General features: G+C 49.1%; 3 protein-coding genes across 5 annotated transcripts; 2 read left to right on the top strand and 1 right to left on the bottom strand.

Moving 5' to 3' along the window:
- Positions 1–15975: 15975 nt before the first annotated feature.
- On the bottom strand, positions 15976–35371 carry USH1G (USH1 protein network component sans). Of its 2 annotated transcripts, XM_005297453.4 has the most exons (3): positions 34997–35369; positions 19872–21113; positions 15976–18583 (listed from the first exon to the last, which is right to left on the bottom strand). In XM_005297453.4, exons 1-3 carry the CDS (start codon positions 35158–35160, stop codon positions 18580–18582), a joined length of 1410 nt encoding a protein of 469 aa, XP_005297510.2. In that variant the 5' UTR covers positions 35161–35369; the 3' UTR covers positions 15976–18579. The 2 variants fall into 2 exon arrangements, with proteins under 2 accessions (XP_005297510.2, XP_005297509.2); XM_005297452.4 differs by lacking the exon at positions 15976–18583 and having other exon boundaries at positions 19868–21113; positions 34997–35371.
- Positions 35372–41355: 5984 nt separating this feature from the next.
- Positions 41356–48392, top strand: OTOP2 (otopetrin 2). The gene is made up of 6 exons (XM_008164015.2): positions 41356–41790; positions 42297–42433; positions 43186–43244; positions 44302–44432; positions 45027–45922; positions 46877–48392. The coding sequence occupies exons 1-6, from the start codon at positions 41385–41387 to the stop codon at positions 47045–47047; spliced, it is 1800 nt and encodes a 599-aa protein (XP_008162237.2). The 5' UTR covers positions 41356–41384; the 3' UTR covers positions 47048–48392.
- Positions 48393–55079: 6687 nt separating this feature from the next.
- OTOP3 (otopetrin 3) lies at positions 55080–69538 on the top strand. 2 transcript variants are annotated; one of them, XM_065563459.1, is made up of 7 exons: positions 55080–55311; positions 57021–57442; positions 59568–59704; positions 61603–61661; positions 62649–62746; positions 63716–64638; positions 66837–69538. In XM_065563459.1, exons 2-7 carry the CDS (start codon positions 57046–57048, stop codon positions 67005–67007), a joined length of 1785 nt encoding a protein of 594 aa, XP_065419531.1. In that variant the 5' UTR covers positions 55080–55311; positions 57021–57045; the 3' UTR covers positions 67008–69538. The 2 variants fall into 2 exon arrangements, with proteins under 2 accessions (XP_065419531.1, XP_065419530.1); XM_065563458.1 differs by having other exon boundaries at positions 56989–57442; positions 66837–69537.
- The last annotated feature ends 642 nt before the right edge of the window (positions 69539–70180 follow it).

Genomic DNA, 70180 nt, shown 5'->3' with positions numbered 1-70180 from the left:
GCCTAGGCTGAGACTATCCTTAGGGTCCACATCTCATTTCCCATTAGAAGCCAGCCCTGCTTTCCTCTGTTGATGCTTTCCTTGCCATTTGGTTTGCTCCTGCCAGATTAAGGGCAGATCAAAGGATCTTGCTGAGATAACATCCTCCTCCCCCCCCTCCCATTGTGCAAGGCAAATCAAACACCATAGTATCAAGCCAGACACCTTCTGAGTCTTATCCACCACCACCCCTGGATGCAACCGTGGGAATCTACATCCCATTAAGCTGCTAATTGTGGCCACATGACGTAAGGAATGAGCCGTATCAGGAAGAGGTACATGCAGCAAAACCAAATTACATCAGAGGCCGGATTCCGTCTGGGCCAGTCATCGTCCGTCTCTCTGTCCTTCTTCCCATCCTTATCTCCAGTTCTCCACTGGTATTCATTGGGGGGAAAGTCCCTAGAAGAACAATATCCCTTGGACTTACCTAATTTTCTCTTCCTCCTTCCTCCATTCCCTTGCAATCCCTCACCGGCCCCCTCCTGCCATCCTGCACTTCTAGCAAATCCTTCCCCACCCCCGGCTTTGCTCTCCCGCTCATTCCTCCTTTCTCCCCTCCCCCCCATCACTGCCCCATCTGGCAGTCCCCCCAGCTCTCACTCACCCCATGCACCTGGGTTGGGGTAACACATGGAGGTGGAAGGAGACAACACATGCTCCCCATCCCCCTGGGAGGCCAGGAGCTCTTTCTTTCTTCCCCTGGCTTTGCAGCTCCATTCGGCTGCTTGCAACAAAGCCGGAGGTGATGGAAGTTGGTGGAAGAAGAAAAAGAACCCATATGAGAGAGGCTTGAGGCGGCTCCTAGGCAGCCGGAGGTGGAGAGGGAGCACTGGGACCAGCCAAGACAAACCTCCTTCCCGACAGGCAGAGGCAGCATGATGTAAGGAATTCACTGCAACACATGGGGAAAGAGGAAGGCCAATGCAAGAGCAGCATGACTGGAGAGCACTTTCCCCCTTTACGATTATGGCATATACATTCAAAACATGTTAGCAGAAGGGACGCCTTTTTGCTCATCCAGCCTGCAGGCAAAACGAGTTGGTTTTGTCAATGTGTTCCTAGTCGGTGGCTAACTGCCAGCTGATGCAAACCAGACAGAAACCTCTGATTTCATGAACGAGAGCCTGAGATGGACATGGTATCCCTGCAGTCCAGGCCCCCAGATCTGTTACGCTGAGCACACAAGCCCCTTCGCAGGTGTACGCACAGTGAACAAACATGAATGAACACTGGCAAAATTCTACTCTCAGCAACCTCAGAGCCGTTGTGTTTTCATAGCACTTTCAAAGCGCCAAGAGCCAAATTCTTCCCTCAGTTACACCGTGCAAGTCCACTGGGGCTGCCTGACCATACACGAGAGCAGAAGCCAGTTCCCAGCACTTTGCAGAATACTGTAAAACACATTAGTGAATTACACAGTATCCCGTAAGGTAAGAATTGTTCTCCATTTTGCAGATGGGGTAATCAAGGTGCAGGGAGGTCAGGGGACTTGCCCAAGGTCACAGAGTGAGTCAGTGGCAGAGCCAGGGATTAGAGCTTCAGCAACAGGCATTATTCACACACTAGGGGGCGGAGCAATGCTTCAGAGGGAGGCAGGGACCTTAGTAAAAAGCAAGGGTGATATACCAGCATCTGTCAAAGCTAATTCTCTTCTGGGTCCCTTTGCTCTACCTGCCTGGTGCCTCGCTGCTACTCCTCAAGCAGGTTTCTGGATCTTCTGGTTGACTGGGATTGAAGACCTGACACCCGTTCCTCCTCCTTATTCCCAGGCTGTGTCTGAACCACGCGCCACAGCAGGTTCCTCACAATCATAGCAACTGAGCCACAACACACTTGGGAAGCCAGTGATGGAGCAAGGTCAGTGAAACAGGAGGTTTCTCCTCCTTTTTATCTTTATTGTTGCTGTTGGAGTTGTCCTTCCTTAACTCAGGCGAGGAGGTTGCAGACTCACTGACAGGTGCATTCGCTAGCTCTGTTATGGAACAAGACATGCTAAAACGGTCTGTTATGCCTCTCGTTGACCCCGGTGCTGGGGTAACTGCATGGACTGCAGTGGCGTTCCTCCTGACTTACACCCGAATGAGGTGAGAATCAGGATCTCAGGGCCTGATTCTCCATTGCCCTGCACCACGTGTAGCTATTTAAGTGTGCAAAGTGAGTTTAAAACCCTGCCTGGGATGGGAGTGAGAGGGTTCTGATTTGCTAGTGTTTCCCAGCCATTTTGCTCAGGTATAACTGACTCCAAGGGGTCGCTGATTCTGCGATAGAGCTTTCCAGGAGTTTGCAAGGATGGTCAGTTTCATTCAGAGACTCCCCACACGGGGGTGCTCTGCTCAAGAACATCATCGCCACCTGGCCTGCCATTATCTATTTGTCGCAGGTACGGAGAAATAGGCAATAGCCAGGAGAGGTAAAGCGTTAACTAGCCACATTTCATTGGGATAAATGAAAGCTCATGGGGCCAGCATCTGATCTCAGTCATGCAAGTGGAAATCCAGAGTAACGCACTCAAGACAAAGGGGGGATTGATCCTGTTTCCATGGGCTGCCAATCCTGCTCCTCCAGTGAAGGCAGAGTCACTCTGGATTTACCCTAGTGATTGAAATCACCATCTGGCTCAGTGCCAGGCTTTTGGTTCATTTGTGTCAGTGTAGAGGGACCACCAGACTGGCCGGCTGAGGGTTTTACCAAGGAGATTTTCCCCCAGTACCTGGAACACTTTGCTATCCCCTCTAGGTTCTTCCACCACCTCTCTAAGCACCTGTATCTTGGTCTCTTACTTCACTCCCATCTCTCTTGCAAAAGCAGTGACTAAAGGGAGACACAGCCACCTGCTAGTCCTTAAAGGGTGTTAACACCAGAGACAGAGAGGAATTACTGAGGGTGATACCAGGGAGCATAACTTAGAGTGGGAGGAAATTAATAGAGGGGGAATTTAGGCTGAATATCAGGAAGTGAGATGGATCAGGCTGGGCAATATTCTCCCAGGAGAAGAGGGTGAAGCTCCATGGCTCCAGGCATTAAAACTTAGACCGGACGCAGCACTAGAAAAGTGTTGTACTTTAAAGCAACAAGAAGCTACGTCTGCAGAGTTTTCGTCACACACAGGTCACAGCTTTGCTAAATGCCACTCGATAAAGTCAGGCTCCGCTACTTAAACACAATAAGGTCAATGGAATGGAACCAAAGCAATGTTGTACATGCCCAGATTAGCAGTGGGCGGCTCTCTCTGAAGGCTTGGAGGCTGTGTGCTCCGGTTGGACGAGCACTCTTGTTATTCAAGTGCCAGCAACGTGCTCTGGGGACAGATCTTCACCTGGTGTAACATTGGCATTGATCTATTGCAGCCAGTGGAGCTGTGACAGTTTGCACCGGCTGAGGATCTGCCCAAAGGAGCCTACAGTCTAAGGCCTCCATCCTGCAACATGCTTCTTGCACCCCTCGTACTTTAATGGGGGTCTGCCCGTATCTGGGGCTTGGCTACCTGGAACTCAGGATCAGGGCTTAAGGAACAAATCCAGAGAAGCCAGGATACGCTGGGAAACCCAGCGTATCCTGTCCCCGTTATCAGGTGCTATTGAGCACCCTGCAAAACCCTCCTTTCTGCAGCCTCAGCCCTTCAACTCCCCCTCCCTCCCCGTCCCCTCCAGCACATTCTGGCTCCCCTTACCTGGTGGAAGGGGTGCTTGGTATCAGGCTGCTAGACCTTCTCCTCCACACAAGGGTCAAGGATCTTCTTCAGGGGGCAAATCCCCAGATCCCGCCAGGAACTTCTGGCTGGCAGGGCTGTTCGTCCCTTATCCCCCTGCCAAAGGGGAGCTGCTTCCACTCACAGCCAGAAACGCAGGGAGAGGCTGGCCTGGCTCGCAGCATTTCTGGTTCCAGGCCTGGAATGGAAAACAACGTTACTGGGACATGTAGGAACCTCAGGGAAGGTTCCGTCGGGCATACGGGCAAAGATCTGGATGATGGCCCCCAGCCTCAGTTGACATAGGAAGGTTCTGAGTGAACTGGGGGGGTTGTTCTTTCCTAACTCCAGTCAATCTGTTTTGTCAAAGCGGCTCCCACATTGCAGCCAACGTGAAGCAAATCTTTTTGGATGCCATGGCATGTAATTAACCTGTGGCACTCACTGCTGTGGGGCAATTAGCCAGGGTTTCATAGGAAGGAGGAAGCAGGGAAATGAATAAGAATAGCATGTGCAATGGCATTAAATGACAAGGGCTATTAATCTCTCAAGCTGCAGGGCAGGAGCCACTTTTTCATGATGCCCCTATGCGATAATTTGATATCTGTCCCCGGGGCAATTTTGCATGCTTGGCTATTTGCTTTTCCCTCCTTCCTTCTCCGTGCTGTATCCCGCACACCCAGGGTCATTGTCTTCACATAAATCACCATTCCAAACACAAACAATAACAGCTTGAAGACAATGCAGGGCAGGGTGAGTAGGTCAGGAATCAAGGCTCACTCTGGGAAGGGTAATAGTAGAGGCCCGTTCTCACCACACCCTGCCTCTGTTTGTGATCAAGGCTGGAGTGAGACTCAAGTCTTCCCTGAGCAGGGGCTGGTTGGGGCTTTCCTGCACGGCTCACGCAGGCCCACCCTAGGACTTGTCCTCTCTGCCAGACACCTGTGTGGGCAGCGTCCCCGTGTGATGTGGCCACTCATCCACAATGAACTTATTCCACACAGGCTCCCAGAACTATCCAGGTACTTGCGTGAGCCCACCACTGTAGTATCCAAACACATCACATGCATCAGGGAATTTCTCCCCACAACACCCCTGGCATGCAGGGAAGTATTATGAGATGGGAAACTGAGGCACTGAGCGATTAAATGACTTGTGCAAGGTCACACTGGGAGTCCGTGGCAGAGTTAAGAACTGATCCCAGCTCTCCTGCGTCCCACTTCGGTGCCTTCACTACATGACTATCTAACAGCTGTTAGACTGTACCAACTACAGGTCCACAGGGGGACAGAGAAGCAGACAGTATTTGTGCATGTGGATTCCGATGCCTCAACATTATCAGCCACTAAGGCCCTGTTATTGGTGCTGCAATGGGTGTTTTAGATTCACCTGATTTAGATCACTTGTCAGTGGAAGATAGGATGTGTTTCTTACAGACCCACCCTAGCAAGATGCGCTCCCAGCACCATAAATTACCCTCCGTTCTTTGTGCCTCTCAATGGATTTATTAGCCACTGTAAAACACATCCAGCATTAATCACCCACACCATCTAACCCAACAGCTCCTCCTCTCTCCCTCCACCACACCGTCCCGCTCCCGACTTTGCCCACCCTGTTTTGGGGTCCTTGCTCAAAGCCAACCACGCCGGGCCAGTCATTGCAAGCTAACTAGATTGATGACTCAAGCTAATGCCCAGGCTGTTGCATTGCTAGGAAGCTCTGCACACACCTGCTGACGTTGCGCCCCAGCGGAAGATCCACACACTGGAGTCTCTTCATTATTATTCCATTTTCAGTTGATACCGGCAATAATGAGCTTGGTGACGAACGTTGCCTGGGGATTAGCAGCCACAGCACCTTGGGCGGTCGGCGCCACCCAGCAGGCCTTGAACCCTCGGAATTAGTGCTTAGCTAGTGCGTTAGAGGCACATGCTGCGCCCGACTGCCTAGGTGCATAAGCCCCACAAAGCAGCATCGTTCTGGTTCTGCTGTAGCGATGAGGGGGGAGGGACAGGTCAGAGAGAGGGAGTGCCAGGGACTCCCAGCCCCTGAGCTGCATGGCAGCACGTTCCTCAGCAGTGTGTGGAGCGGTATTGGGGACAGGTCAGGGAGGCAGAAGAGGCATGGCCAGTAGGTCAGCATCTATGCGGATTCAGTGACCAAATTCTCATAGGCGGGGTGGGCTCAGCAGGCCTGGGGCGGCTACACCGATGCTCCACCCTTTGCCACAGTGGTGGGGATCAGGGCCCTGCTCCAGCAAAGCACTGAAGCATGTACTTAACTTGAAGTCCACAGGTCTCGTTGAAGTCAATGGGACTATTCACGTGCCTATGTGCTTTGCAGGACCGAAACACAGGGACGTCATTAAGTCAAATATCTGATCCAGTGTCAACAGTTTGAAAACTTCCTCCTCCACCCACCCTCCCGCCCCCCAGATTTATTAGAACAATCAGTGGGAACCTGCATTGGCCGGCTCCTGAGCATTTTGAAATCAGAGTCCTGGTTTCAATGAACTAGCTGAGCAAACCGCACCATAGAATCAAACCCAACCTCCCTGCCTACCCACTGGCCAGCTCCATGCTGCAGCAGGGCTCCATAGCCAAAGCTTATTATTTTAACACAGTTATCACTTGAATGTGTAAGGCGTTTCCTGTTCCTGCTTGCCAGCTAGGGTGCATTGGAGCCAGCCTGCAGAGAGCCAGCCTAGAGTAAGGTGCGGGGAGTTATACTTCTCTGTTATAGGGAGCAGCCTGCTTTGTCTCTCTCTGTTTTTTTTTGGATTCTTGGGTGTTATCATTCTGAGTTCTAAAAAATAGAGTCGTGTTATGTTCCAACTTCCAGTAAGAATATTTTACGCTTTTATCTAACTTCTCTGTGAGTATGCCAGGAAAACAACATGTGGGACTGCGATGCCACAGCATGGTGCATGCTGGGACATTATAGCCCCAGAAGAGCCTGTAATGTGAATGGTTGGGGGGCAACCTGAACTATTAAAAAGAAAAAAGTGTAAAAGTCATTGTACCACAATGGGGTGACATCTCCAACCCCTGGCCCTGATGGTGAGGGGAGTAAAATCCCTGGTGTATGGAACCAGGCAGAGTCCCTGTCACAACACAAGCCCCCTCCAGTATTTGGGAGCTTTGCGCACACTGCCGCAGGGGCACAGGGCTGTGCTCAGGGTAGCTGAAGCCTGACCCTACCCCTGCTCGGCCAGCTCTAGTATGTTTACATGATGCGGCTGGGTACCTTGCTTCTTCCCAAAGGAACGTATTTCATAACCCACCTCCCCCACTCCACTTCAAAGCCCTCTGCCACCTGACAAATCCTCTTGGGAACAGCAGCAGGGCCCAGTCTCCCAGACGATATGCCCCGAGCCTCGTGTTTCATTCCAGCACTGCTCTTGGGAACGTTGTGATGCCTGCAAGTTTTCATGGGCCAAAGCCCCAACCAAATCCCCCGGGGGCATCCCATTCGCTGCCATGGTGCCTTACTCTCAGCCTGCCTCCTTTAGTAGGCACTGACGCCAAGGGGCTGTCTCCCACACAACGCTACAAAACAGGAGACACCTGTGAAAGACTGTGGGACTTCTCAGCTGGCAAATCACAGGTCTGGGAGCTATTTATCCCTAACACAGGCTTCAGCAGGCCGGAATGTGCACAGCATCCCCTGTGCCCACCATTAAAATGCTTGACTAGACTCTCTGTTTGGGAATGCCAGCAGCGTGGTTATAGGCTCGTCTTTGTAGGAGAGACCAAAACCCATCCAGCAGTCAAGACATAGAGCAGGTCCCTTTGTCTGCTAACGTCACTGTAGGAATGCCCACGCAGGAGTTTTAAGTAACTCATTGACCGCGGGCTGTGGTGACGTAGAGCCAAGGGCAAAAGAACAAGCCCCTAGCACTTCACTAAAGGAGAATCTCTGTTATTAGCAGTCTATGCCCTATGCCGCAGCACTGGTCTGATTCTCTCCAGCTGAGGGCAGTGATAGGAATCCACCTTACCTAATTTGTTACAAGAGATTTTCAGGCAGGATCCTAAAATGTATTTACTAACCCTGGAGGCCTCAACCAAGTCAGCTCCCCTTTGTACCGGGAACTGTACAGATACAGAGCAAAGGACAGCCCCTTCCCTAAACAGCTTCTGATCTCCAAGAGGCAATGATGCACATTCACACAGTAACTGTTTTAAAGCACACAGTGATTCAGTGCAGAGACTATTACACACAAGCCTCTGGAGCGCCTGGTTCTCCCCGCGGTAGGCAAAGCTGCTTTGTTAATTGCAGGCAACAACTTGTCTTAAATAGAAAAAATAAAACACATCCTGCCCTCCACTGGCCTAAACTAGCACACAACAGATCCCCAGGAGACTTCTCTTGTCACTTACAAATCAGTGGCTTTCTGGCTACAGACAGCAGGGCAAGCGTTTCCATTCTAGCTCCTCTCCACCCTGGGGGTGGAGTGCTAAGCCCTTCTGTTTATGGCCAATTGGTCACAGCTGCTGCCGTGCATCTTTCTGGCTGTGAGTGGGTGTGGGGGAACACCTGGAAGCAAGCAGGCAAAACACACGTACAGAGGCACATGTGGAACTTCTTGGGTGTAATTGTGATCTCGACTCATACCAGGGTAATGTCAAGGATTTCACAGGCATTGGTCCAGATCTACATCAATGCGAGATCAGACTCAAGCCCTGAGCATGCAAAGCTCATTGTTAACTGGGTCACACTCAGCCTGGAGCGAGTGGGTGAAACTCCTGCCACCTCAGGTTTAAGCCAGAGCTGGATTTGGCCCATGGAGTTCGGTCACCCACGCGCCTCTGTGGAATTTCTTTCACGGCAACACAGAAGATAAAGTTGGCAGGTGAAATGTGCTTTTTCCCCCCCTCTGTGCCTGCTCTCCTAGAGCAGGGACTTGAAACATTCCCATCAGTGTCCACCATGTACTCACAATCTTCCAGAAAGACATCTACACTCTGAGCAAAGATAGGGACTGACAAATGGGGGAAGTCTTTAAAAATCCTCATAATGCTGTGTTCATAGCGCGCACTTCCTCCCAAAGCATTAATCAACTACAGACACTTCCCCCGCTGTTGAAATGCAGCCACCTCTGGGGGTGGAATGCATCAGCCCTCGGCAATACACCAGCACTCAGCAACGCACAACAGTTTAGGACAGGAAGTGAAGCCCCAGCTGCACCTGCAGAGGATAGTTTAGTAGGCAGCCTGGCCTTACCTAAACTGGAATTTGGCCAGGACATCTGCAATGAGCACAAGTTGTCAGGACCCCAGTTTTACATCTCATTTCAAAGATGGACCTTCCAGGAGCAGAGCAGCTACTGTCTCAGAGCAGCAGTATCAGGGGGTAGCCGTGTTAGTCTGTATCCACAAAAACAACATGGAGTCCGGTGGCACCTTAAAGACTAACAGAGCTGCAGTGTTCTCCTGAGGTTCATGCCTGGAGAGATCAGCACAGGAGATCCTGAGCTTCTCTATAGTTTTCCAAGGTGGGCAAATCACCTCACCCCTGAGACAGAAGCACACCACCCTCCATGAGCCCAACAGGCTTTCTGCAGTAACTTCCCCTTTCAGCAACAGGGGATACTCTGATCGGGCCCGTGATTTCCCTTGGGAAGGCTCCCTTGTCCCTTCCAAGTACGGGCCAGCCCCCATCCTGGTTAACTTGTGCAACTGATGAGCTGACAACTCAAGGCTGTACAAAAGCAGTTTCCAAACTGGCACAGTGGCAGGTATCCCAACAGAGCCTGCGCTGGGGTTTTCCAACATGACTTTGTAACTGGGTGGCTTGGCGAAGGGAGAACCAAGGAGCCAACTTTCCCACAGGCTGCCAGATGCTATGTCGGGCCCAACTTAGTGCCTCTCATGATGCCTCCAGCACGTTGCATGCTGGGATGGCTCTGCACAAGTGGGAAGTCAGTAACTGAGCAGTAGTAAGTAAAGGAAACTGCAGATAAACCCCTGATCATTTGTTGTAAGAATGAGTCGAAATAACGGCTAGGGACGGGCAGGGCGGGAGAGGGGATGTTTGGAGTGGGGAGAAGCAGATCGGGGAGTGCAGCTCTGTGGGCAAAGCTTGGTTCATTTTTTAACCCTGAAGTTTCTATTTCATCTTTCACATTTCCCATGTAGTAACAGCCCTGCGTGTCAGCCCCCGCAATACAGGCCCCCGGAGGGGACTTCTTGCAAGGGAATTTCAGTGACAATTGCCTCGCAGCATTTTACTACCATCTTCTCAAAGCCCCTTTGCCCTCCCTATGGCTCTGGCCGCTGGCAGAGCTCTCCCAGAAGTTTGAGTCCAATGCAGCCATGCCCGTTAGGGACCCACACAGGCTAGGGCAGAGCCCGGACATTGGTGAGAAAGTTAAACACGGTTTATAAAGCCGGCTGCATGGAGCGCGGTTCTCCTTCACTTACACTGGGTTGTGCCCATTGACTTGAGTGGAATTTTGCTTGATTTGCAAGCGTGAGCTCACTATAAGAACTCAGGTTCCCAAACCCAGGCACAGGGAAAGCATTTGAGCCCTGCACTGACCTTTGATTCCCACAGCAGGGCACCACTGGAAGAAGGTGCAGGTGTTTTTTACTATTGGGCTCAAGGACACAGCCTGAATCGGTTTCTGTCTGGAAGGGCAGTGTATTTACAGAGGGGTGTGCCCCAGACTGGCCTGCACACTGCTTTCACAAACAGCCTCTCCAAAAGGAGTTTGTTGTTCCCAGTAGCCTCTGACATGCAATTAGCACATGTGAACTCTCCAGCTGACTTACGAGTCATGCATACAAATCAGAGAAGGCAGTGTTGCCCAATGGGTAGAGTACGGTGCAGGGACCTGGGTTCTGTCCCCAGCTCTGCTACTGGATTGTTATTTGACCTTAGGCAAGTCATTTCACTGCCCTCTGCCTCAGTTTCCCCACCTGTAAAATGGGGATAAAGTTGCTTTCCAAATGAAAAGCGCTAGGTAAGAGCTAGGAATTGTTAGGAGTCACTGGTGCTTCCTTGCAGTCAGGGAGTCTGTCTAACATGTGTGTAACCAGTTAGCAGTTAGAAACCCTGAGCTCCTCCTGTGAGCTAAGCCAGGGAACTGCTTTAAATTGCATTGGCAGCAGAATCTTTTTTATTTGGGGGAAGACGGGCAATGCGCCAAAAGCAAACCTTACCAAGAGGGGGAGGAGACAGACAGCTGTTCAGTTTATGGCGACTTCAGAGCCAAAATCCCATTGGTCTTACTGAGTATGTCTATACTACACACTAAGCCCAGGCTCTGACTCAGGTATGAGCCCATGCCCCCCTTCTGTCCACACACAAATCAGTCTGAGTTGGTCCGCAAGCACTCAGGGCCCAGATCCTAGGACCCTGCTGGGGGGTGGGTAAGAACCTGAGTCCGGCTGCGACTTGGGTCCAAGCCCTGTCATTCTGCAGTCTGGACGCAGTTCAAGCCCCAGACCCGAGTCAGAAGGGCTGCATAGTGCCATATACGGACGCGTTAGCACGGCTGTGATACCCAGGTCCAGCACTTGTAAACCTGGGCTTACAATGCAGTGTGCACACTCAAGTGCAGGCTTGGAAACACGGAGTCCACGAGCCTGGGTCCCGCAGACCTGGGATTACAATGCAGTGTAGACTCTGCTGGTTCTTTCCTGGGCTTCAACATAAGTAGATAAGGAGAGCAGGATCTGTCCGTAGCCACTCCAGTCTGCTGCCCATGTGTGCAGCATGAGGCTCGATGGGTGACTACTGTAAAAGTCCAGATTCTAGAGTAAAGTAGAGGCTGATGGTGCTTGCGGCAGGCTGGAGTGACGCTGACACCATTTGGAGGCCTGCACTGCGTTCGGGTGCTTGAAGGGGTAACTTGGCACAGTTTTAATGCCTGGCCACCCAGCCACGCTGACCCAGTTGTCAGACCCCCCGGCCTGTGCTCCACAGCCAGGCTGTTTGTTACCCTAGTGCTGAGACTCCAGGGAAGATACCAACACGACCTGGTTTGGAACTAGAGAGTGCCAGGCCCATAACAGTGCATGGGAACAGGTGGGTCTCACATAGCCTGGCAGGAGTTGTGCCATGTATCTGCTGCCCTCTGACACGTGACCCAAGGACAGCAGGTGTTTAGGATCACACTCACCTCCTGATGAGCACTCAGAATTTTGTGCTACTGTCAGACCGGCACAACCTCCTCCCGGCCACACCACATCATTGCTCTACTTATTGCAGCCTGTCTGGGGAGCTCGGAAATGCCTTCCCACCGGAGGGCAATCCCGCTGGGTGGAAACGCCGAGACCATTTAGTTCCTATTCTTGCTGTAAGATCCAGAGGTGGGGCGCGGGGCTCCCGAGCTGCTGTGGTTTGGGTTTGTTGACTAGCTCAGCCTCAAGGCTCCCTCACCTGTAGGTTTTCACACACACCTGGCTTTTCTGCCAGGCCTGGGAAAGTAATTGCTGAACCAGCTGTTTTGGTGAAAGAGAGGAAAGCGAGTGTCTGTCTAACACTCTAAAATAGCGGCTTTTCAACCTGGAGTCCGCAGACCCCTTGGAGTCCGCAGACTATGTCTAAGATTTGCAAAGGGGCCCGCACCTCCAGTTGAAAATGGTTAGGGGTCTGCAAATGAAAAGAGGTTGAAATGCATTGCTGTAAAGGATCAGACATTACAGGATCAGATTGTTACTGGAATCGCAAAGCTCAGTGATCCCAGAGGCCCCGAATAAGAGGCTGATCACTGATATTGACTAGCTGTCTGAAGAGCCATCTTGGTGTGGGAAAGGAGTTTCTTGGCCTGAGCCAAGCGTATTTGGCCTAGTGGAGGCTGCCCCTCTTGTTTCCTTTTCTCCTTTCCCAGGAATCTGGTGCCTTGTTTCTTGAAAGATCCCAGTGTTCATGGGCACCTTTGTGTTCCCGGCAGGCCACTGACCTTTCTGGCAGCTCCTAGCCAGTGCTTCCTACCTCCCCGTCCCATGCCCTCCTTCCCAGGACCCTGCCTCTGCCCTGCCCTCTGGTGCTGAGATATCCCATTAGCTCTGTAATGCCTCCGAATTGACACCCTCTGGCCCTGTGCCTTCTAAGCTGTTCTAGCTAAAATAGAACAGTGGATGATTTCGCAACCACAACAAAATGCTTTTCTCTCGTGCCCTCCGTAAAATCCACAGGGACCTTAACAACAACGCTCAGTTTATGTGATCAGCAGCTAAGAACAATTTAAAGCAACAGCTCTTGGGTATTTCCTTTATTTACTTATAAACTCCAGAGTGGACAAAAGATCTGGTGCAAAGCTCATCTTTTTACCCAGATGTTTGGAAGTGGGAGGAGTGATTGGCTGGTTGAATTGTCATTATTTAGATTATCACAGCTCACAGGAGCTCTGTGTGATAGTCCCTACTGGAAGAGGGCAGGGGAGAGGTGATATTTGAGTTTTTAAGTTGCCTGGGTCATTGGGAATGGGCTATCTTGACTATTGCTAAGTAATGCTGTCCTTAGGATATTATTTGTGGTGTACTTTTGACGTTATTAAGGGCACCGAGAGTGTAGCGATAGTGGCCGCATTTAATACTTGTGCAAATCTAAATAAACAGACACAGACCCAAAGCAAACTCCAGATCTGAACAGCCCTGAATTTAGGAGCGTTCCAAACCCCTCCCTTCAGTTCCAGACTGGGCCAGCTTTAGGATTTTTGCCACCCCAAGCAAAAACAATTTTGGCCGCCCCCTCCGCCCCCCGTTTTTTTCTTACCCCACCCCCGGCCCCGCTTCAACTCCGCCCCTTCCCCAAATCCCCAGCCCTGCCTCCTCCCCCCAGGCTCTCAAGCCTAGGAGGGAGGGGGAGAAGTGGTGCGCGCCGCGGCCACTCGGAGTCTCCCCCTCCCTTCCAGGTTTGAGAGCCTGGGAGGGAGGGGGAGCAGCGGCATGCGAATCAGCTGTTTTGCGCGCCGCGGCCGCTCGGGATCTCGCCCTCCCTCCCAGGTTTGAGAGCCTGGGAGGGAGGGCGAGCAGCGGCGCGCAAGCGGAGGTGAGCTAGGGCGGCCGGGGCACATTTTTAGGGGCGGCATTCTGGCGCCAGCCATGCCACCCCTAAAAATGTGCCACCCCAAGCACCAGCTTGCTTTGCTGGTGCCTAGAGCCGGCCCTGGTTCCAGACAAGGAGGTGAACCCAACCCCTATAAGGAGCTGAACCCAACCCCCTCCAACTTTGGAGCATTCCAAATCCAGATCTGGACTGGAATTTGATGTCCTGAGCCAAGCTCTATTCCAGCTCTCTAGTGTGACTCAATGGGACTGCTCACAGTCCGACTCACGGAGCTCACAGACCAAGAGACAAACAGGCAGAGGTTGGGGGGAGGGTTAGAATCCATCAGCAGAGTTGTCGAGGGGCGTCTGGGCCACATCCTGGCAAAATAAAGTTAAATTCAGCTAAATTAGGGAGCTCTTAGCTTTGGCGAGGCTGTAGGTCAGTCTTCCCGAGGGACCCTGCTGCAGAGCAGGTAAGGTCCTTGCAGATGCGCCTGGCAAGAGCATTCCCTGCACAAGGGCAATGTGGAAGAAGCCACAGGGACATGGGGAGGTGAGCTCTACAGTGGAGGGGCAGGAGTACAGCATAGTCCGGCTCCCACTGTCAAGATTACAACTGGGATTTACCAGTTCATCAGCCATTTTCCATCTCAATGGGCTGGAAATGGCCTGGTGACAAAGGAGCAAACACATTGTTTTAAATGATTACTCCTATCCTTTGCCCTTGGACAATCAGGCTGGGTTACCCAACCAGGGAGAGGAACCTTGGTCATCCATAGGTCTGTGTTCACCTCTTGCAGTCATACACAAACCCTAGGCCCCATGGCTTTAATTCTGCAGAGGTTAATCTGGTTTTAAATTCCACTGTGGCTGCCAATTTATTCCAGCAGGAGGAGCTGTTGCATTACTTGTAAATCTAGCATGCTCTTTGAGGTAGAAAGATGCTGACACAATCTTGTAGTTGCATGAAAAGACCAGTCGGTGGGACTCAGTATTCATTGTCTGTCAGCTGGGAACTTGAAAACTCAGTGCATCTGATTTCAGTGCATTTGTCCTGGACTTTAGTCCAGAGGTTCTACAGTGGGCCAGGGATAACTAGGGTGACCAGATGTCCCGATTTTATAGGGACAGTCCCGATATTTGGGGCTTGTTCTTATATAGGCTTCTATTACCCCCCACCCCCGTCCCGATTTTTCACACTTGCTGTCTGGTCACCCTAGGGATAACTGCTTTGTATATTCAGAGAGCTAATAATCCTTAGAGTTCCTTTCATCCTCAAGCACATTACAACTATTCAGTGATTAAAGCATTTCAGCCCCCTGGGGCCACAGGGGAGTTTTAGTATCATCGGATGGACAAGAAAGGTGGAGAGTATGTTTACACTGCCAAAACAAGGAGTTAAAACTTGGCTTAGCAGCTTGCGTTCATCCCCAGACTCCACTACATGCTTGTAAAGGAGAGGAGAGGAGCTAACTCGAGTCTCTCGGTCTTTGCTGCTATTTTAACCCGAGCTAGCTAACCCCAGGTAAGAACACAGCATTTTTTGCATTGTAGACAAACCCTAAAAGAGATTCATTCTTTGGCGGCTGGTCCTTCACTCCGAGAGGGACTGAGGGACCCGCTGCCGAATTGCCACCGAAAACCTGGATGTGCCGCCCCTTTCCATTGGCTTCCCCAAGCACCTGCTTCCTGTGCCGGTGGCTGGAGCCGGCCCTGAACACAACACTCACTGGACACTACACTTTGCAAACAGCATGGCTGGGTTTCTACCCTCATCCTTGTCCCAGAGTGACACACGCAGCGCCAGGAAGGGGCAGTGACAGCAGGTGCAGCTGGGAAGTTAGGAACAGCTGTGAGAGAGCTGGAGTGACCCAATCCCAGCTGCTCCAAACAGCTCCCTCCAGGCAGTCACCTAAGGTCACATGTCAAACAGGTAATCCAGGTTGCCCCAGGAAAACCATGAATCAGAAGCACTACCAAACGGCAGGGAGTGCAGTTCTTAGGTGAACTATACAGGGGTTACACGTGCTTTCCAGCAGGAGCCAGAGGGCCACGGGCTTTCAAGCAACTAAAAAGGACCTGGCTGATAGAGTGGCCATGGAGCGAGTTTACTGCCCCAGGAATGTTTTTGAGATATTGGAAAATTTTCCTGTCCCTAATCGGGATGAAAGGTAAAATCTGGAAAATTTTCATGAACCAAAGAAAAGTCGGTTCAGGTCAATCAAGATGTTTCATTTCAATTCAGACTGTTTAAAAAACATGTTTTTTATTCTGATTAGTTTGTTTCTAAATGAGACCATTTTTCAATTAAAAATACCCAGAATTGCTCATTTTGAAAATGTTTTGAAACTATTTTTTGCCGAAATTTTTCTCAAGTTGAAAAACAAAAGTTGAAATGGACCCTTTCCCACCAGCTGTTTTGGGTTGGGATGAATCAGCATTTTCAGATAAAACCGGTTCATTGGAAAATGCCTGACTAGCTCCACTTGCTAACACTGGAATGAGGGGTATTATTGCAAATACTGGCTGTGTGGATCAGAACCAAAACCCCACAGCAGAGCGCCCCTGAACTTGAGGGAAATGTGGATCTGAACTTGGAGGCTTAGGTCCATAACAAAATGGCTATTAAAATGTTTTGGTTACTAAGCCCAACCCATGAGGGAATCATCTCATAGCTACTGCCTCAAACTCTTCTCCGGTTGATCACGGTGTTCCCACACACCCAGCCATTCTTGGGTCATTTCCCATCATCCTCTTCTATGAGAGTGGGCTCCACAAACCCAACCCAAACCTGGGTTATGGGAAGCTAGAAAGCAAACCCTCTCTGACTGGTCTTGATCCGTGCAGGTTTATGTTTTGCTTCACTCAAACATCCCGCATTTCTTTGCAAATGCTCCAGGAAGAGCCAAATGGAGCTTCATCCCTCTCGCCTACTGCCAGAATTGTTCTTGGCTGAGTCACGATATTCAAAAGACTCAAGGTGCCAGACCTCACTGCTGGGACTCATATCTGCCTGAGGGGAGTTAGGGCAGAATCCGAGTTCTGTTTGCAGGCGATGGACTCACTGTGCAGCTAGTCACTAAAGCCCTGTATAATTCATAGAAGATGAGGCAGGTCGTGGTACAAATATGGCTAATAAATTGCCACTGGGAGACCCCTTTTTACTGGTGGTCCCACCCCTGCGTATACCTCCTTTTCTGGAAGTTCCCAAGGATGGAGCTCCCTGAATCCATTAATACCACCAGAGCCACAAACCCAAAGGAACAGGCAGATCACACAGGACTTGCAGCACAAGCATGACAAAAGAATTGGGAGGGGTTTTCCCTTTGGAATATGCGGGGCATTTTGGCCACTCATTTCAATCCTGCTGTAATCAATTCCTGGAAATATCACATGCACGGAAGTGGCACTTTCAGGCACATCCACAAACAGCAGCGCAACTGGCAAGTCAGAATAGGGTAGTATCCCTTTAAATAGTTTGTGAGCCTTCACCGCAATTCTGTGTTTTAGAAGCCACCAGAAACTAACCAGAGCTGCCGTGTCTGTAGGCCGCATTTCTGTAGGAAATCCGCCATAAGGCACTTGCTTGAATGTCTGGATAAATCTTTCCACTGATCTGCTAGTGGCAGGATGGTAAGGAGCTGCGGTGACATGTTTGATACCAGTTCTTTGGTATCAATTGATACTCTATGGTGCTCACAAATTACTTAAAGGGATACTACCCTATTCCTACACACCCATGTTTCATCACCCTCTGGGTTATTAAGGGTGAAAAATCCTCATGTCTCACTCAGGAACACAGTGTTTGGAAGCAAGTTTCGTTTGTCCAAAAGAAACTGGGCTCAGACTGCACCCAGAGTTCAGGAGTATTCAGGTGATGAGGTTTGGTTAAGCCCACTACAAAGACAGTGATGGGAATTCACAGCTGGGCTGGGATTTTGAGCACCCAAATTTCAGGGGTGCCGGAATCAGGTTTTTGGTTTGGATCCATCTCTATTAAAAATAACAATTGTGCTTTGCACTTCTGGAGTGTTTTCCGTACAAGGATCTCAGTGCGCTTTACAGACATTAATTACTTAAGCATCACAGCAGCCCTGCAAGTTAGGACAGGATTATTGTCTCCAGGGAGCACTCTCTCCATTTTACAGAATGGGAAACTGAGGCACAGAGCGGTAAAGACCAATGTGTTCAAAAGTGCCATTGATCTGGGGTGCCTTCGTTTCTGGATGTCCCATTTGGGACATCTAGGGCCTGATTTTCAGAGGAGCTGAACCTCCCAAGTTTATGTGAAATCAGAGCTGTGGGGCTGTGAGACTCAGACCCATGGGGTCTCAAGCTGGGAACCCAAAACCTGAGGCACCAAAAACCAGCAATCGCTTTTGAAAAGGTGGCTGCAAATGACTTCTCCAAAGCCACACACTGAGTGAACAGCAGAGCCAGGAACAGAGGCAAGCAAGAGGTCCTGATTATTTATTTGTTGGTCCATTCCAAGGTATCACATGGTTCTCTTTGTCCATGGCTTCCTGTGCTTTGTCAAACTGTGATCACATGGAGTTTCACCTATCAGCTTCATAGCATAGGACGATCTTGTCACCCCTCTAGCAAGCAGGCTAAAGGAGCTCCATTCAGCAAAGATGGAATGTCAGGCAGGTCATATCTCAACCATTCCTCTCAGCAGCAGGTTCCTGTTGGGCAGAGTCCCCCAGGCTGGAAGCAGAATGGGGAAGGAGGCAGTCAGTCAGGAGGGACTGGACTACACTGTGGCTTTCAGTTGTCCTAGTGGAGGAGTCACTGGTTTGGGTTTTCTGGCAACTTAGAATTGGTTTTGTTTCTTGTTCATAAAAACTGCTATCTGTAGAGGAAAAGAGAAAACCTGTTAGCAAGCTCACCCTGGGGCCAAACACTGAGCAGATGGCCCAAACCAACTCTGAATAATGGTGAAAAGAAGAGGGAATGCATCAGAGAAGCTAGAGTCCAGCATGTGGTCCCACAATGAAGAATGAGGTATTGGATTTTCAACAGATATGCCGCTTGGTGATGGAGATTTTCAAAGCATTCTAGGGGATTTAGACTCATGTCCTCCATTAATCTTAATGGAAGATGTGTTTAAATCCCCCAGACAGCTCTGAAAATTTCAACCAGCATTAACCAAACAGCTAAAGATGGCAGTCTTAACTGGATCATGGACACACAGTTTAGCAGACATGTAACAGATGTAAAAGATTAAAAAGTGGCCCCAATTCTGAATTTGTAATTATTGAGGGCACAGATGCTACCACTTAGACACCTATTGATTGCATCCCCATGTTGGGTCATTAGGTGGGAGCCTCTCTGCTGGGAATTAACTGCAGGCACAAACCTGCACCCACAGTTACGAAGGTCAAACTGATACCTTTTTAGAAATCAGGGTTTAGGTCCCAACCTGTGACTTAGCTTCCATTTAGGCATCTTCCAGTACGGATGTGCAAATAAGCTTGACCCAAACCTTCAGTCAGAACTGGAACCAAACCTTTCTTAATGTATAGAGGCAAACCCGGAGACTCTCCCCCCATCACTCGCGCACAATTTCCTTTGTCCTTCCCAATCCCAGCCAGCGCTAGAGGTGGACATGCCAAAATGCCACCAAAAAGGGCTGGTTTTGTAAGACTCTCAACCCAAGTTTGCAAACCCAAGAGCTCTGGATAAAAGCCCAGGCATCTGGGGTGGGACTTGCAGACTGGCTTAACGCTGCGTTCATTGAGATCAATGGTAAATCTCCAGTTGATTTCAATAGAAGCAGACCTAGGTCAAGGTTGGGGGCTTCTGAAGCTTCCACCCAGGGGTACGCACTAGGAATCTGACCTCAGAAGGGTCTGAGTTTGTTCAGGTTACGGAGCAGCAAGAACTTCAACTCCCACCTACCCAGCATGAGAAACACTAAGAAATTAACTAACTCAAGCAACTCTGTAACCACCCAAGATCTCTGTGGGCTGGCAAGTTCCTGTCTTGTGTATAAATGAAGAAATACTGATCTTAGCTGGGCTCCTGTTCTTCAGATGGACAATATGTTGAGCACATATTTAAGCGCTTCAGTTCCCCCAGTCTCCCCATGCTGAGGGATATATGGCTCTAGGGCTAGACAGCGAGGGACATCTACTTACAGCTCGGTGTCTGCAATAACATCAGGCCTCTCCAAGGTCTGCTTCCTCCTCTGGATGGCGTCCAATATCTTTTTCCTAGGCCCCAGTGGGATGTTGATGCTCTTCAGGTCATTGTCTGAGCACAGCATGAGGGCCTCCAGGTCAATCTTCTCTTTCTTCAGGATGGAGATGAACTCAAACATGTGCAGGGAAGCCAGGAAGGCCTCCAGGGGACTGGTCTCGGGTTCATTGTCATCATCCAGGCCCAGCTCCACCTCCTCCCAGGGCAGCTCCTCTGCGTTCCTCTCCTGCAGGCTGTTGGCACTGCCGATGCTGTCGTTGAGACTTGGCGAGCGCTGCAGGCGGCTCCGCAGTTTGACACCTACCCCATCCAGGTTGCCCTCGCCCAGCACGCTGGCATCCTCCTGGCCGATCCCAAAGAGCCCGCTGCTGACGTAGTTCCTCCGGAACACCATGGTGCCGAGCCCAGGCCGGTTAAACAATGAGTCATGGCCAGAATCCGTGCTGACCTCCGAGTGGGCTGAGTCTATGTGCAAACCTGGGTCGCTTATGGCACGGGAGACGGTATCTTCGTCCGTTAGAAACATGTCCCTGATGTTGCACCGGGTCCACTCCTTCGGGCTGGCATAGGTGCCCTGCTTCACAAACATGACATCGTTCCCCAGCTGCAAGCCCGACAAGGACCTCACACTTTTCCTCCCATCCTCGTAGATCTTAAACGTTCCATCCACCTGCTTCTTCTTCTCCAGCTTCTTCTGCATTTTGGTCTTGCCCTTGGCTGTGCCATGGAGGGTGGCTTGGGAATATGGCAGGGACGTCACCATGGACATGTGCTGGAACTTCCTGCTCAGAGTGCTGCTGGAGTAACTGGAGAAGCTCATGGTGTCGGAGTTGTCAGACATCTCCTTCTTGTACCTCTTCTCCATCCGCTCGTGGTGCTTTTTCTGCATCTTCACGCAGTCCTTGATCCTCCTCTCTGCATCTCTGAAAGCCTTGTCCTTCAGCTTGCTCACCAGCTTGGGGTTGAGGCTGCTCTGCTTGGCGGCAATGGAGTCTAGGTACCGCACGCACTCCATGTGTCCCTTCATGGCAGCCATGTCCAGTGGCGTATGGTAGTCATTGTCCAGGCACCAGATGTTGGCCCCAAATGACACCAGGAAGGAGAGGCAGTTCAGATGGCCATTGGCTGCCGCTAGGTGAAGAGGTGTGTTCCCCCAGATGTCACATTTGTCTGGATCACCCCTAAAACAATGTTTGGAACAACTAATTAATGCGCGGTTCCGTTGGGCTGACCTTACCATGCAGATATGAAGTGGGGTTTAAAGAGATATTTACTAGACAATACGCTCATGCATTGGATGCCTCAACCCCCACTACCATACAAGCTCTTTCTTCCCCCAGCTCCCCTGCAATATAAGCAACATGTCTCTTAGCACAGCCACTACACCCCAGCCATGAGTCCTCTGAAGAAGTGTTGTGAGTGTCAGGCAATCATACGCTTTACAGACAACCTTTCTGTTACCCATATTTAGCCAAAAGCTTACATTCATGCACCTGTGTCCAATTCACTGTCTTCTCTCCATGCTGGAGGGGGACCTGAGCTGTGAAACTGGGATCCAGATTCTGAACATCCTAGAGTTGGTGGGACTAGTTCTGGGATATTTGGTTGGCCCATTATACAGGTAGAGGCCATTTGCAAAATTTAGATGCAGGTTCAAATCTCTACCATCTCCAAAATCTGATGGTGTTCCCAAAATAAGCCCTGTACTCTATGTGCACTTCTACAGATCCTCCCTAGGGTCCCCCCTGCTGGAGATGCCAGGATAAACGTCCATCCAAAGTACTGGACCTAAACCACATCAGCTGTTTCACCTTTTCACCTTCATGTGCACATGACATGAACTGCATCCCTGTCTCCTAGTTGTGCCTGGGGCACCATTCAATTGATAAGACTGGGTGGATTTTTTTTGCCTTACCAAGTTTGGTTTTCGATTGCACAGCTGAGAGCAAGTTGGTATTAGCACATCCTGAGAATCCAGTTTCAAAGGAAGTGGAGATTAGGTTTCCATCCTTCTCAAGAGCCACAGACTCAACTAATGTGATTAGCAAACTCTGTAGTGATGTCAGCACCTATCGCAGCCGGCCACTGCTGGTCACCAGGGAGTTGCCCAGTTTTGCAGCCTCCCCTAATGAGAAAGATCCAATAGGGTCTGTGAAACAGGATTTGGCCATAGAGAAAGTGCACTTGAGAATACTTGGGTGGATGTCTGAGCTCCTAACTGTCCCCTCTAGTTGCAATCTGCTGAAATGAGACACAGCTACTCCCCTTCCAGCATCAACCATGCACTTGTGTCTATGAGTCAATGAAATGCCCCCAGCATCAGTGTCTGACACCTGTCAACAAGCCTGCCTCACTCACGCACAATCAAAATCACAGAACTACCAAACTACACTGCTACGCCGTTCCCTAGAGCGACTCCCCCTGGGAGAGCATGGGACTGCACAGCTCTGAGTTCCACTGTCACCAGCATTCCTACAACTTCCCTTACAATCCTGCCTGATGAACTACAGCTGCCATTAGAGGAACAGGGTGCTCCCCCACGGCCACTGAATCACCATTTCCAAAACTTGGCCTTGCTGGGAGTGACTGAAACGGGAGCTGAGCCGCCATACTCTGCCAGCTCCTGTGGAGGGATATAATGTCCTCCAGGCCTATAAAGAAAGAGAACAGGTTGGTGGGAAGAGAAGGGAGAGACTGGCACTGGAGAGGCTGAGAGCTTTCTTCCATCCTGCACCGGTGACCTCCTTCCTACAGTCACAGGGCCTCTCACTGACAGGAGCTGGGATGGAGGCACCAGACACTCCCTCACCAGCCATGGGGTAAGGGCTTGGCTCCAGCCGGTCGTGCTGAAAGAGGCTAAGATGACACCCGCAAGAAGGGGCAATAGGTGTGAGCTTCCCCACTGGCTGCACCGTTTTACCACATGGGCTGGGACTGGAGGGAGGAGAGCTCTCCCACCGCCAGCCTGGCCTGCATCATTCCCAACAGCGTCTCCTTTAGCCCTAGTGTTGCAGATTTCCCTTTCCAGCTCCCAGCCTCCCCTCCAAATGTTGGGAGCTTGGACCGACAGAGCCTAGACCACAGCTGCTCCTGCTTTCAGTTTTGCAAAACTAAATCCCAAGCAATGAGGCACCTGGACCCATCTAACCCCTAATGGAAAAAAGACATAGGGCCCAGTCCTGCATCCAGACCTGTCATTGGCTTCAGAAGGAGTGTTGTGCTCGAAAGGCTTCGAGGATCAGGCCCAGGAAGATCGTAGAGAGAAAAGAAAGGCAAAGGCTCAATGAACGTTAGGGATCCAGTCACCCAGCAGCAGGGCAGGGGAGGTTTATCTTGGCTGCAGGTATCCTACCTACTCTAGAGGATCTGAGCTCCGGTGACAGGTGTACTTACTTCCTAGTTCCTCTGCTAGCTCAGACTGGCTCCCTCCACCCTAGTAATGACATGTCAAGGCTGGGAAATTCACGGGGAGGATAAATATTTGATGAATTGCAAGAGAGGAGTAAATTATTGATCCGGCTGGATTAAAGAGCCAGCGAAACTGTAACAGCCGGTGCCGGCAGTGGGCTTATCGGGGTGTGAACTGTTGTTTGTTTATGTTTGCTCTGAGTGGCCACACGTGTGTCAGAGTTGGGCCTGGTCCTCTGTGCATGGATAGGAGGGTATGGGGAGAGAGAGGGGCGTGATGGAGCAGCACGTTCACATGTTATGTGTGGACTCGGAGCAAAACTCTGGTTCCAAATCTAACCACTGGACTTTGATCCAAGTATCACAACTCGGGCCCATTTCTCATGTACACGTGCTTTGGACTGCAGAGGGGGCCTCTTTTGTGAAGTGCTCTTTGATCTACTGACGAAAAGTAATACATATAGAGCTAGGGATTATTATAATTATTATGCTTTCCATATGCTTTCTGTTGCCGCAGGGAGCCATTAGCAGGGGAGAAATAACACGAGGTCCAGCTGTGTCAGACTATGTCCCGCATCCAAGAACCAAAACATTATAACTAGGGTGACCAGATGTCCCGTTTTTAAGGACTTTTTCTTATATAGGTGCCTATTACCTCCCACCCCCTGTCCCGTTTTTTCACAGTTGCTGTCTGGTCACCCTAATTATAACAAGACGAGATCTCTGCTTACTATGGCCCCATACCTGGCTCCTTGAGGCACTAGAAATGTCCATGATAAACAACTCCTTGTAAAGTGGGCACGTCCGATCCGGAGTCAGGGATAGACGATCAACAGGAGTTTACCGTCACTTACTGTTTTTAGAATCACTTCTCAAAGCAGAACCACACTTCCAGGGCATTGCACATTGTTAATGGCAAAGTCCAGGAAGTGGGAACATATTCTAATAACGGGTAATACATCGTATTTATACGACGTGACCCTTTTCAGCGTCAAAGCATTTTCAAGTGCTGAGTCAACAATCCCAGCAATTACTAATATTACCTTTTTAAAGTACTTTTAACTGGCCCCCCTAGGTGTACATAAGCCGACATTGAGTCACCGTGCTATCTTATCACCGTACCGCTCATCCTTCCTCATTCCATCCCATTCCTTGGGTTTGTGTCGCTCCACTTGTGCCATCGCAGCTAAAATTAGGCAAACATTTACTCATGTCCTGAGCTTAAAGCACGTGTGTACTCCCTTTGAAATCAATGGGACTGCTTGCACACGGAAAGTCAATTGAATGTCGACGTGTTTGCAGGATTTGCGGGGGCCAGGGACTGTAAACTCTTTGGGGCAGAGGGAGTATCTTTCTACCTGTCCTGTCAGCGTAATCATTCTTATTCTTTGCCTGAAAAAGCAAAACTGTCGCCAAGATACGGTAGATTCCCCTTATTAGCAACCCTTTGGTTGCCATTATCCAGCCATTGCCAATAAGCAGATGGCAAGTTCGTGAGGCTGCAGCCAGAGAAGGAAGCACTGGGACGGGCTGAGCCCAGTCACAGCCAGGTTTGTGGGGCTGCAGACAGGTAAAGCATGTCCCAGCAGTTCCTTCCCCGGCTGCAGCCTCACAGACCTGCCTGCAGCTGGGGACTTTCTTCCGAAAAATGTTCTTAATAAGCGACATGCCATTGCCAATATCCAATCCCAGTAACCTTCAAGTCAATGGGATGGGAAGGGTTCCCAACAAATTGTGGCTATTAACTGGAAGTTGTTAATATCTGGGTTGCTATGAAGCGGAATCGACTGTCGTTGGAATCACCCTCAGGGGATTTCGCTCCCTCAGAAAAGACTAGATAAAATTGGAATCCAGGGAGAGCATGTGAACACCTCCAAACTGGATCCAGGGTTTTGGTTCTGTCCATGATAAACGTAGGTTTGGGTCTGGATCAAGCTGTGGATGTTGATCACTTGGGAGTTCTGGCGCATTTGAAATCCAGAACTGGATTCTGTAGCTTGAACCCATGTCAAGGCTTTGCAGAGGGAACGGATCTTTCTTGTACTGGTTAGTGCTGTATTTTAACAGGTGGCTGGGATGTTATTATTTATTATTATGTATGATTTGTATTGTGGTAACGGCTAAGAGCCCTAGTGATGGACCAGAAGCCCAATGCAATAGATGCTGTACAGACACAGAACAAGACGACAATCCGTGCCCATGTCTATTACTAGATAGCAACAGTGGGGTCTAGTTGACTGGGGAGCTGGGAGCTAGTAATTCCTGAGATCAAATCCTGACTCTGCCACTGGTGCCAACTGCTGGTGCCATCTGTAAACTGTGCTGGACATAAATTCCATGAATTAAAACTTGATAGGGAGCAAATATCTCAGGGGATGATACAGACTCTTTCACCTCTATGTTACCAGTTCAACTCTGGCCCTGGGGGGGTGGTAACAAAAGGTTATTCCAAGAGCTGCATGGGAATTTTTTTTCTCATCAAAAATGTTGATGAAAACTTTTTTTTTTTTTTTTTAATTTCATTGGAAATCTTCATGGTTTCTTTCTTGGTTTTTTTAAACTCATCATTTTTTGAAAATTCCTCTGAAAAGCCCTTTTCTAGCCAAAATGTTTGATCTGTGTAGAATTTTCAAAAGCACCAAAGTGACTTAGGAACCTCATTCCTCTTTTCTGAAGTGACTTAGGCACTTTGGAGCCCACATTTCATTGAAAGTCGATGGCACTTACTATCCTGAGTGCCAAAGGGTACATCTCCACGGCAGTAAAAAAACCCAGCAGCACCAAGTCTCAGAGCCAGGGTCAATTGACTTGGGCTGACGGGCCTTTGGCTGTGGGGCTAAACACTGCAGTGTAGAGGTTCTGGCTCAGACTGAAGCCCGGGCTCTGAGACCCACCCCCCCTCGCGGGGTCTCAGAACCTGGGGTCCAGCCCGAGTCTGAACATCTACACTCCAGTTTTATAGCCCCACAACCCATGTCCCAGTCACCTGAGCCAGGCCAGCCATAGGCCTTTAATTGCAGTGTAGACGTACCCTCAGTCACTTCTGAAAATGGGACATAGCAATTTTGAAAATCTGACCCCAGCTCTAGTTATTATTAACCCCGATGGCTGGCTAGGGCTCAGGTAAAATGAGTTGACTAGTGGGCAACTGCAACAGCAGCTAATGGGCTCCCTTCTTGGGAGACCTAACCAAGGCTAGGGATTGAATGGGCCATAGAGTGTGAATTACCCTCCCATCTCTGCAGAGGCTGCTTCCCCAACAGGCCGAGACACGTGGGCCAGGCAGTGTGGGACATTTGGCACCACTACTGCTGTTCCTGCTCTGTGGATAAACTGTGGGCACCTGTCTCCTGGATTGTCCATCCAGCACCTTTCATGAGAACCAAATTCATACGTTCCCCATCTGTACATCTGAGGTGAATCCCAGTCAGAAAAGGGCCCCCTCAGCAAAGGGCCAATGGCCGTCAATGCGGGTTTCCCGTTTATAACAATATTTTGTACCTGATTCTGCAACCTCCCGCAGGCTGGGCGGCTCTTACTCACACAAGCAGTCCCACTGAAGTCAGTGGCACCTGTCCTCTGGGGTCAAATTCAGCTTTGGGCTAAGAGGGTGCGACTCGCTTGAACTGTCTGCACCAGAGCTGAATGTGTCCCTTTGCCAGGACATCTCACAACGCTTTACACAAGTGTATTATCCCCATATTACAGCTAGGGAAACTGAGGCACGGACCGCTGATGTGATGGCCAAACACAGCAACAGAGCTGGGAATAGATTCCAGGTCTCCAGGTGCCCTGTGCTCAGTCCACTAGACCACAGCTGACTGGCGTCCCTGAGGCATAAGCTATATTCCCCTCAGCTTACAACAGGATGAGGGACAATTGGGAAGGACAGAAAACGGAACAGAATGTCCTGCTGTCCAGACCATTCTCCTCTGCCCCATAGGACAGACGGACAAATCCTCCCTAGCCCACCCCGTGGCCAGAGAATCCCCACACCCCTCATTGTCGAGCAGGTCTCCTCCCAGCAGATCGGAAGCTGGCCTGACTCCCATCCCAGTCATCCCTTTCAGGAAGATGTCAGACCCGATAACTGAAGGGTTATTGTCTCCTCGAAGCTGTGACACTAAATGCCACTTTGCCTCCCCTTTCCCAACCACCCAGTTAATTGGGTTCCTTTCCCTCGCCGGAGCCCAGCCAGGGACATGAAAGAGGCTTTTTGTGTAACTAATGAGTCGAACGAGCCACCACCAAACCCTTCTCTGCCCCCCTCGCCTCATCCCGCCACTGCGCTGAGGGGCAGAGACGCAGCAGTGTTTGTTACGAAATCTCCCCCTTCACCCAGCACCCCCCTCGCCATCAACCTGCTTTGTTAGCCCCTCTCAATGGGCTGAGACCATGAACTTTACCCAGGGCAGCCAGCAAGAGTGATTACTAGAAGGCCACGTTCAGCAATAGGCTATTCTTGGCTCCAGACTGACGTCCCCCTGGCCTATCACCTATTCCATACGTCGGTGTGTTCCTCCCCCCATTCCCATCCCTGCGGTGTCCAAACCCCTCACGGACATTAATGAATGTAGCATAACAGCCCTGTGAGGTGGATAAGGATTATTATTCCCATGTTTCAGAAGAGGAAACTGAGGCACAGAGGTTAAATTAATCAGCTGAGGTCTCACAGCCAGGTCTGTGGCAGAGCCAGGAATGTAACCCAGATCTCCTGAGTCGCTTTGTGGAGCTTCTGTAAGATATCATAGTTCCTGTGGGGAACACTGGGCCCCTATGAGCTGCAGAGATCCAGCAATTGGAGGTGGATAAGATAAGGACATGAACATGGCCAGGGCTGTCTACACCATCAAAGCTCCTGTGTGGTGGCAGCAGACAGTTAGGTCTCACCTGCAAAGACAGGACTGTTTTATAACCCTGTAAGAAAACCAGGCCACAAACCTGAGACGATCCAGCCTCTAGGACAGTTCCCAGAAGGTCCTTATAACATGGCCTGTTCCCACCCACCCAGGCAAAAAGCAAACCATGTTACAACACTATCAGGACACACACAAACATAACTGGGTGTCGTGGCACAGGAGCTATTGTAGTATAGACAGGGGCTGGAGGATTCATTCCGGAGCATTGGCACAGCTTAGCTAGCACTATGAGATCTATCAGCCAGGTCAGGAACTTGTTTTAAAAGAAGCCACAGCACTGCATTCCCAATAACCTATCTCCCTCAACCGCCTTTCTATCTTTTCCCTCTCCCACACACACTTTCAGTTCCCTCAGGGGAACTGTCGGCCTCCCTCCTTATCTATGCTCACCGACTAGAACATTGCATAATAGCCTGTCCCCAGCATCCACTTCACTGGGCACAGACAGAGAGAGGGCAATTTACTGGGCTTGTCTGTCTGCCAGTACCATAGCTCCGGGTTGCTTATCTGGCACTGACAAAGAGTAGCTAGTGGGTCCTTTGTGATCCCAGCTGTCCCCTGAGACCACAGTCTCTGGCTAGTCCCCTACAACACCCCACAAAGTACTGCAGGTGAGCGCCCTATTGGCTGGAAGTTCAGATTTCTACTTGTTCAAGCAGAGACAGGACAGTCTGCTAGGCACCAGAAAGAGACTGGTTTCAAAGTAAAGACCTTGACATTTGGACATTGCTCAGTTTTTATCACTCTTTCTAATAATTGTGACTAAGGCACAAATTTTAAAAGCACCTAAGTGACTTAGGAGCCTAGTGACTTAAGCGGGTTTGGAAATTGCACCCTAGAGTGGGGTGGAAAACTGAAATAAAAAAATTCACACACAAAAATGTTGACACTTCAAAGTTGTTTCTATTTCATGGATTCCAAATGGACCCATTTTTCATTTTCCCCCCAATTTTTTTGGCAAACGCTTTTATCGACATTTTCCCCTAAAGCTCTTATTGAAAACCTTTCGTTCTCTGAAAACTGGGTTGCGATAACATTTTTTATTTTAAAAAAATCTATACAAAACATCTGCAAAAAATCATGATTTTTTTAAAAAGTCAATTTTTTGGTTTCCATAAAACGCTATGTTTTAACAGAAAAAACTTTGAGTTCAAAAAATTCCGAGCAGCTCTAGCTGTGATATTTCAACACCCCCTTGAGATGAACTTCGGTGATCAAGAACTGAAGGTCCCATCCATGCGGGCATCAGAACTATTCTAGTTACAGCTTGCAGCCAGGGCCGGCGCAACCCATTAGGCGACCTAGGCGGCCGCCTAGGGCATCACGATTTGAGGGGTGGCGACCGCGGCAGTATTTCGGCGGCGGGACCTTCCGCCGCCTCTGTGGGGAGGAGGCATTTTTGGGGTGGGACCTTCTGCCGCCTAGGGCGGCAGAAAAGCTGGCGGTGCTCCTGCTTGCAGCTTGCTGCGTTCCAGGATGGCTTCCCTGACCAGTGCGGACAGAGAAATATTTTGTCCTGAGAACTGTGCCAGCCAAGCTGTGCTGCAGACCCTGTCTGTGCTATGAAAACAACCCAGTCTAGCAATGATTGGCATTGTGGTTCAGCAGAGTAGGAGTGGACGAGGCTGAAACTTGTTATGACAGGACTGAATAGACACACACCCTCGTTTGCAGCCCGCAGCTACACTACCATTAAAACTGAGTCAGGGAACCTGATTACAATACAGCTCCCGTTTGAAGACAGGCTCATAATTGTATTCAGGGTGTTAGCCTGGTTCAGGGACATGCCAAAAGGCTGGAGATGGGATGGCAAGTGACCACATAGGGAGCCCCTGCACCACACACACTGCAGCCCCTCTAGACCTAGGCTATATGGGATAGGTTGCCAACAACGTCAGAGATGGGACTGTGTCCTGAACTAAAGAGTCAATTCATGGGTGAAATCCACTTGGACTGACAGCATTCTGTGAGCCCTTAGTCTGAATCTCAGGGTCCATTCTCTTTGCTGCGACTGGGGGCAAGGGAGAGAATTAATGGGAGTTACTCAAGAGGGCTGTTTTAAATAGACCAAGCCCAACTGAACTACTACAAAGACCTACCACCGGAGATTGATGTTGATTGAGGAGATATTTACAATAGAAGAAGTTAGAAAAGCCATCAGGAAACTTAAAAATAGGAAAGCAGCTGGAGAGGGTAACATTATTGGAGAGATGCTAAAAGCAAGTGAGGAAACAGCCCTCAGACTTCCCTTGAGAATATGGAGTGAAGGAAAGAACCCCACCCAGTAGAAGAGAGGCCTTATATTAAAATTGCCAGAGAAAGGTGACCCACTGCAATAAGTAGAGAGGAATCACATTGTCTCAGTGCTTAGGGAAATAATGTGCAACATCATCCTGGAACATATCAAGAAACAATTAGATCTCCAATGTAGAGAGGAACAAGCAGGTTTTAGACCACTAAATTCATGTACAGACCATATTGTTATTCTCAAACAGATTATAGAACTAAATGCAGCGTGGCAAGAACCTCCTGTGATATATTTTATAGATTTTTCCAAAAGGCTTTTGACAGCATATACAGAAAAGCCTTTGGAAAATTATGGTATACCATAGAATACCAGCAAAAATGGTTAGAATCATTAAGGATCTATATCAGAATTTCACATGTGCAGTTAAAGATGGTGACAGCATCAGCCAATGGTTTGCAGTGACAACTGGAGTAAGGCAAGGGTGTATTATGTCCCCACTTTGCACTGCTCACTGACTATGTCAGGAGGAAAGTAACCATGGAGGGCAACTGAGGAATTTTATGGACCAATGATAAAGCACAATGGGATGATCTTGCTTTTGCAGATGACATTGTCTTGCTTCGTTCAAAACATTGCTTAATGAAAGAAAAGATCCAGTTTTTGGCAGATACAGTAGAACAAGCTGGTTTGTTCATCGACCAGGGGAAAACAAAATACATGGGTAGCAATATCCCAGAAGCAACCATCACAATAGACAGAGAAGCACTAACAGAAGTAAGTCATTTTACCTATCCAGCGCCTGAGATGTGCAGTGCTCATGGCACCATGCTAGATGTCAAGCAACAATTATGGAAAGCAGCAAACAACTTTCACAAGCTTGAAAAAAAATGGCAAAAGTAGCAGGATTGGCGCGGACACAAAAATACACATTTTTAAACACTGGCATCATGTCATCCCCTTTCATGGAGCAGAGTCATGGAAATCTATAACAGAAATTGACAAGAGGATCAACTCATTCCAAAGTAAATGCCTGCGAAAGATCTTCTGAGTTCATTGCAAAGAGTTTCTTGCAACATCAGAAACGCTAAGTAGAGCACACCAATCTAAGGCATCAAACTTGGGAAGACGACAACGATGGACATATTTAGGACATGCTTTCAAGATGTCACCAATACGTTTTCCACATCAGGTGATAATATGGACACTACCTGGGACGAGAAAAAAAGGAGCAATCTAGAGACAACAGAGAAAGAAGCCAAATCCATCAACCTGACGCCCAAACGTCTGAACAGACCAGCACGAGACCGAAATAAATGATGGACACCCTCTGCACCTGAGGGTGAGGGAAGGTACAGAAGGAAAGAAGACTCCATAGAATATTCCCCAATCCTCTTATAAAAAAGGGCATGGCCCAGATCCTGCTGCCAGCTCCACGGGAGGAATCCCATTGGAGACAGTGGCCTTCCACTGACGTAACTGACAGCTGCATTTGGCCTCCGTGTTTGGAACTCTCCTCTTTCCAACAGCCCAGTTGCTGATGAGTGAATCCCTCTCTCTGGCAACTACTGTCTCTCTGGGTATGGCTACACGGTCATTAAAAACCTGCAGTTGGCCCTCGCCCCTGGCAGAATCTCAGAGCCTGGGCTCCAGCCGGAGCCCGAACGTCTACACTGCAGTTTTATAGCCCCACATGTCCAAGTCAGCTGACCCTGGCCAGTCGCGGCCATGCGGTGGGTCTTTTATTGCAGTGTAGATGTACCCTCTGTCCAGGGGCGGCAGATATAATGGGTCAGGGGAGGCTAAGCCTCCCCTAAGCCAAGCCCTGGCCCCGCCCACACTCCGCCAAGCTGGTGGGAGGCGGGAGCTTAGCTCCAGCCAGAGGCCAGCAGGCAACCCAGCACTGAGGCCAGCATTGAGGGTGGCCGGGCACTGGGGTTGGCTGATGGCCCGGGGCTGGGGCTCCTCTGGCCACGGGGGAAGGGAGTGGAGGCTCGGGGCTCTGGTGGACGAGGGGGCAGTAGGGGCAGGGCCGCATGGCTAGCCTCCCCGAAGAGGGGGCTCACGCACTACCCATGCCTCTGTCTCTCCCTAGCTCTGATTGGTTGTTCTGCATGTCCTCCACTCTCTCCCATCCCAGCATCTCAGCAGCAGCCCTCCCTGCTACCATAGGAGCAGCAGCAGGCCCCAGACCTCAGGAGACAGAGCCGCATTCGGGAGCAGGGAGAGAAGAAAGGGCTTTGTTAATCTCGCCCCTTAGCTTGCCTCCAGGGTGTAACGAGGCCACCTCTGTAGCTTCTGTGAACTCTGCACTGGTTTAGTTAAGCATCTGGGTATATTTCATCCCTCCCTGACAAAGTGTGACCCGGGCAGTGATGAAAACGCATTCTAAGCACCACTGACAAAGGCGCTGCATGTACCATTAATCACCAAAAGGGCATTGGCCCTTCTCCGTGCTATTTCCCCTGTCAACAGCCAATGTATTTTATGCTGTTAATTAAACACCAGCCAAGCTACACAAGAGGGTTTCAGCTGGGACCTTCGATTCCAATTAGAATTTAGAAAAGGGCCCTTCTCCACCGGAAACCTGCCTTCCGTCTCCTGGGCAAGGCAGGCTGCAGGTCAGGCTGGGGTGCCTTGGCAGAACTTTGTGGGGATCTGAAGCTGACATGGCAGAGGGAGCTGAAAATGAGCTTTCGGGTGAGCTGGGAGCTGCACTGTCAGACCAGGGGTTGGGGGGCACCAGAACTGAACACAGGGGATGCTGCAGGGAACAAGCCCAATAATGAAGCAATAATAGATGCAGCTTGGAAATGAAATAAAGTGAAATACGGGCTTTGCCCTTCTCTCCGCACTGCGTTCATTTTAATCTCAGTCCTTCGGTAAAGGCCCTCTTTAACCACTTAGTGTTAAACAAGCTAAAGCCAAAGCTCAGAGCCCCCCCAGTGGCCCATTCCTGACATTTCTGCCCCGGCCCCTAGCCAGATGCCTCGTGACACACACAGAAGCTTTGATGAGATTTTTAAGCCTGGGTAAGACTATGGCACACGCATTGGTCACACAACCGTATTGGAGCCTAAATCTTCTCTCCCGAGTCTGGTACCATCTTTACCAGCCAGCCCTTCAGCTTCTGCAAGCCAGTTCACCAGGGTCCCAATCAGATGCCTGTTGAAGACAATATGCAGTGGAGTTGTAGCTGTGTCGGTCCCAGGATATTAGCGAGTTGAGGTGGGCGAGGTCATATCTTCTATTGGATTAATTTCTGTGGGCGAGAGAGACAAGCTTTGGAGCCACAGAGAGCTCTGCCTTCCCCAGACCTGAAGAAGAGCTCAGAAGCGTGTCTCTCTCACCAACAGAAGTCGGTCCAATAAAAGCTATTACCTCACCCACCCTGTCTCTCTATTGAAGACAATGACATTTATCCAATTGACTTTAATGGAGCACAATGCTGAACAGGGTAAGTCATCAGTGATTTTAAGTGTCTCCATTTTTGGATGCCCAAGAGGCATTTTAAAGGTGCTGTGCCCTCTGAAAATCAGGCTCTTTAAGGTGTCTCTTGTTGAACACCCAAGGTACCCAAAATCACTAGTCGCTTTTGAAAATCCAGGCCGGGATCACTACTAACCGTTGCCTGGATCACAGAGTGGCTGGAATCCACCGAAAGGTTACAATGGCTAAGAACGCATGCTCCTCAGAGATGGAAACCCTACCCCTCACTGACCCTGAAAACCCCAGGAAAAGCCCCGAGGAACAGGCAAACCATTATAACAACACCCTCAGGCTGCACCATCACAGGTTCAACATCAAACCAGTATTATGAAGGCAGTGGTAAAACATCAGCCTTTGACCTCTGGAGAGCTGAGACCCAGCCCGGATCATATCACAGGAGAAATGCAGCTATAATTACTTTGCACTAATACACGGCACCTTTCATCCGAGGAGCTCAGTGCACTTCACAGAGATGGGTTGGCAACGCTGCCCAGGTCGGACATAGTACTAGAGTAGCAAGGGTGTTTGCAAAGCAGGTTCAAGGTGCATTGGGAGAGATGGGAGAGTAGCAGAACAGCAGTGGGGTTGCAGGTTTGGAAGCATGTTAGCAGAGCTGTATGGGGGCTGAGCACTGGGCTAACGGGGATGTTCCAAGCCTGGAATGACAGGTACCAACACAGCTGAATGTGTGACACTTGCTCAACCCCTGCTCACGCTACTTTTGAAGTTAGCCAGCGTTATCCATCTCTCACTGCCCAGCTGCCTGGATACTACGGTGATGGGCGGATTAGACGCACCATGGATTGGCTCAGACAGACTCACTGCACATTCTAGCAGGAAAGAAAATAGCTCCGGGGAGCAGGAGGAAAGAAGTGGCAGCCTCTGTGCAGGGCAAAGGATGGAGGCCGTGTTGATCTCCTGATCTGTGAGGGGGAGGAAGATGGGTTTTCACTGAGCCGCTCCATCGAGGCTAGGAAGGGATCAGGCAGAAAGCAGCACTTACCCTCTGCTAACTATCAGCCTCAGCGCTTCCAAGTTGCCGTGATAAGCAGCCCAGAGGGTCGGGGTCATGCCATCCTCATCGGGCGAGTTTAGGTCCTTCCTGGTGGCTTCCTTTAGCAGGTCCAGATAGCCATCTCGGGCTGCTCGGTGGTACTGGTCGTTCATGATGCTAAGCAGTCCCCTGGCCAGCTCATCAGGGGAGGGAGGCAGGCAGGGGTATCTCAAAGGATGGGCATTGGTGCGGGTAGGAGTTCCAGGCAAGCAGCTGCCTGAGAGCCGAGGAGGGAGCTGAGAGCGGTGGTTACCAGGACACCTGAGAAGTCCTGACCAGTGAAGGGAGGAACTCCTTGAAATGAATGCAGGAGATGCCTTTTCCAAAGCTCCCCCTGGGTCCTAAGAATCCTCCTCTCCCACCAGTGCAGGCCTCATGGCAAGGAGGAGAAGGCACAGTTCAGCCCTGTCCCCAGCTCCAAGCACCTTTTAACTTTACCGTCTCTATCCCGGGGCCAGCCGCATCTCCCCGGAGCCTTCCTACGGGGAATTCATGCTGGAGGCACAGAACAGGACAGGGGCAGTTCAGCACAGCAGCTCCCTTCAGGCTCTTTCAGCCCCTGGGATCTTTCTAAAAGAGGAGGCAGCCAAATGAAACACCAGGTAGCAGCATCGGCCATATCCTGCCAGCATAGCCAGTCCCCCAACACCCCTGCACTGCTGCCAATGGCAGCTTGGGTCCATGCAGGGATGTTACCTGAGTGAACATGTCAGCACTTAGACCTGCCCCAGATATAGGGTGACCAGATGTCCCTGTTTTATAGGGACAGTCCCAATATTCAGGGCATTGTCTTATATAATCAGGCGCCTATTGCCCCCCGCCCCGATTGTTCACACTTGCTATCTGGTCACCCTCCCAAGAGAACACATTTCGGCTTGTCTAAAAGCACAGGAACCGCTGTGAACCATGAAACAGTCCCGACTAGGCTGACCAGCTAGCAAGTGTGAAAAATCAGGACAGGGAGTGGGGGGGTAATAGGAGGCTATATAAGAAAAAGCCCCAAATATCGGGACTGCCCCTATAAAATCGGGACATCTGCTCACCCTAGTCCTGACTTACCTGGATGTAACCGAGAGCAGCATTCAAGGGAGGGCCCAGACTTTGGGAGGGGAGGGGTAGTGTTTTTAACTGATTTCTAGGGTTTCTTTTTCAAAAAAGTATGGGTCAGTTTTTCACGGTAAAAGACGTAATACAGCTTGGGCATGTGTGTGGGCACACTAGCTACACAGCAGCAGCCCCAGCCCTCCACCTGCCCACCCCCTGCTTTCCAGGGACGCATACAGGGCACCTACAGAACTGGAACCAACAGCAAGCTCAGGGTGTGGGCTCCCCGAAAGGGCTCCAAAATCCCCCCTCCCCCTTTACCAGCAGAGAACCCCACTGGTTTATCTGAGGCCTTCCCTCAGGAGGGGGCAGGACTTGGCCTGTAGGTAAAATGGCAGCATCTCCCCTAGATCTATGGACCGAATTCCCTGGCTGGAACGTGCTGGTGCTGACCCCACTCCATCCCCTGCAGGATGCTGGGAGACTTCAGTCCAGACATGCTGCTCCACCTTCCTTCTGCCAGACCTGGCAGGATGCATGATCCTGTGGCGCCCTCTGCTGCCCAGCGAGGCCAAACCACAACGAGCCCATCTGCCAAACCAGCCACATGGTTATCCCAGCACGTGGCCCTGACCTTTGATTTTCCTTCCTTGAGTTCACTGGGGCGCCTTGCAGTGTAATGTGCGGAGAATTTCCTGTTGCTCCCTTGACATTAATGGGAGCCAGGCCACTAACATCCCTGGGCACCTGGCCTACAGCTCATCCCTGTGGCATGGGAAAGGCTGAGCCTGCAGGCAGTAGTGACCATAGCACTAGGGGAGGCGGTAGGGCTGAGCCCAGGAGAGGGGAATGAAGACAGAGAGGACTGGGAGGGGAGAAGGGTGAAGGAGGGAAATAGAAAGAGAACAGAAAAGGGGCTGAGAATGAGAGAAAGCATCACTGACGGGAGGAATAGCGAAAAGGAGAAAGGGGCAAAAAGGAGCCAGGCAATAGAAAGGGGGAAGAGAAAGACAGTGATGCGTGGAGCTTCGGGCTGCATTGGTGAGTGAGCTAATGAGATAATCAAATGGCACTTAGCCCAAAGCATTTTGCAAACACTAACTGATCAACCTTCTCAACCCCCTAGTGATACAGGTAAGTATCCTACAGCCAGGGCCAAATTCAGGTGTGGGGTCCATTGAGGACAGTGGATTTGCAGCCCTTCATATTACATCATGTCTGAACTCAGCCCAGAGAGGTTAAGTGGTAGCTAAAGAGATAGTTGCCAGTTTTAAGGCCCTTTGTATCCTTCCAGAGGAAAGACAATATAGTAATGCAAACTATTTGTTACTTAGATATTCGTTATTCTCATCTTATTATTAATGGGCCTGTTCTTGTAACTCCTGGGGTTCTCAGAGAACTGCTCCATGAAGGAAATACTCTCTCCTCGGCTCTGTCTAGTAAGGGGAAAGAGCAACATGTGGGTCGAGGCGAACAAATGAGATAGAACAAGTAACATGAGAGCGACTTGGAGCAGAAAAGGGTGTCGCAAAACCCATGCCAGCCAGCAGAGGGCAGGGTAAGGAAAAGATATGAAGATGGTCAGGGACAATGTTACAGAAGGAAGAGACCTTATCGCCCAATCTATCCCAACCCCAGGAGAGGGAATTACTGGAAAGAAAACAGAAAATAGACCCATTGCTGCCATAGGCAGTCCAGTCCGATAGAGGGGAAACACATGGAAGAGGTGAAGCTAGAGTGAAGGCTGTAAAATGTCCCATTCTTATTAAGTAGCTTTCTGTCTTAAGCGACCATTGCCAAAACACAGAGCACAACTCGACCCTACCCTACTGAGACCACCTCCGTTAAGCAACCGGCTTTGGCCCCCTGCTGAGCCGCCATGGGAGAACAGTGCATATGCTACTTGTATACGCTCCGTCAGTGACAAATCAGCTTGTCATTTGAAGGAAGAGAACTCAGGTTAATTAACCGGCGACAAAGGAGCAGGGCAGCCACAGCAAAGCAAGCCCAGGGCTGCGTTTGGATGAAGCAGTGCATGGAATCCAATGACTGAGGACAGCACGTCCTACTCAGTCTCAATAACATACCTCCCCGTCCCCAGTCACTGACCAAGCAGAGAAAGGCTGAGGAACACCCAGGACTGAATGGATATGGGAGTGGATTCCTTTCTCTCCATCAAGCATGTGTCCAGATAGGGCTTGAAGTATGTTTTCATAGAATATCTGGGTTGGAAGGGACCTCAGGAGATCATCTAGTCCAATCCCCTGCTCAAAGCAAGACCAATCCCCAGACAGATTTTTGCCCCAGATCCCTAAGTGGTCCCCTCAAGGATTGAACTCACAACCCTGGGTTTAGCAGGCCAGTGCCCAAACCACTGAGCTATCCCTCCCCCCTACAGCAATTTGGAGTGGTCTAGTGCCCATGCCTGGAGTACTTTATAGTGGGATGGAGTAGCCCATAAACATGAACTAAGATCAAATGGAGTGTCAGTGTAGCATGTAATACATCATTTGTCAGGACAATCTAGCTTGCCCTTGCAGGGGCCTGGACTTGATCTAATGGATCTTTGATCACAGATCTTTATCTATGCTCCTGTGACCTAGAGGGGAGACTCATGCCATGCTCAGTAACGTTCATACCTCGTGCCCGTCAAAGGCAAATAACTCTTATCTCCCCATCTCTCTCTTCCCTAAAACCAGCCCATTGTACATAATGGATCATGGGAGTTTCACTGAGAAGTTTATGAAACGGCACTGTCAGCTCCAGAGATGGTGTAAATCAAGACGATGTCCAAATAGGTATAAATTCCTCGGCTGTCCAGATTTGAGAGAAGAGGAACCTCGTGTAGCAGCCCAGGTAAGATCGGAGAATCAGGTGGCGGGCATACAAGCAGGTTGGTGGAATGGCTTTCGGCTTTAATAATAGCTTTGCTCTCAGAGATACTTCGCCCCAGGTTTCCCTAGTGATAAATTCAAAGTTTTATAAAATATTAATAAAGCACTGAGCTTAACCTATTTGTAACAGGCTTTGGAGGAGTTGGAAAGCTAGACAGGCGCGCTAAGGAACCTGTTTTAGTGCCTAAGCTTGCTGCAAACTAAACTGTGTTCTTCTAATGGCTTCCTAGTCTATTAGGTTGATCACTATAATAGGTCTGTTTCTTTGCAGGGAGCATGACATTTTGTCTACATGTTTTGTGGCCGGCATTTAAATCCAACCATGTTGGCCATTTGCCCTGAGACCTTTGATCTTTCCTGCATTCTCATGCCTTCCACTAGTTCGTGTCAATAAACATTTAAATATATATTATATATTAGGTGTGTGTTTCCCTTGGGAGTTAATATTTGTGTTAAACTGACATTGAATTCACTCTCACAAGCATTGATTTGAGATTTCAAAAGTAACAAAACAGTGAGCGCAGCCCATAGGGTCTCAGTGACCAAATGCTACTGAGGAAATGTCTTGCTACCCTTTTAAGCAGGCTTCTTCAGATCTAATGATTCCCCTTAGCAGAGACAGATACTGAATCTCATTCCAGTAACCGCAGAAGCAGGGCATGCACATACTGCCCAAAAGGTGCCACCCAGTGAGAAAATAGTAGCGATCAGACATCTAACAATGAAAATGAGGTAGGATCAGAGGCTAAAATAATGAAAGAACAAGTTAGGAATTATTTAGACAAGTTAGATGTCTTCAGCTTACCAGGGCCTGATGAAAAACATCCTAGAATACTCAAGGAGCTGACTGAGGAGATATCTGAGCCATTAGCGATTATATTCAAAAAGTCACGGAAGACGGGAGAGATTCCAGAGGCCTGGAAAAGGGCAAATATAGTGCCCATCTATAAAAAGGGAAATAAGGACAACCCAGGGAATTACAGACCAGTCAGCTTAACTTCTATACCCAGAAAGATAATGGAGCAAATAATAAAGCAATCAATTTGCAAAAGCCTAGAAGATAATAAGGTGATAAGTAACAGTCAGCATGGATTTGTCAAGAACAAATCATGTCAAACGAACCTAATAGCTTTCTTTGACAGGGTTGCAAGCCTTGTGGATGGGGGGGCAGGAAGCAGTAGATGTGGTACATCTTGACTTTAGTATGGCTTTTGATACTGTCTCTCATGAGCTTCTCATAAACAAAACTAGGGAAATATAACCTAGATGGAGCTACTATAAGATGGGTGCATAACTGGTTGGGAAACCATTCCTAGAACGTATTTGTCAGTGGTTCACAGTCAAGCTGGAAGGGCATAATAAGTGGGGTCCCGCAAGGATCAGTTCGAGGTCCTGATCTGTTCACTATCTTCATCAATGATTTAGATAATGGCATAGAGAGTACACTTATAAAGTTTGCGGACGATACCATGCTGGGAGGGATTGCAAATGCTTTGGAGGATAGGATTAAAATTCAAAATGATTTGGACAAACTAGAGAATTCAATAAGGACAAATGCAAAGTACTCCACATAGGAACAATCAGTTGCACACATACAAAATGAGGGAAGACTGCTTAGGAAGCAATACTGCGGAAAGGGATCTGGGAGTCACAGCGGACCACACGCGAAATGAGAGTCAACAGTGTAATGCTGTTGCAAAAAAAGCAAACATCATTCTGGGATGTACAACTAGCAGGAGTGTTGTAAGCAAGACACACGATGTAATTCTTCCGCTCTACTCTGTGCTGATTAGGCCTCAACTGGAGTATTGTGTCCAGTTCTGAACGCCACATTTCAGGAAAGATGTGGACAAATTGAAGAAAGTCCAGAGAAGAGCAACAAAAATGACTAAAGGGCTAGAAAACATGATCTATGAGGGCAGACTGAAAAAAATGGGGTTGTTTAGTCTGGAGAAGAGAAGACCGAGAAGGGACATGATAACAGCTTTCAAGTATATAAAAAGTTGTTACAAGGAGGAGGGAGGTAAATTGTTCTTCTTAACCTCTGAGGATAGGACAAGAAGCAATGGGCTTAAATTGCAGCAAGGGAGGTCTAGGTTGGACATTAGGAAAAACTTCCTAACTGTCAGCGTGGTTAAACATTGGAATAAATTGCCTAGGGAGGTGGTGGAGTCTCGGTCATTGGAGATTTTTAAGAGCAGGTTAGACAAACCCCTGTCAGGGATGGTCTAGATAATATTTAGTCCTGCCATGAGTGCAGGAGACTGGACTAGATGACCTCTCGAGGTCCCTTCCAGTTCTACGATTCTATGATTCTTTGATTCAGATGGAGTGATCCTTTTAATTCTAGGGTTCTGTTCTTGACAGCAGTAACACTTGGCTTTGGCATTAGTTGAACCATGACAGAGGGGCCCGTGCGGACAGACAGCGAGATCAGTCGCGAAGACTCCATCATGGGCTCCGGTCAGAGAGAAGACAAGGACAGCAGAGCCGCCAGCCCAACAGGCTCCTTGGGCCACCATCCACACTCGCCCCCCTTGACACACAACCCCAAGGAGATCTGGAAGAAAGGAGGCCGCATGTTCTCGGTCCTGCTGGCCATCAATTTGTTGCTACTGGCCTGCACCCTGGTGAGCAGTGCGGCCTTCAACAAGGTAGCTGTGCATGACTACGACGTGTTTTTCATGCTGACCATCATAATGCTGATCTGCATTGCCTGGATCCTCTTCTACCTCATCGTCACCGCCAAGCGCCGGGACGCCATCCTCTACAAGGACTCCCATGCAGGACCTGTCTGGCTGAGAGGTAGGAAGCCACCATGGTTGATGCCTTGGGGTGGCGCGGGGGTGGGTGAAGATGGGATCCCATACAAGGTAAGCACTTCGTGAGGAAAGCATTGCCCAGATGGCCTCCTAGAGGCCCCTTCTCAAAACATCACTCACAGAGAACTTCAGAAGGTTCCTCTCCTTAGTGCTCTGGGTCTGAGGGGTGGACTCCAATGATCAGTCTCATTAACCTGTGTCGTGCTGGATCCGGCCCTTACGTGGGAGGGTTCTCCAAAGTACTTGGTTATTTTTCAGCCTCATCATTCACCATTCCAAGGGCTGTTGGTGCAAAGGGTTTGTAGGCTTTGGGGTAAAAAGAAAACAGGGACCACTATAAAGGGGAAGCCTGAAATGCCATCTGCCTCTACATGGCGATGCCATTTCTCTCCCTTCGCCGTCTGTCTAGACGAGCGTGGGCTCACCTACGTCTACCTGTCCACCCCCAACATGTGCACTTCGTCTCTAATTGCTTTGCTTCCTCAACAGGAGGCCTGGTTTTGTTTGCCATTTTCACCCTCGTGATGGACGTGTTTAAAACTGGGTATTACTCCAGCTTCTACAACTGCCTGTCCGCCATCAAAATCATCTACCCTCTCGTGCAGGCCGTGTTTGTGATCGTCCAGGTGAGCGTGGGCTCTTTCAGTGCCGGGGGGACAGGTGGGTGAGCTCAGGCATGATGCTTCACCTTCCCAGGGTGCTGATCACGCTTGGACCACTCTCTGCCCAGCGAGCTTAGCTCACTCCTTGATCCGTTCTAACCTAGCAGAGCAAACTCAGCTGACTAAACTCCTCTCCCCCCGGGAGAACACTTCCCCAGCCGCCGTACCATATTTGATCTGTGGTGACTTGCTCTAGGTCAAAGTTCATAACTCTTTTCCATACTATGACCTGCTATTACTTGCATAGCAGGACTGCTCACATGAACCCCTAACCAGGTTCCAGCCAGGACTTCTCTCCCATTTAGCAACATGGAAAGGGCAGGATGGCCGTAACCCCTGATATCTGTTCATGATTGCCTGTGGGGTCTCAACCCCCAGGTTGGGAACCTCTGATGGATGTCAATACTGTGGAGCGGAGGAGGCTGGATGGGAGCAAGGGATAAGCAGGAGCAACATGATGTGCAGCAATGGTGGGCAGAAGAAGGAGCTGCGGAGGCAGAGTGGAGAGCATGGGAGGGCTACAGCACAAGGCAAAGTAAATGGGGCAGAAATGGATGGCAGAGGAGCAGCACGGGTGGGATAACGGGCCCGGTGCAGCAGAGAATAGGGCAGGGCCTGACTTTCATCCTGCAGAGCGTGGAAGTGGCCGGGTCTGTTTCTAGTCTGACACTGCCGCTTTGAGGTTCAGTCTTAATCAACACTTATATTTCTTCCAGACGTACTTTCTGTGGATTTCTGCCAAAGACTGCATTCACGTGCACCTGGATGTTACCAGGCGAGTATTTCTCCCAGCTGGGCGTGTTCCCTTCTGCACTGGTCCCCATTCCTCTGCCGAGCCCCCCCTGCAATTAGCGGCAGCTACAGGGGGAACATTCCTACATTCTTTCATTTCAGTGGGTCTGTTACAGGATTATCCTACCAGGCACACAGAAGAGATGGCCCCGTAGTGAAAAGCGGAGAGCTGCCACTTGGTTCCCAGCTACCCTGAAGTGCTAAAAGGGGAGGGTCCATTCACAGATTAGGTTCAGAAAACTGTAGAAATGGGGGCCAGCTGCAAAATTGAGAGGCAGAGCCAGGGTTTTGGTTTGAGGGCCGCACCACTGTAATCCCGGCCCACGCAGTGTGGCACTCTGTCCCCCTCTAGTGGTGGCTGAGCCACAGAGAGATGTTAATGAGCCAGCTACAATGGGAGCTCCGGTACTAGCAGCTCACACTTTAAGATCCAGAAGCGGGAAGACTGATCCCATCCAGGGGCACAGCCGTACACTAGCACATAATACTTACATTTAAAAAAAATTCCGGGTCACTTCCCCGGTACTGGGAAGGAAGACAAAGGAGCGTCAGGAAGATCAAAAGGCTGATGGAATGAGAAACCAGACCTCAGATGATCATATTCACTTTCGCAAGACTGGATCCACCTTTCGGGACAGGCCAACCCTGACCAATTACTCTACATACTTCCATCCACGCCCAGTGACAGGCTGAGCCAGAAACAGTGAGAGATGAAACTTAGTTGGTGCTTACCGGGCAAGGTAGATGGTATGAAGAGTGAAGGGAATGAGAGAGAGCAGTTAGGGCAGCAGACAGGGCATCAGGACACCTGGGTTCTCTTCCTGACCCTGCCACAGGCTCCCTGTGTGACTGGGGGGAAGTCACTTCCCCTCCCTGTGCCTCAGTTTCTCCATATATAAAACGGGGATACTGATACTTGCCTGCCTCACAGAGGCGAGGCTTAATTCACTAATGTTTGAAGAGTGCATTGAGGCCTAGAGAGGAAAGGTGCCAGAGAAGCAGACTTTGCCTTGATTCTTTCTATCTCTTCTCTCATACAGGTGTGGCTTGATGCTGACGTTGACCACTAACCTAGCCGTGTGGATGTCGGCTGTAACGGACGAGTCCGTGCATAAAGCACACACAAAATTCCAGAACTTAACAGAAGGAACACACAGATGGATCATGAAAGGTAATTTGCCCATTAGTAAAGCCAGCTAATTCTGGAGCTGAGGCTACGGCGTTAGAGGCCTTTCTCTGGAGCAGATTCATTGATGAATGAATACAAGGGGACGGCTCAGCGTAAGGTGCTATCTTGCGTGAGTAGGGGTATTCCAATCTGGACCTTAGCATTTGTGTCTTGCTTTGTGTCCAGCAGGAGTCATGGGGATGGAGGGAGAACCTAGAATGAACCGAGGAGGAGGAGGGGAGAGGAGGAAAAGAAAAGGAAAGAGAGAGAACGAAAGAAAGAACCAGGGCGGGAGAGGCGAGGGAGGAAGAAGGGATTCTAGACAGGCCCAGATGAGAGAAGGATGTTCACTAAACCCATTGTTTGACAAAGGGGAAAGCAATTCCGAAGGGCAGAAACCAAAGGGAGGCTGAGGTTTCAATGGGTGGATTCTCAGTGTCCAGGCAACCCTGGGTCTCGGGGTCATGAGATCTACTTGTACCTTTGGTCCTGCATTTTAGTGACTGTGATTCTCCAGAGTGAGGCTCTTCAGGACTGTTAACAAGTGCTTGTTTCCTGCAGTAACGATGTAACACGTATGTGTTTTTCCTGTTCCAGCTGGAACGGCAAGTGGCTCAACAGAAGGCTGTAGCTGTAACACCCAAATTTGCCAGATCTTCCAGAGTGGCTATTTTTGGTTGTATCCCTTCAACATTGAGTACAGTCTCTTTGCCTCTGCCATGCTGTATGTGATGTGGAAGAATGTTGGACGCCTCATAGACCACCACACTCACCACATCCACCAGCTGAAGTTCAGGCTCTTCAGAAGGACCTTCTTTGTGGGCATCGTTTTGGGGCTGTTCATACTGGTGAGTGGCCTGGCTGTCCTTATTGTTTATGAGGTGCAGGTGAATAGCAGCGGCCAGCCAGACAAGAAGAACGAAGCACTCATCATGTATTACACCTTCAACATAGTTTGCCTGAGCCTGATGTCTCTTGTCTGCATCGGAGGTTCCATTGTCTACAGGTTTGATAAGAGAGACATGGACCACCACAAGAATCCAACCAGGACTTTGGACATGGCCTTATTGCTGGGGGCTGCCTTGGGGCAATATGCGATCTCCTATTACTCCATTGTGGCTGTGGTGGCCAGCACTCCAAGGGATGCCATAAGTGCCCTCAACTTGACCTACTCACTGCTGATGATCGCCCAGCACACCTTCCAGAACATCTTCATCATCGAAGGCCTTCATCGGCAGCCCCCAGAAGATGACCACAAAATTCATCCTCACCGGAAGGACCTATATGGACTCACCTTTGTCAACATCAATGCCGTATCCCTCCGCGTCCCCGAAAGTGGCAGTGCCCTGCCATCCCCCTTGCCCCACGGTCAAGGTGCGGTAGCGATCCAGACTTCAGATGTGGTGCAGTCCATAATGGTCCCCAAGAAGGTGAAATGGAGGAGGAAGTTCCTAAAGGAGATCTCCTTGTTCCTGCTCCTCTGCAACATAATTGTAAGTGACCATCAGAAAAGGATTTTTTGGAGGGTGGGTGGAGGGCAGGGGGTCATGTCCAAGAGGATGTAGTCTAAGGAAAATGTTCCTTTTTCTTACCTTAAATCTCTCACTTAAATCAGAAGTAGCTGCATTGAAGTCAGTGGAGTTATTGGAGAACATTCTCTGCTGGTGTAACTAGGCACAACTCCCTTGATTTCAGTGGCATTTTGCCCATTTATGCCAGCAAAGAACTGAGCCCCTAACATTGTACAATTGGTGCGAAGGAGTGGAGAATCGGGCCCAATATTTTTTCATTAGGCTTAATCCTTTGATGCTACATTTTTAATGTAGGGAAAAGGCATCTAGAGCCCGATCTAAGCCATTTTCTTATACGTTAGACAGCAGAAGACGTGATGTCTGGTGATCAGTAGTTAAGTAGCATGGGTGAAATCCTGGGTCCACTAAAGCCAATGGCAGAAGTTCCATTGACCTCAGTGGGGCCAGAATTTCACCCAGGGGTCAAATTGTACTCTCAGGATCTCTATTGGCAGGTGTATCTCAGAGAAGAGTCTAGCCCCAGATAGCTTCACTTAGAAACCTGCTTTTTATTAGCAATTACACTTGATTTTCACACGCTTTTCATTGCAAGCCCTAAGGGAAGCCAATTAAATGTAGCGTGACTCCCCCATGTTTTGAAGGCATTTTTGATTTACAGGAAAACTGTGGAGGAAATACACATCTTTCATAGGACCTACGGCTTCCGAACAAACCAGGCACAGATGATTTAGCTAAAGAGCCTCCAACCCTATAGGTCTTTTTCTGTCTCTAACATGGTCCTGAATTTAGAAGATTTATCCCTTCTCTTCTCTCTGACTCTTCTGCCCTTTGAAGCCCTTAGCAGCAGCTGCAGCTACTCACCACATCCCCTCCCTCTCATTGAGACTGTCACGTTTGTTTCCCACCTCCAAACAGCTCTGGATCATGCCAGCGTTCGGCGCCCGGCCACAGTTCGACAACGACAAGGAACTCAACTTCTACGGCTACTCGATGTGGCCTGCCATTGTGGACATTTGCCTGCCCTTCGGGATCTTCTACCGCATGCACGCGGTGGCCAGCCTGCTGGAAGTCTACATCATGTCTTAAAAGGAAGAACGCCTGCTCTATCAACCCACCTTTCCCGCCCCGGGACTGAAAGTCTGAGCGGCTGTACTGAAGGGTTTGGGGGTTGCATGCATCTCACGCCCTAGCGATGACAGGGCATTATTGCACCGCCGTGGAAATAATCCACTCATAGTCCCAGATGTTGTTTTCTACTCATGTGTGAGTGCGTGTGCTTGATTTCAATTATTGCTTTAAGTTCTAAGGCTTTTAGAAAAGTGGAACGTTTACAAAGTAGGGCAATGAAAAACACGTGCGGTCCATTCAAATTGATACCTCTTCCTACTAAGGGCCTGAGCCTGCCGACTGCTCCCAATGCCATTGACTTCATTCTCCCAGGGGGGGCCCGGTACCTTGTCAGAGCCCATCTATGTGCAGGCTGAATCCCGTTTGCTTTAAGAGACCCATTGGCTTCAATGACATAACTCAGGCGTGTGAGGCAAATGGGACACAAAGCTACATCCCACCACTGGGAGCTCCATTGCAAAGGAGAAGAATCAAGTGCACAGACGTGAAAACTGAACTGGTGAATGTTGAAGGCTTTTGGAATCACGTTAGAATTCTCTTCTCCCCGCTACCCGACCACGGTCCTGACGGCTTCGCAATACTGTCCTTGGTCACATCCCCTTTCTCCTCATTGAGACTGTATAGCTGCTGATCAGCCAAGGCCCAGAATGACTGAAAGCATCCTTATTCAGGACAGCGCCTACGCATGTGCTGAATTCCCACTGAAGTCAACGGGCCCTTAGCACATGGTTAAGTGCTGTCGTGAATAGGAATACACTTAAGCACGTGTTTAAGTTCTTTCCTGAATCAGGGCCGACGGTTAATTCTATTACGAGAATTAAAAGGGTTTTTTAAATAGTGTAATGATTTTTTTAAAAACATATGAACTTATTTTATATAAAAAAAATTATTTATTGATTTTCAGTGTAACAATGAATGGCTAAAGGTTCACAGGGCCACACAATGCACACATTGGAGATCCAATTCATTCTACAGGCCAGCTTTCCTGACCTTAGATGAACACTCAGGGCTGCCAGTGATTTCATTTGTACACCTGTGCATCAGAGAGTGGAACTGATCCATATGGTTTCTGCCTAACCTGAAGCAAGCCTCAAGAACTCTAAACAGGCCATGCTTCATTTGGCTGGTGCAAATAAGTATCAACAAATGAGTCAGCATGGCACAGCTCAATGTCTCTCTCTTACAAAGTTATGTTTACAGAGGAAAGAAATTTCATTGTACTGAAGAGGAAAATTGCAGAGCTGATGAAAATTAACAATCATTTCCCGAGGCTGTTTGTATATTTCTCAAATAAAAGAATAAATGAAAATCATGCTACTTTACTGAGCAGCGTTTCTTTTTCACCAGCCACCTGGAGCCACCTGGAGGTTCGGCCCACGTAACACCAGAGTGAGAGGGAAGAACAAAGATTTTGAGGTGGTTGAAACACTTTGCCCCCAAAAAAGAGTTCACATTTCAAAAATTCATAGATTTTGAGGCCAAAAGAGACCATTAGCACATCTAGTCTGACCTCCTGTTTATTGCAGGCCATAGGATTTCACCATTTACCTCTCTATGGAGTCCATTAACTTGTGTTTGACAAAAGCTGATCTTCCAGAAAGGTGTGTAGTCTTGATCTGAAGACATCAAGAGAGAGATAATTCACCACTCCCCTTGGTTCTTTGTGCCAATGGTTAATCATCCTCACTCATTAGAACAGGGGTTCTCAAACTGGGGGTCGGGACCCCTCAGTGGGTCATGAGGTTATTACATGGAGGGGTCGCGAGCTGTCCACCTCCACCCTAAGCCCCGCTTTGCCTCCAGCATTTATAATGGTGTTAAATATATTAAAAAGTGTTTTTACTTTATAAGGGGGGGTCACACTCAGAGGCTTGCTGTGTGAAAGGGGTCACCAGTACAAAAGTTTGAGAGCCACTGGGTTAGAATGTGTGCCTTATTTCTAATTTGAATTTGTTTGGCTTTAACTTTAAGCCATTGGTTGCTTTTCTTTTAGTCTTTTTATTAAGGCAAAGTTACCCTAAAATGTTAGCCTACTACATCGTATATTACCTGTTCAGGATCAGGTTAATATTCAAAGAACCTGGCTAAAGATTCTGACTTGCTGGCTGGGGAGCCCTCTTCTAAATACCCTTCCTCTTTTTAGTTTTCTTCTTGTGTATGTACTTGGTGTGAAAGCTTTTCCATTACAAGAACAGCCTGTATTTTACTACACCACAATTCCATAGGGTGGAGGTGTCACATTTTTCCAATAATTTGCAATACAGAGTCTAGCCGCTAACAGTGAAAATGAAATTCATTGGTCGTTCGGTTTAAAATGCAGATCCTTTCCTAGATCATTAAGCAAGCAGGTCAGGGAGGGATCTCCCAGCCATTGGTTCTTGTAATGCCTTTCTCCACTACGCTCAAAGCCCATTCAAACTTTTTTAAGACCAGCTCTTCAGAGGTTACAAATTAACATGCAAGAGAAACAAGTGAATGAACTGGGAACTGGCTGGACAAAAGAAAAACTAGCCAGAATCTTAAGTTCTCCCTCTGAAGAATTTACTCCTGCTGGTGAATTGTACTTTTCTTATTATTTGCCATCAGAACATGTTACCCTCTGTCAAGATTACAGGGCTAGCTATAACTCTGATCCCTCTCTGGTCTCTCTAAGTCCACCCCCACAGGTATCGGGACCCTCACTTTCCACTCTCTTTGGGCTACAGAACCCTGTGCAGCAACCATACTTACCCAACAGGTCCGAATGAATTCAGGTACTTGCATTTCTTCCCTTCAGGAGTTGTCACCAATGGTGTATAGACTTAAACAAATGTATTGTTGATTTTAACCACAGGAACACAAAGCATAACATAAGAGAAAAAGGATTTTAAAACAACAAAAGATCTACACTCCTCTATCTTAACTACAGTCCTAGGCACTGGCAGACCCTAACCTCTGGGGGCCTGGGTCTCAAATCATCAATTTTTTCAAATCAAAATGTTTGCAACACTAAGATATTTATACGTTCCCCATTAGTAGCAGAGCACCTCACAGTCTTTAATGTATTTATCCTCACACCATCCCTGTGAGGTGGAGCAGAGCTATTAACACTATTTTACAGAGGGGAAACTGAGGCACCTGTGGCTAAGTGACTTGTTAAGATCACGCAGGAAGTCTGTGGCAGGGCAGAGACTTATACCTAGGTCTCCTGACCAGCATGTTAATCTCTGGACCAGCCTTTCTTTCATGGTATCTCAAAGTAAAGCCATTTTGGAAGGAAAAGAAATCAGCTCTCCATTAGGGGCTGCAGCTCCTGGCAGCATAGATAGAAGATAACTAAACGTCTGCATGGGACACAAACCAAACAACTATCACATCAAACAAAGAGTCCAGTGGCACCTTAAAGACTAACATTTATTTGGGCATAAGCTTTCGTGGGTAAAAAACCCACTTCTTCAGATGCATGGAGTGAAAATTACAGATGCAGGCATTATTATACCCTAACCCTAAGCCCAAATTGATGGTGTTAAATTTGCAAATGTTATAGACTAGGACACTCGATAACAGATTTAAAAGTAGCCATACTTGGACAAAAAAACTTCAGAAACAGACTTCAAAGAGAAACTGCAGAACTAAAATTCATTTGCCAATTTAACCCCATCAATTTGGGCTTGAACGGGGACTGGGAGTGGCTGGCTCACTACAAAAACAGCTTTCCCTCTCCTGGAATTGACACCTCCTCATCAACTATTGGGAGTGAACTACGTCCACCCCGATTGTTATTGCCCCCCACCCCCGTCAACACTGGTTCTCCACTTGTGAGGTAACTCCCTTCTCTTCATGTGTCAGTATATTTATGCCTGTATCTGTAATTTTCACTCCATGCATCTGAAGAAGTGAGGTTTTTTACCCACGAAAGCTTATGCCCAAATCAATCTGTTAGTCTTTAAGGTGCCACCGGACTCCTCGTTGGTTTTGTGGATACAGACTAACACGGCTACCCCCTGAGACTTGACATCCAACAAAGCAACTCGAGAGCTGCAGGAGAACAGGGACAAAGCTGGAGCCTCACCCTTACGATTCGGTTGCTAAATGCAGAGTTAGGAACCTAAATAAAAGGAGCCTGGTTTTCAGTGGTGCTGAGCGCCAATGCACTCCCATTGGTGTCAGTGGGGTTTGTAGGAGCTCAGCACCTCTGAGAAGAAGGCCACTATTTAGCCTGAATTTGGGTTGAGGGGCCCAGGTTCACTCGTGTTTCAGTTTGGATCTGGATTTCACAGCTGGGCCCTTCCCCAGTCACCAGCTCCAAGTCCAGACACCCCTGAATTCTGAGGAAGGCCCCATCCAGACGTAGAGCTGGGTTTGATGGCTTCAGCCCAGCTCTACCCAAACCTGAAAGTCCCACCCAGGTCTAATTCAAATCCAGGTGCCAGGAGAGGACACGAGTCCTGAGCCATCAAACGCACAAAAGCCATGACCTTTCACCATGTAGGTACACAGCGAGGGAACCAATCTAACAAACAGCCGGAGATAAGAAATCGCTTTATGGCAGGTGAACAATAGGGAGAGGAAAAGGCTGTGAATAGGGCCCGACCTGAGTCATGGTGTTGCGGATACAGAGAAACTGTCCCTCTTCCCTGATTTCTGAACCATTCCTTGTTCCCAAGGTCAGTTTTTGATTTAGTCGAAGGTTAGGCAGTGGGAGGGGGAGATAATCAACTGTTGACCGAACAGTTCAGCAGCTAGGTGGGAGATATGTCCAGTCCACTGGCCATGGAAGAGGTCAGCTTCTCAATGCGCGCAGGGAGGGGGGGAGTTGTCAGGTTTGAAGGTTGGGAGAGTGGGGTCGGGGCAGGGTGCTTGTTGAGGGCTGAGGGGTTGGATGTTTGCTGGGGAGGGGGTGGCAGCTGGGAGAGGAATTCACCAAGGGGCTGTAGGTGAGAAGATTCAGCTGCTTGTGGTGGGGGAGAGACCAGGTTGGGTCTTTGCTGAGGGGTGGGGAAATCAGGTTGGCTGCTTGCTTGTGGACAGGTGGGAGCCAGAGGTGAGGCTTGGTTCTTGTTGAGGACTGGTTGGGGGGGGAAGAGGGGCAACTCCAACACTGGGCCACTGCCCAGTTATTTTTGCCCAATAAGTTGGTTGGCTCCCCCGCCTTCCGCTGCAGCGAAGGGAAGGGCGCATGGAGAGTTCTCTGGGGCAAATGGCACAAACTGGGAGAGGCGGCCATCATCGGAGAGCCTCAATCACCTTATCACACCAGATAACTGCCAATTAGTTCCACGCTGAGACGTCATCCTGGGGCATTTATCTGTGGAGGGAAGGGTGTGGGGCTGTACTGTGGAGTGTCTTAGGCAACAGGCATTCCACAGAACCCTCTTGGACAAACACCAGAGCTTGGCCTCCTACTGTCTTGCCTCTGATTTACAGTTTGACTATGCAGATAGTCTCAGAGACAGCCCGTAGCTTTATTAATGCTGAGTGCACACAGAAAGCTGTTAATCAGAATGCTGCAGATAATGGAGGGGGAGAGGTTATTTCTGGTATTAATGACTTTGATTCAGCCCGGGAGCAAAGAAAGCCGTCTCTATGCTAGAAAACTGCACCTGTTTAATGAAATGGACTTAAAAACTGAACTCATTAATCCGGTGCAACCCCCAATGTAGACGCACTTAAGTTGGTTTAACCCTGGCTTGTATCGATTCAACTTGCATCAATCCATTTGAAAGCTAGGGGAGATATAGTTAAAGAGATGCGCTTTTCAACATATACAAGGCCAGAAGCTCAGGGTTAAGCAAAGGTGAACCAGTTGGGTTTCAGAGTTTGTAAACGCCCAGCATTTTTCAAGTGTTGAGTTTCATGAAACACTTTTGAATACTGTGAAACCTTTTTTTTTTTTTTAAACCTTAAATTATTATTCCTCAAGGGAACTTTATTTACTTCTTTTCCTTCCCTGGGGAGTGTTCAGATCTGGGGGGTTGATCTGGTCTATTTGAGAGGCTGATCACCCAGTTTCAATCCCCATCCAGGCTTCCCCAAAGCTGCGGGGAGGGTAGAATTTGGAGCGCTGGTTCTAAAAGTAGAATCTAGGATTTCAGCAAAGCCAGTTCCCATCTTTCTGCCCAGGAGATGCCCACACCCAGCTGCAGAAAACCTAAGCCTAAGGTTTTAAAATCCACAGGAGGGCTCCCAATATTGCACCAAGTGCTCTGGGAAGAAGATTCCAGGTTTGTTATTATCCTACCCGGAAATCTGTTTTTTTCTGTTAAATATATAGGCTACCAAATGGCATCTTGGGGTAGCCCAGTGGCCTGCTAAGCTCTAAAATGGGCATTAGGAAAGGAGCTTGATTGCCTATCTAAAATGTTGATTGCCCATACATAAGACATGCCATACCAGAACACACAGTGGTCCATCTAGCCCTGTATCCTGCTCTGGCAGTGGCCAGCACCAGATTCTTCAGAGGTAGGTGCAGGAAACAGTGTAGTGGATAGTGATGAAATAACTTGTTGATAGGGGAAATCTTCCTAATCCCACCTCCCCATCAGTTACTGGCTGGTTTATGCCATGAAGCATGATGGTTTATAACATGCAATAATATCTTAAAATGCCACTCCTAGGACAGAACTTTGGGGCACTTCCACTCTTGTTTTTTTGACAAATAAATAATTCCTGTCCTTGTTTTCTGTGCCTTAGCCAGTTTCTGATCCAGGGCAGTACTTTGCATCTCACCCCATGTCTCCTTCCATTCCTTATCAGTCTCTTACGGGGGACTTTGTGACTCAGAACTCAAGTATGTTGTAAAAGTGACAAACCCAGAGCTGCAACGCTAGACATTTCTGTTCTTAATAACCTCTCTCCCGGTGTCATTACACCTGTATCTGCACCCCATTGCACTTGGACTTTCAGGGAACACAAACTCAGCTAAGAACAGTACAGTATTGTCCCTGGCTTCCAACCAAAAACAGAGGTCAGCTCACGTTTGCCAAAACTATTCCAGTGGCCTAAAGAAACTCACCTTCAGTAGGGCTGGGAGCATACAGCAGACTGAGAACAAGCATTGTAAAGCTCAGATCAAGATGAGCCCAAAGCACACTTGAGGATCTGAACACCCCAAAACTTTGTGCTATTGGAAATTCAGATGTGGTTCTGAATTCTTCCTTTGGAGCCCATCTCTCATGGCAGGCAGTGATACGGGTAACTAATCTTCAGGTACTCCTGTGGTTCGGTTTGGAGATGCGCCTAAGAGTTTGCGTGTTTATCTGATCATATGTCTAGCCATACTGGGCTAAACACCTCTCCTGACCACCATCTCCCAGGATTCACCACGGCTCCTCCTGCTTCTGGCAAGCTTGGAAATACCTTGAGACCAGTTTTTTCCATTCTGAGCCAGAACCTCAGCCGGTACAAACTGATGTAGCGCCATTGATTTGAAGCTGAGGATCCGGCTGTGTATCCCAGCCTTTCCGCTTCCGGAACCCAAGAGAACAGCTCAGAGACGTGCAAACAGGTGTCTAAAACCCCTCACACTTTGCAGACTCGGGGAAAACGAGTCCTGGATCCAAACTCACAAAAGCCACTTCCCTTTTGGCCTGTTTCTCCAGAGAGGCTCAGAGAAAATGAAAAATGGTGGGGGGGGTGCAAAGAGATCCAAACTTTTTTTTTTTTTTGAACTTCAAAACCAGTTCAGCTGAGGTTCATGTTGAGACCGGGGAGAAAGCTCCGGTTGTTTTAGCCAGGCCAGTTTGCCCATCATCCCCCACCTGGAGCTCCCTCGAGTGCATCAGTGAGGGAGAAGTGGCTTTCAGACACCGCGGAGCTTCAAAAGGCATTAGTCACTACGGCTTGCGGTTTTCACCAGTCAGCACATCCTGTGCAGAGAACTAACAGGCAGTTGACATGGGCTGGCCAGGCAGGTGTTTAAGAGGGTTGATTCCTATTGGCTGCCCTCTGCCGAGCTAATGAACCTCTCAGCGAGGTCATTAATATAATGACAATAATATTCCAAAAGTAAACAGGCAAAAATCAATGCGCTGTGAGAGCCCAGGTTACACTTTCCAGTTGGCAGCCCTTGTCTGCCTGCCGCAGCTCTTCAGAGAAGCCTGGAGAGGGCCGGGGCCAAACAGCAGTCATTGCGGGGCAGGGGTGTGTGTGTGTGTGATTTTAGCTTTGCGTGCCTGGAGAATGTAAAACGGGTCCTACCAGTTGCTGCTTCCACCCTGCGGATCTCACCAGCCCGTGTGGAGGTAAGAACGTATCAGAGAGCTCTGGCCAGTCTGGACGCCTCTTCTCGGCTTCTCCTTTCTCTGGCTCACTCCTGGGGATCGGCGGAAAGGTTGGACGTGGAGGCCTGGGTCTGGGACCATGTCCCCCGCAAAGCCAGGGTGGATTTATCAGCCCCCTGACAAAGTGAGGGGTTGGGTTTTTCTTCTAACGCTGTGGATCCCTTTCGATCAGAATGAGATTTGCCCAGTGAGCAAGCCCCTGCCCGCCCAGGGATCTGCTTTCCCCTGGTGTATTTAAGCTGCTTGGAGCAGCTGAATCAGCCTGGGTCCATTGCTTGGAAGACACTTCGTGTGTGTATAAATTACCCCACTAACAGAGCAAATCATGCTGGGTCTTTTAGGATCTAGCAGGGTCTTTTCACCTGCTTTGAACAGAACATTTTCTTAGCCCTCAAGGGCTGTATCGTAAGATCTCATTTAAGCACCATTTTAAACATCATTTGACTGCATTGTCTCTGCCTCGGAGGCTGTTCTTCTCCCACGATTCTTGCTGTAAACTACAGCTAGGTCCAAACTGAAAAGTGCCCTGAAGTTTGGGCGTGCTCAGACCTGCGGGGGTTGATTTGGGACTCTCTCTGTTCAAAATCCACCATCTCCTAGGGACAAGCTCCAGGTATTTATTCTACCATCTCCCACTGCATTTCGAGGGGGGAGGGAGAAGAGTCTTCCGGCTCTGCCTCCTTCCTGAGATATGACTTGGGGGTGGGATGGAGGGAGTGGGCAGTCAGGAGCTTTTGCTGGCAAACCGGTGCAGGCCCGGGCAAGTCTCACACACCTTTGAAAGTCCCAGTTCTGCTTTATGCTCCTCATACACATGCAGGCTTGTTGTCTCATGCATTCAATAAGAATAGCATGGTGTAATTGTTGGCAGAGATGGGCCTCATTTGAAATCTCACAACCAGATAGCCCTGAACTTTGGAGAAGTTCTGATCCGGATCCAAACTTTGCGGCCGATCTAGATACTTATCATGAAACAAGCTGAAAACCTGGATGCAGAGTTGGACTTGGAAGAAGTCTAGGGAGCAGGGTGTGAATAGTGCTCCCTGCCTTTGGTACCCCACCCCAATACCTCAAGGTACCTTAACCAACAACAAAAACTTCAGCTGGCCTCACAGTGCTTCCAAGCTTGGAGTATCCAGACTTGACAAAGGGCCAAGATCACACATGCAGAATGTAAAGGATAATGCGTGGAACATGCCAAACTGCCTTTAACCCGACGTCTATGTTTTCATCTTTCCTTCATTCTGGGGGGGGATCTTTGCTGGTAAGGGTGAGGCCACTTTTAACATCTGACCCTACAGCTGAGAGGGTCTGGCAGCGAGCCGTTTCCTCCTTCTCTGATCCCGCTGCCCGAGAGGAAAGATGAAATCCTCCCGCGAGCTGCAAATCATGCACAAGGGGTGGAGGCCCCAAACGAGGAAGGTCCCCAGGGGCACTGGCTTTTCTTGCACTCAAGGCTTGTCTTGGGAGGATTTATGTAGATAAATTGTGCCAGGGATTAAGCTGAGACCACCAAACTCATCTCACGTGTGACTTTATCTCCATGTGAAGCCAAGTGGCTCAGTATGTAAACAGCAGCAGCCCCTAACATCCTTTCCATCGGTGCTCTTATTAATCCCCATTTGTTTAACCACACAGGGGATCCCAGCGTGAACTCTTCTTCCCACCAGACCGCAGAAAATCGTGGCTGCTGAGATGGCCGGCAAGGAAGCTACACGGCAGAGGCACCTTAACCAGGATACTGATGGCGAAGAGTCAGCGTCAGCGGAGCCCGAAGCCTGGAAGATCCGCTACGAGAAGTGCTGGCTGCACCGGCGCTGCTCCTCGCTGCTCCACAAGGACAGGCAGGCTCGGAAGGCCGGGCAGCTGTTCTCAGGGCTGCTGGCCATGAACGTGGTGTTTCTGGGCTGTGCCTTCATAAGCAGCATGATTTTCAACAGGGTGGCGATTACCTTGCGCGACGTCGGGATCTTCCTCTCCATCCTCAAGATCCTGTCTCTCTGCTGGATCATTTACTACTTGCTGTGTACCAGCAGGAAGCCCCATGCTGTGCTGTACAGGGACTCCCATGCCGGGCCAGTCTGGGTGCAGGGTAAGTGCTGCACACAACCCTCTTACCTTTGTTCAGTGCCTCGCACTCAGACCACTTTACACACAAGGGACCACTTCACCCACCATCAAAATGCTGCCACTTCTGGCACGGCAACCCAGCATTTCCTACCGGTTAGAGCACAGGGAATGAGGCGATCTGGGCTGTCTGCCTCTGTCTCAAGCTGTGACCTTGGGCAAGTCACTTCATCTCTCCCCCCACCCACCCCCGCCCTTCACCTCCATGTCTCAGTTTCTCCATCTGAATGACTGGGGTCATATGACTTCACTGCCTCCCAAGGGTGCTGGGAGGCTCCAGGTCCTGGATGTTTGTCAAGTGCTTTGAGACCCTCTGATGAAAAGACACTAGGGAAGCACCAGGCTGTTGTTCTAAGACCAGGAGCCCAAGACTCCTGCATGCAGCTGGAGCTCCGGGAGGAATTCAGGACAGCAGGGTGTAACTGTCCACCTTGGAATGTAGCCAGGAAACCAACCACATCATCCTTCCTCTTGCAAAGCGAGAGCCTGGGGACCTCGCGGGGGTCTACACTGCAATTCAACACCTGCGGCTGGCCCGCATCAGCTGACTGGGCTAGCAACGTTCAGGCTACAGGGCTGTAAGATTGTGATGTCCATGTTCAGGATCCGGCTGGAACCCAGCGTCTGGGACTCTCCCCATTCACAGGGTCTATGCTGCAATTTCATAGCCCCGCAGCTTGAACCAGAATCAGCTGCAGGTGTTTAATTGCAGTGTAGATCTATCTTTAGTGATCACAAATGGGACGGACACCGTTATAGCTAACAGCAGCGTACTGTCCGCTCCTTCATGCCATGCTGGCATACTGGCTCATACGGATTCAAAAGGGAAGATTTCTGCTTAGCAAATCCCCTTCTTGCAGCACCGGGGTTTTCCTCGTGGAGCTCCCAGCCAAGTGCTGACCAGCCCAGCCCGCTTTAGTTGATGAGATGACACATCCAAATTGCTCTGTCCTTGGTTTATTAGGGCCTTTAATTACTACACTGGCTCAGGAGTAAAATGAAGCTCTAAGGGCCAGATTTTCAAAGGGTATTTAGGCACTTAACGATGCACTTAGGTGCCTAGGGGGATCCTTAGAAGCCCCTAACCGAGTTAGACACCTACCTCCCCTTGATTTCAATGGAAGTTAAACAAGTTAGATTGAAATCAGTGGGAGCGAGGGACCAAGCTAGAGCTGAGACACATTTTTTGGCCAAATAATTTAATTTATTTGGCCAAAAAATGCGGTTTTGGGGTTGGTTGAAGCTATTCATGAAATTGAGTCGAATTTGACACGTAGTTCTGGAAGGAAAACAAAAAGTCCAGATGTTTTGTTGCAACGTTTTCAGAACTAACCACTTTGATTTTTTTTTTTTGTCTCCAAATGACGTTTCATTCGGAAGCTGACCCAGGTTTTTTAAAAAACAGAAGAAAAGGGTTCAAACACTTGAAAGTCAAATGAACACATGAAAGACGGTTTGTTCCAAGTGAAATTGAAACAAAAACATTTTAAAAAAATGTTTGGTTCAACCACCAAACTGAAAACTCAGTTCTTCACTCAGCTCTCCACCTAAGCTGCTGAGAAGCCCAGTAGGTGCCTCTCTCCATCCTTAAACACCTAAACAGCTTTGAAAATTTGACCCTCCAAGCTTTACTGAGCGATATCCAGCGCAGCTAGATTTTTACCCAGAAATCCTCACGCCCAGTGACCTAGTCTCTAGTGCAGCACCTTGTGCAAAACGGGATGAATTCCACCTCCCACACATGTGTAATCCAGGTGAATGGCGTGCGTTGTTCAAGTAGCTTAATTAGAGACTGAGCCAGTATTGCCAAACCCAAATGTTCAAAAATCGTGATTCAGGGATCCTCACCCCACCCCGCAGACAATCATGGGATTTTCAAATTTTCCCAAATTTCAGGGCACCTGGATCCAGGATTTGAATTCGGGCCCACCCCCGAAGTTCCAAAACTAGAACTCTCCCAGCCCCACCGAGCGCAGGAAGCATGAAAGCAGGAGATGTGGTGATGGTTACTAAACCTGCACCACTTTCAGCTTACTCTATGCATGGACCCTTACTCATTTGGTTCGCTGATGGTTTTACTGTTTGGACAGGGTCTCTAGTGCTGTTTGGAGCCTGCACCATCATCCTGCAGGTGTTCAGGATCGGCTACATTGTCAGCCACAACCATTGCAAATCCCACCTGGAAACCCTGTTCCCGTGCATAGAAATCATCTTCGTTTGCATTCAGGTACGGAACGTCATCTTCTCTGGAATCCAGTCACTCTGCCATATAGCTGGGAGGCAGGGAAGGGAGGGAGAGAGAGCTCAGAGGTGGGGGTTTCTTGTTAAAGGTATTTTTAGTATCAGTTATTGTTTTAAATACCAAACCACATACAGTGCCAATACATGTAGCACAAATAGTAGTCAAAGACATAAAAATAAAACAAAATCATAACTGTGATAAAAGACAATAAATCGATCATGGAATTTAGCGGAAGTTCTCCTGCTTCCTTCTGCAAAGTCAGTAAAGAGACAGAGATAAGTGAAAATCTGGTACATTACCCCTCACCAGCCCAGACAGCTGTCTCTGTACTAACGTCCCCCAGGAAGCTTTTCCATTTGAAATCAGGATTTCTCTCTGTTTGCAATTGCCAAACCCTAATGGCAAAATCAATTGCCCATTTAAATTATTTAGATGTGCTTTGCAACCAGAAGTTCATAAATTATGACATCTCTGTGAGCTAAAACCATAGACGCAAATTCCCCAGATTCTATCAGACGCAAACTCCTGTGCCTAGCAGAGTGAATGGAAATGTATTTTCAAGTCTCTCTTTTCGGATTAGATTCATACGTACATGCGCCCTCACATTCACACACGTACACAGTTACACGTTAGCCAGACCTATGGTACATCTGTGCTGCATGCTTCCTTTGGCGGCATGTTACATACCTGTGTAGCCCCCCTAGCATGGGTATAAATAGCAGGGTAGACCGTGAGGCACAGCTTAGGCCAGTAAAAACACCCCTGAGAGTGCAAACCCTACACGTTCTCTAGTCTGCCTTCCTGTTTACATTGCTATTTTTAGCAGTGGAGTGTCTGCAGCCTCCCTCCTGCTGGAGCCTTTCCCCACTGCAGGGAAAGGCTCCAGCCAGGGGGTTTCCAGGTTGCTTCCTCCTCTTCCTTTCCTCACCCAGTGAAAGGCTCTGGCAGCAGGGAGCTGCTGAAGCCTTCTTCCACTGCCAGAGGCTTCCACCGATGCATGTTGTTCCACACTACTACAAGTGTGGACACATCCCTGCTTTTCACTGTGCATGTAGCTACACGTACACCACATACCTCCAGCACTGGTGTGTAGTGTAGATGTAGCCAGATATGTTCCCCCCCGCATTAATAGGTATTATGCGCATGGTATTAATACTGTGTATGTTATTCTCAATATTAATGTTGGGCAGTTCTGCTAACTGACTCGTATTCAGCTCACTTCTGTCATGCTATCCATCTGTCTACCCCACAATGCTCTGCCAACCTAAACGTTGCTTTTGGCATTAGCAAATAGGAAACCTGTCAAGGACAAGATACCCGAACGGTGCGTCCTAGTACAGGCTGTATTGTGACTCCACGGCCCCTCCTAGCCTTTGGAATGTGGGATCCAAAACAAAAGATAAGGCAGGAAGAGGTTAATACAGAACAACAGGGTAAAAAGCTGACTGGTGGGTTTTAGTTTTGGGTGCTGTATAAAGTGCTTTTCGTTTGTAAACCAGACGATAAATATGGCCAATTGAAATGCCTCCTTCGGAGCACCCCTTCTGGGTAAGGTGAACTGCAGGCGGTCAGAGAGCTGCTTCCTGGAAAGAGCAGAGCAGAAGGTATTAAAAGGCTCCGCTCGGTTATTTGGTCTCTTGAATATTATTTTCAATATCAAACCGCTAGTGTAGTCAAGCAGCTGGGGGCACTTCAGACAATACATGTTTGCCCACATGCAGATGCTGCAAAATGGATGCGTATGCACACATGAGCTCAAGCACTCCTGCGCCCGTTCCCACTCAGACGCTTGCATTTGCACAGGCTCCCGCTCACACACATCTGCACACGCACCTGTTGCCAGGTTGACAATAGGTTCATTTGATTGTTTCTGTTGCTTTCAGACGTACTTTTTATGGCGCCACTGTAAGGACTGTACCCAAGTCCAGCACAACCTCACCAGGTAGGACGAGAGAAGGAGGGGCCTTGTTTAATAGCCCTTCATATTACTTTGAACACTCCCATACCAGGCCTTTCTGACTCCACTTTCCCTTCCTCAGCAGCCCTCCCAGGGGCGCCTTATAATCTGCATTTCAGCTTTAAAGATCTTTGTTTCTTAAAACTGAAGGATTTTATATTTAAATGCAAGGCAGATCAATTTGTCACTCTTTCAAACAGGCCTCGGATGGGCTTTGCCTTCTGAGCCATCTTCATGTTTGGTCTGTGTGGCATCAACCGGTTTGATTTCCTAATCCCATCTCCAGTCCACTTGAATTTCCTCAATGGAGGATAATGACCTAGTCAACATGAATAGGAGGTTGTGGATTACAGTGGAGAGGCACAATCCTTGCAGGTAGACATATAAAACTGCAGGACCCACATTAGAGCAGACATCCATGCCAGTGCTGGGGGCCAGCGGGATTACTGCCAATTCCACCAAGCAGGAAAATTCATCTTTAAAGGATGAGAGATTTCACAAACCAACCCCCAACCTCAAGACTCTTTCTACTGCACGTGCTTGCTGAGGCACTAGGTTTTGACTTGACCTCGCCCATTTTCATTACATCTACATGGGTTAGTCAGCTTTCTTCCGGCCATCACATGTTCCTGTGACAGCTGCAAGCCCCAGTGGGCCCCTTGCACAGTTCGCAACTGATTTAAGAGTTCAGGTGTAAGTCTAGTGGACGTGAGAACCTGTGCAAATTACTGCAAGTGGGAATGGCTATGACTGTGCAGGAATGGGTGTGCTTATGTGTGCAAATATATGAGTGTGCATGCCTGAGTGTATGCATAAGCACTGGTATGGGTGGGTGTGCCCATGTGAGTCCAGGTAGTACCACACAGGTTGGAGAATGTGTGTGCGCCATAAAGCAAGGAGGAGCTAAAGGCAAAAGACCATAAAAGAAGCTCTCAGGTGACACGTTGTAAAAGTGCTCTTCCCCTTTTACAGATGTGGGCTGATGCTGACCATGGCCACAGATCTCCTCCTCTGGCTGTTAGCGGTGACCAACGACTCTGTTCACAGGGAAATTGAATCTGCACTCAAAGGTCTTGTGCAAAATTTTCCAGTCATGGCTCATTCTTCACTGCTTCTTAATAGCAACAGGTAGACAGGTAGGATGGAGAATCCGCGAGGTCAGCACTAGCCGTTGGCCCCAGCCATTCAGTTTTCAGGATCATCTCCACTGGGATGCATGGCTTCACTAAAGCACAAGGAGTTGGTGTCTATTTTTCCGGAGAAAGAGGAAGTTTTTCTTGACTGCAGGTTGAGGTCACCCGTAGAGATCTAGATTTTTGGATGATCCGTACTACCGTTTGTGGGTCGTTTGGAACATGCTGATTTGCCTGGAAAGCTATTTAGCCACTAAACTTTGGAGATAAAGAGGTCTCCTGGGAGAAGGTCTAGGTAGGGAAGGAAAGAGAATACATATTACACACAGGGCAAGGGCTACACGTAGTCATGGTCCAGGACTGGGTCCGGTCTCTCCTTCCAGAGAGAGAGAGATGCCCATCAGTTCCCTACGTGACTAATTCATCATGACACGGCAGAAACCTCAAACCCTCAGGACGATGTTGTAGACCTTTACCAGGGGTCTTAACCTCCCAGATGCATGTGAAGAGAGTTTAGTGGATTGAGCAGGGAGATAGGAACCAGAAAAGCCTTAGCACTGATCCTGGCTTTGCCATTGGCTTGCTGTGTGGCCTTGGACAGGTGACTTCACCTGTCTGTGTCTTGTACAAATGGAGAAACCAATATTTCCCCCCTTCCAGGGTGGACTGGGAGGGCTGATTAGTTAGTATTTGTACTGGGCTTAGAGCATGGGAAGGGCAAAATATTATTATTCTGCCCCCTCCCCGCCAGTCTTAAAGGCTCATTTGGCTTCATGCAGGTCTTTAGGCTTTCTGGGGCAGGCAGGTATGTAGGACCTCACTGCAGGTAGCCAGGAAATAGACCAAAAAAACTTCCCAGGCTATTTGTGCCTCCCAAATGACCCCCTTCCTCTTCCCTCACTCCAGGTAACGAGTCCAGCTCATGCACGTGTCCAAACACAATAGCCTGCCGCGTCTTCCAGAAGGGCTATATCTTGCTGTACCCCTTCAAAATGGAATACTGCCTCATCGGCAGCTCCATGCTGTACGTCATGTGGAAGAACGTGGGCAGGCGCATCCCTCCCCACCACACCATTCATGCCAAGCCCAAGTTCAAGCTCCGTGGTGTCATTTATGGGCTGGTGCTGGGCATATCTACATTGTTCATTGGGATCTGCATCTTCATGACCTACCAGATCGAGGCTACCAGCTCAGCGCCTAGGCAGGAGACCCTTGTGCTGTATTATTCCTACTACGTCGCGCTTCTGCCGATGATGACTGTGGGTGCCTTGACTGGGACAGTCATCCATGGCTTGGAAGAGCGTGAGCTAGACACTCTGAAAAACCCAACCCGAAGCCTGGACGTGATCCTGCTCATGGGAGCAGCCCTAGGCCAGATTGGCATTTCTTACTTCTCCATTGTCGCCATTGTGGCCACCAACCCTGGAGACCTGCTAAACAGACTCATCCTGACCTACGCGGTCAGCCTCATCATTCAGCACATCACGCAAAACATCTTCATTATCGAGGGGCTTCACCGGCAGCCTTTGGTGGAGGATCCTGATGCCAGCCTGGCTGGGCCCCACACACAGCACTCGGGTCCATCCAGTGAAGAGACGGCCATGTCACACACCAGCCAGGAGCCCGCGCCGCCCCCTGGCAACAAAGAGACTGAAACAAATGAAGGTGAGAAGCGTGAAGACTCTGACCTGAGAAGAGTTTACCCACTAGAGATAAGACAGGAGATCAGGAGGGTTTCGCATGCCTACAGCCATACCTACGGCCGCCTGAACTGGAAGAGGAAAGCCCTAAAGGAGATCTCAATCTTCTTGGTATTGTGCAACATCATAGTGAGTATCTCTCTCAAGCTGCCTTTTCTACATCCCGGGCCTGGAATGAGAACAAGTATACCAGAGAACACCTTGGTTCTACATTCTCTCTCACACACACACACGCACACACACACACCTGCCCACCCCACCTTCTCTTTCCTTTGAGACATCCATTTCATTCATCCACATTCCTTAGGCCTGCTACTAAACTCTTACACACCAGCACTGAGGCTCATGCTACAGTGCAGACAAGGTTTCCTGTTAACCTCTCACTTCCTTGACCCTAAAATATCTTTTTAAAGCGAATGACTCCAGCGTGGCTGGATTTTCTGTACATGGGTCGGGGGGAGATTTTCACGGAACATAGGCAGCTAAAAACTCCTCCGATGCCCTGATTTTAGGTATATTAGAAGTTATTAGACACATTTGGAGTTGAATAAAAAGTGCCTAACTAGGGAAGTGGGAAGCACAGCGGATAGTAGTGGGTCCTTGTCATCAAGAGTCTCCAGTATTAGGACGTGTCTGCAATGACATCTGTGCCCACACAGCTAGTTACAACCCATTTCCATTGAACAGAATAGGCAGGACCTTAACCACATCCTTGAACCGTGATAAAAACTTTGGACAGAGCTATAACATTGGCTTGAGGATGCGATTAAAACTTAGGTGGCTCCCATCTGTCACGGTTTCTGCTGTCCCTTATCAGAGTGTCTCTGAGTGCACACCCACGGGTGTCAGGCCTTTACCACTCCCCAGGTGGAATTCTGCAGTCCACCCACTTGTAAACCAGGGCGTGGGATACATCCTCTGATTACCAACTGTGACTGATTCTGCAGGTCCAACTGGGGCTGGCCCGTGCAAGAGTGTTGCGTTGGGAGCATTTGCAGGGAAACAGAAGCAGTTTCTTCAAAACAAAGCGTGATTTATTCTGCCCCCAAAGGTACACAGTGCTAACAGAAGTAGATTTAAAAACCTACTTGCATAGTCCTTTACCCAAGTTCCACCTCTCCAGCCAAAGCTCCGGCAGGTCCGGCTGATTCCCCATCTCGGAGTTGGGAGAAACAGCTCACTGCTTCTAGCCTGCTTCCTCTGCCTCCAAGTCCTCTCAGCTGTTTCAGTGACACATCCTGGCCAGCCTTTCTCAGCTCATCCCCTTTCAAAAATCCCTCCTTTTCGGCAATGGGCACCTTTTTAACAGCCCTTTGGATCCCAGGCTTAGCCTTGGGAAGAGTAAAACATCCTAGCCTGGATGAAGTCAGTGAGGTAACTTCTGCTCCCAGCTGTTGGCCTAGCCTTTGCGATCTTAACTCCGTTGAAGCTGAGGACCTGAGAGTCTGTCAGTGTTTTACCTGGCCTGCTCAGTTCCATAACTCCCCCTTCACAGCCGCCTGTGAGTTAGCGCTATGCACGCAGTCAGGCCACAATACAATAGGGAAACCGAGTCACGCAAAATAGTCATAAAAATGCTACATTTTCCAAGTTCCTCATGCCAGACACACGAGAAAAGCTGAACCAGGCTGTGGGGGCAACTGTGTTGTTACTGAGTCTCCAGACGGGGTTATATTAGAGACACGGTTTTACTTGGCAGAGACTGCAGTAGTGTAAGGGGAGGAAACATCCCTCTGAGATGTCTTCTGTTAAGGAGAGGACTTGCTCTGTTAATCAGAGATACCCCAGTGACTGCGTCAGCCAGCCCTGCGTCCACTCAGCACCATAGGCTTTTGAGCATACCCAGTGCCATGGACTATGCTGAATATATATAGGACAATGGTTTTCAAGCAGGGGTACGCATACCCCTGGGGATACACAGAGATCTTCCAGGGGGTACAACAACTCCTCTAGATATTTGCCTAGTTCTACAACAGGCTACAGAAAAAGCACTAGTGAAGTCAGTACAAACTAACGTTTCCTACAGACAATGATTTGTTTATACTGCTCTGTAGACTATACACTGAACTGTACGTCCAATATTTATATTGGAATTATATGGTAGCCATGAGAAAGTCAGCAATTTGTCATTCGAAGTGGGCTGTGACACTTTTGTATTTTTACATCTGATTTTGTAAGCAAACCGTCTTTAAGCGAGGTGAGACTTGGGGGTACACAGGACAAATCAGACTCCTGAAAGGGGAACAGTAGTCTGGGAAGGTCGAGAGCCACTGATACAGGACACCCTAACCTCCTCTGACCTCTACTCTTTGTAACCACCCTTCTAGTTGTGGATAATGCCCACATTCGGGATGCACCCCGCCTTCGAGAACGGACTGGAGAAGTCGTTTTACGGTTACTCCACCTGGTTTGCCATCGTGAACTTCGGCCTGCCCCTGGGTGTGTTCTACAGAATGCACTCCGTCGGGGGGCTCCTGGAGGTTTATGTGTCATCCTGAACCAGGCCCAACCCTCCCTCGCCCAGTGGTGGAGGGAGAAATGGAGCTGAAGTCACACAGCAGTAGCCGGATGGGGGAGACCTGGGAACAAAGACACAGATACTGCCAGCTCGCTTTCATTTTGACTTTCACTTTGGCTCCTCTGAGCCCTATTTCTCAAGGAGTTCCAGATGAAAGGGAAGTTGCTTTGTGTTTTAAACATGCTGGTGTCAACTTTCTCCATAGAAAAACAAAACAATCTGGACTGGTCTGTAAAATAGGGATAATATAGTTACTGCACTCAGGACACTCCACCTTCAACCCTCTGAACATAAGAGCAGCAGCATGATGCACAGACTGAAATGCACTCCACAGAACCTCTGAAATCAAGGGCAGGAACCCTCTCAGCAATCTGAGGAAGAGGCCACAGAAATACCTGAAGTACATGCCCCATGGTCAAGCAAAAATGAACAAAAATGCCCACTTTTTACATGGATGTATGGAAGTACAAGGTTCATATGAGCACTTATGGAGCGGGGTGTAGTGGTTAGAGCAGATCTGGGTTCTGCTCCTGATTCTGACACTAACTCTATATGTATCCGTGGGCCAGATGCTCAAAGATATTTAGTTCTTGAAGGACTTGTCTACACTCGAAATGCTACAGCAATGCAGCTGCATCTGTGCTGTTGTAGTGCTTCAGTATAGATGCCACCTATGCTGGCAGGAAGGGTTTCCCCGTTGGCATGGGTAATCCACTTCCCTGAGAGGCGGTAGCGAAGTTGACGGAATTCTTCTGCCAGCCTACTGCTGTCAACACCAGGGGCTAGGGCGATTTAACTTTGCCACTCAGGGGAGTGGATTTCTCACATCCTTGAGTGATGTAGCTGGGTCAACCTAACTTTTTAGTGTAGACCTAGCCTTACTCTCATTGAATTCAATGAGACTTAGGGCTGGTCTACACAGAAAACGTATAGTGGCATAGCTACATCTCTCGGGGGTGCGTGTGTGTGTGTCAATTTTTCATTGCCGACCTAACCCCGGTGTAGATCACATTGGGCGGATGGAAGAATTCTTCCGTTGACCTAGCGACCGCCTCTCAGGGAGGCAGATTAATTACAGCGACTGGAGAACCCCTCCCATCGCTGTACGAGTGTCTGTGCAGAAGTGCTACCGCAGCACAGCTGGAGCACAAAAGCTGTGCTGCTGTAGTGTTTTAAGTGTAGACACAGCCTAAGGCGCCTGAACACCCTGGAGGATGTGGGCCTCGGGGATCAATTTTCAGAAGTGCTGAGCACCCACAACTCTAATTGAAGTCAAAGGGAGGTATGGGCACTCAGCATCTCTGGAAATCAGGCCATAAACAGCTCTGTGTCTCTATGTCCCCATCTGTAGAATGGGAACGAAACCACTTACCCCGTTTAACTGGGCTCAATGAAGGTTCTGACAGGCATTCGGCGCGCCGCCGGTGAACAGTGCTAGAGAAGCGTTATAGTTACCACTTAGCTTATACTTGACATTCTTCAGTCCTGCTTTTTAATGAGTGGGTTTCTTGTTCTCTCATGACATGGAATCAGCTGATCCTTTTGCGCTAGTGAAGGTCACACCATTGCCTGCCGTTTTGAAAGCCTAGCTAGGGGCAGTTCCCTGGCCTGTGTTTCACAGGAGGTCAGACTAGATGATTACCATGGTCCCTTCTAGCCTTGGAATTTACGAAAGCCCTAAAATAAGCTAATAATAATTCTACTGTGACTCCCCCTCCCCACTTTGTGCTTTCCACAGTCTGTACAGAATGGAGCAATGTGCGTTAACCTGTGTGCAAATCCGGGAGTAAAAATGCACCGCACCGTGTTTGATGAGAAACACATCAGGTGTTTGATTTACCAAAGGCACTTCGGTGGGGAACTGGAATGCACAGAGGCTAGCGGTGGCCCTCGTGACCGAGGGCCCACTGAGCTCAGTGAATAGAAATAAAGACAATTTGAACAGTCACGGTTTGCTGTTGCAGTCTTTGTTTCGCCCTTTGCTCACAGAGCCTGACCTAAAGCCCTCCATTGGTTGCAACAGGCTTCGGATCCAGTCCGTCCCAAGTACAAAGATTATATAAAGATTTAAGGGCAGGTCCCGATTTTACAATCAATCCATCTTTTCTTGCTATCAAAATCCTTCATGTCACTTAACCAAGGCTGATGGATTAAAGTGCAAATACCACTACCTTTACTGCTCCCATCCAACATAAATCAGTCTAAAGAAGGGTTTGGCTAGGTTCAGAGCTTGGATTCTCAGAATTGCAGCCTTGTATAAAAACAAAACACCCTACAAGCCACAGTCAGGGGCAGAGAGAGCTAATGGCACTCGGAAATGCCTCTCTGAAGAGCCCCTGACACTGGCATCCCAGTGGGTACAGATCACAATTACTGCAACTAGTCTGGAAGTTACAAGTGAGACTGGTCAAGTGAGCATGGACTTTGCCTCAAATACTTTTACTAAGCCTTATGTCAACAAGAAATGTCAGGAGAAATTACAGCTGAATAAATTAGGCACCAATAAAGTTAATTATTACTTCCATTTCAGTTTGCACCAGGAATCTCACCCAAGGAACACACCGGAGGTCTTTTCCTTTCAAATGAAAACAAGCTCTCAAACCTTCTCCCTTGTTTGCAAAAGATACTGGAGCAATGATGTATGTGCGTGGGGAAGAGGAAAATTGCTTGAGAAGGTCACGCTTGAGTTGATAGGGCCTAGCTGATCAAGGAGTTCTGGAGGCCTAACACTGAGATACAAATACTAGCACTTTGCAGGCATGTCTACACAGTAAAAACACACCCGTGGCAGCGAGTCTCAGAGCCCACATCTACAGACTCAAGCCTGCGAGGCTCACGCTGTGTTGTGTAGATGTTCCTGCTCAGATTGGAGCTTGGGCTCTGAGACGCATCCCCCTCAAAGCCCAAGCGGGAATTTGTAAGTGGCTATTTTTAATGTCGTAGCACAAGCCCCGTAAACCGAGTCTGTAGACCCAGTTCTGAGGGTCGCTGCCGTGGGGGAGTTAGCAGTGTAGATGTACCCTGTATGTACAATGAATGTCTACACACAGCATGAGAGGGAAACGGGGATGTGGTCTCTTGTGGCAACATCATGAACTTACCTATGAAGTCTCACTGACCAATGATAAAGAGGCCAATAACCAGTCAGCTCTG

The sequence above is a fragment of the Chrysemys picta genome, chromosome 12, assembly GCF_011386835.1.
Source record: "Chrysemys picta bellii isolate R12L10 chromosome 12, ASM1138683v2, whole genome shotgun sequence".
In the NCBI taxonomy this organism is placed as follows: Eukaryota; Metazoa; Chordata; order Testudines; family Emydidae; genus Chrysemys; species Chrysemys picta.
Note: the sequence above shows the minus strand (reverse complement) of the source record. Positions and strands in the feature narration are given on the sequence as shown.

What these genes read in the sequence shown, in the direction of transcription:
- USH1G (XM_005297452.4), bottom strand. Translation starts at nt 35,160, where the DNA reads ATGAACGACCAGTACCACCGAGCAGCCCGAGATGGCTATCTGGACCTG. An exon ending in AGGCTGATAGTTAGCAGAGG is followed by an intron (nt 21,114 to 34,996) that starts GTAAGTGCTGCT and finishes ACATTGTTTTAG; the next exon opens with GGGTGATCCAGACAAATGTG.
- OTOP2 (XM_008164015.2), top strand. Translation starts at nt 41,385, where the DNA reads ATGACAGAGGGGCCCGTGCGGACAGACAGCGAGATCAGTCGCGAAGAC. An exon ending in CCGTGTTTGTGATCGTCCAG is followed by an intron (nt 42,434 to 43,185) that starts GTGAGCGTGGGC and finishes TATTTCTTCCAG; the next exon opens with ACGTACTTTCTGTGGATTTC. An exon ending in ACACAGATGGATCATGAAAG is followed by an intron (nt 44,433 to 45,026) that starts GTAATTTGCCCA and finishes TTCCTGTTCCAG; the next exon opens with CTGGAACGGCAAGTGGCTCA.
- OTOP3 (XM_065563459.1), top strand. Translation starts at nt 57,046, where the DNA reads ATGGCCGGCAAGGAAGCTACACGGCAGAGGCACCTTAACCAGGATACT. An exon ending in CGGGCCAGTCTGGGTGCAGG is followed by an intron (nt 57,443 to 59,567) that starts GTAAGTGCTGCA and finishes CTGTTTGGACAG; the next exon opens with GGTCTCTAGTGCTGTTTGGA. An exon ending in AATTGAATCTGCACTCAAAG is followed by an intron (nt 62,747 to 63,715) that starts GTCTTGTGCAAA and finishes CCCTCACTCCAG; the next exon opens with GTAACGAGTCCAGCTCATGC.